The sequence below is a fragment of the Callithrix jacchus genome, chromosome 3 (assembly GCF_049354715.1).
Source record: "Callithrix jacchus isolate 240 chromosome 3, calJac240_pri, whole genome shotgun sequence".
NCBI lineage: Eukaryota > Metazoa > Chordata > Mammalia > Primates > Cebidae > Callithrix > Callithrix jacchus.
In genome coordinates this window covers 128,011,050-128,083,138 of record NC_133504.1, presented here as the reverse complement: position 1 = coordinate 128,083,138, position 72,089 = coordinate 128,011,050, and the positions used below count along the sequence as shown (strand labels likewise).

At 35.3% G+C, this 72,089-nt stretch overlaps 1 protein-coding gene, 2 long non-coding RNA genes and 1 pseudogene across 5 annotated transcripts; all 4 read left to right on the top strand.

Annotated features, from left to right (window-relative positions):
* The first annotated feature begins 7,644 nt into the window (after nucleotides 1-7,644).
* On the top strand, nucleotides 7,645-15,027 carry LOC103792010 (uncharacterized). The gene is made up of 6 exons (XR_618613.5): nucleotides 7,645-7,705; nucleotides 10,958-11,023; nucleotides 12,190-12,210; nucleotides 12,298-12,324; nucleotides 13,412-13,546; nucleotides 14,764-15,027. It is a non-coding gene; the product is annotated as an uncharacterized LOC103792010 (long non-coding RNA).
* A 2,380-nt stretch (nucleotides 15,028-17,407) lies between these two features.
* Nucleotides 17,408-28,517, top strand: LOC100407406 (putative ATP-dependent RNA helicase DDX59; annotated as a pseudogene).
* Nucleotides 28,518-36,896: 8,379 nt separating this feature from the next.
* LOC108590905 (uncharacterized) lies at nucleotides 36,897-41,040 on the top strand. Its single transcript, XR_013533291.1, has 4 exons — nucleotides 36,897-36,917; nucleotides 36,996-37,025; nucleotides 38,065-38,163; nucleotides 40,887-41,040. It is a non-coding gene; the product is annotated as an uncharacterized LOC108590905 (long non-coding RNA).
* A 10,183-nt stretch (nucleotides 41,041-51,223) lies between these two features.
* On the top strand, nucleotides 51,224-66,821 carry LOC103792009 (alpha-S2-casein-like A). Of its 3 annotated transcripts, XM_078367780.1 has the most exons (12): nucleotides 51,224-51,286; nucleotides 52,569-52,598; nucleotides 53,377-53,400; nucleotides 54,922-54,948; nucleotides 55,389-55,415; nucleotides 56,491-56,514; nucleotides 56,598-56,639; nucleotides 59,966-59,989; nucleotides 61,569-61,592; nucleotides 63,259-63,382; nucleotides 64,409-64,454; nucleotides 66,534-66,821. In XM_078367780.1, the coding sequence occupies exons 1-11, from the start codon at nucleotides 51,236-51,238 to the stop codon at nucleotides 64,432-64,434; spliced, it is 423 nt and encodes a 140-aa protein (XP_078223906.1). In that variant the 5' UTR covers nucleotides 51,224-51,235; the 3' UTR covers nucleotides 64,435-64,454; nucleotides 66,534-66,821. The 3 variants fall into 3 exon arrangements, 1 of the variants encoding a protein (XP_078223906.1); XR_013533290.1 differs by lacking the exons at nucleotides 51,224-51,286; nucleotides 52,569-52,598; nucleotides 53,377-53,400; ... (3 more) ...; nucleotides 56,598-56,639; nucleotides 59,966-59,989 and adding exons at nucleotides 61,097-61,228; nucleotides 61,679-61,720 and having other exon boundaries at nucleotides 64,411-64,454; XR_008479906.2 differs by lacking the exons at nucleotides 51,224-51,286; nucleotides 52,569-52,598; nucleotides 53,377-53,400; ... (4 more) ...; nucleotides 59,966-59,989; nucleotides 66,534-66,821 and adding exons at nucleotides 61,097-61,228; nucleotides 61,679-61,720 and having other exon boundaries at nucleotides 64,409-64,421.
* The last annotated feature ends 5,268 nt before the right edge of the window (nucleotides 66,822-72,089 follow it).

Here is a 72,089-nt window from a genome sequence, read left to right as displayed (position 1 = left end):
TTTTTATCTTCTTTTGTGTGTATCCAGGGGAGGTATCACCAACATAATCCATATTTATAGTATCAGCTGTATCCAGCATACCCAGCAAATAACCCTTACACCTATCCATGTCCTTACAATGTACCTCAGTAACTACAGGACATAATTACAAAGGTAAGCTAAGTCTGGTGAAATTTTTTTTTTTAACTATCAAGAAATATCAATGCTGACAGTTAAAATAGGGAAAAAAAACACAAACCATAAAACCAACAGCAGTTCCAGTCTAAACACTGTAGTCTTCTGAAAGCTCTTAAAATGTATTAATTTATTTAAGTGTTTCAGAGACAAAGCCTCTGTCCCACTATGGTTTAGACGCTGGACTCTGTGGAGGGGAACCCCTATCTTGGCTCTGACAACTACTGGTTTCATAATTTTGAACTAATCCTTCCTGTATTAATATAATACTTAAGCTCTTTAGAAAGTTGGTGATGCTTTTGAAAGCTATATGACATAAAATCTCTTTATCAGAAAAATGTGTAGTTATGACTGCAGGCTTTTCTACCACTAAATCTGTTCCTAGATGTTTAAATGTTATGCCCCAAAATGTAATCTATGTAAAAGCTGCATAAGCACAATCTGTAACATGTGAGAAATTTACATGTTATGGCCTAAGTAACTCTAATAAGCAATCATCAGAGGGATCATTAACATAATACTAGCAAGGGTATTAAGAATGTTACCAATTTCCATTTTTGAAAGTGAGTTTTCTCTTTCTATGCACAAAAATTTGTTGTTCTGAATTCTATGAGAGATGAGATATTTCACTATAAAGTAAAGCAAACTTTTGGTGATAAAAGAGGTTTGTTCTACAATTCAAAGTTGAAATGGTTCATAAGATTTCAATTATTTTTCAGTGCATTTGGGAGACTGTATTCCAACAGGTTTCCCTGTTTCTGTTAATGACAGGGGAAGGAGACTGAACTTGATTCCCTAGGCATTAGGTAATAGCTGATGACGTTTATTCAAGAAAAAATATATTTAAAATACTATTTTGGGGAGTTAAATATGAATGCAATATTTAAGCTGCATGTAAGTGAGAGAATAAAAGAATAATGACAGAAAAACAAGAGAAATTTACATTACAATTGCAGATGGTGTTTAATAACTTTTGTTTATTCAGATACTCATTTAACAAGTATTCAATTGTCTCCTCCGTGTCAAATGTATTTTGGGCACTGAATTATATTAACTAAGATTATCTATAAATATCTACTCTGCACCAGGCCAGAACATGCATGTATTTACAGGAAGAAACATTTTACAGATAATCTGCTATTTTCTTTTTCTGTACATATTTGACTGGTAAATCCAGTTTCTACATGTGTATTTTTATTTCTCATGCCACATCACACTACTGCTGATTTTTGAAAACTTGACAAAAAGTCAATGGAAATTAAAGAAAGGCCATAATTCTTGCCTCCTAGTGGATGTTTGATTAGATAGTTCTAATATTAAACTGCTAAAGTGTTTTTACTGCTGTTTTGAGTAATAAAATGCTATTCTTTCCATAAAAGTAATGGATATCGGCACATTCTTACATGTATGCTCTTTATTTCTTTTTTTATAGATATTTACAGACATAAAACATTTCTTTCATCACTTTATTTTTCAAGTTTGAGTAGCACTGACTGAAACTCCTTGCATCAGAGGTCCTGTGAATTCATTTATTTCTAACTTGAACTGTCATATTTTATATCTAATCAACATATGGACTTCAACTTCAAGTGAAGCTAGACTATTGCACATATTTATGCTAATATTTGGTTTGTTCCTGGATTTCTTTGTTACAGCACATATGTTAAGCCTCCAAAGTCCTCACATTCCTTTCTTTTCTTTCTTTCTTTTTTTTTTTTTTTTTTTTCAGGCTGAGTCTAGCACTGGGGTGCAATGGCATGATCTTGGCTCACTGCAACCTCCACCTCCCAGGTTCATGTGATTCTCCTGCCTCAGCCTCCCGAGCAGCTGGGATTACAGGCACACACCACCACACCCAGCTTATTTTTTTTGTATTTTTAGTAGAGACGGGGTTTCGCTATGGTTTTTTTGGGGGGGGGGGAGGAAGGCAGGAAGGAAGGGAATAAGGACGGTAGGGAGGAAGGAAGGGATGAAGGAAGAAAGGAAGGGAGGAAGCGGGGAGGGAGGGAGGGAGGGAGGGAGGGAGGGAAGGAGGGAAGGGAAGAAAGGAAATCAAGCAATGAAAGAGTCATTGCCGACCTGGATCTAGAGGTTTACAAGTTGATTTCTTTTTTTTTGAGAGAAGGAAAGAAAAAAAAAATAAGTAAAGGAGAGGAAGAAAGAGGAAGAGAAAGAGGGAGAGTAAATGGAAATATTGCTTTATTTTGAAAAAAATTGGGTATTAATAATGGCCAATCAATGTTTCATTTAAACTAATGGGTAGGTGTGATGTGGTATTGACAAGAATGTATATTTTGTGTATTTGAAGTGGAGAGCTCTATAAATATTTATTAAGTTTACTTGTTCTGGATCTGAGTTCGAGTCCTTGATATCCTTATTAATTTTCTGTCTCATTGAATCTAAGTCTCCTATCTGGGTGTTAGGATCGTTAGCTCTTGTTGTTGCATTGATCCTTTTACCACTATATCTTTGTTGCTTTAAAATCTATTTTATCCGATACAAGAATTGCAACTCCTGCTTTTTATTTATTTATTATTTATTTTTGCTCTCCATTTGGTTGGTAAATCTTTCTCCATCCCTTTGTTTTGAGTCTTTGTGTATCCTTGCATGTGAAACAGGTCTGGATGTAACATGCCGTTGGGTTTTGGCTGTGTCTTTTGATTGGGAATTCAGTCAATTTAAATTTAGGGTTACTGCCATTTGATGTTGACTGGCTGTTTTATCCATTTGTTGGTGTAAATTCTTCTTTATGTTGGTGCTCTTTACTTTTTGGTGTATCTTTAGAAAGGCTAATACTGGTTGTTTCTTTCTGTGTGTAATGCTTCTTTCAGAAGCTCTTGTAAAGCAGGCCTGGTGGTAATAAAATCTCTGAGTTCTTGCTTGTTCATAAAAGATTTTATTTTTCCTTCAGTTGTGAAGCTTAGTTTGGCTGGATATGAAATTCTGGGCTGAAGGTTCTGTTCTTTGAGGATGTTGAATATTGGCCCCCACTCTCTTCTGGCCTGTAGAGTTTCTGCCGAGAGATCTGCTGTAAGTCTGATAGGCTTGCCTTTGTGGGTAATCTGACCTTTCTCTCTGGCTGCCCTTAGTATCCTCTCCTTCATTTCAACCCTGGTGAATCTAACGATTATGTGCCTTGGGGTTGCTCTTCTTGAGGAATATCTTTGTGGTGTTCTCTGTATTACCTGGGGTTGAATGTTGACCTGCTTTGCTAGTTTAGGAATTCCTGAATAATATCCTGAAGGGTATTTTCCAGCTTGGATTCATTCTCTCCGTCGCATTCAGGTACACCTATCAAACGTAAATTTGGTCTTTTCACATAGTCCCACATTTCTTGGAGACTTTGCTCATTCCTTTTTATCCTTTTTTCTCTAATCTTTTCTTCACGTTTTATTTCATTAAGTTGGACTTTGACCTCCGATATCCCTTCTTCTGCTTGAACAATTCGAGTGTTTAAACCTGTGCATACTTCTCGGAGTTCCTGTATTGTATTCTTCAGTTCCATTAATTCACTCATACTCCTCTCTAAGTTGTCTATTCTCAATAGGATTTCATCAAACCTTTTTTCAAAGTTCCTAGTTTCTTTACGTTGGGCTACAACATGTTCTTTTAACTCACCGAAGTTTGTTATTATCCATTCCTTGAAGAGTGATTCTGTCATCAGGAGGCGCTCATTCTCCATCAAGCCTTGTTCCATTGTTGATGTGGAACTGTGATCATCTTTAGAGGGAGAGGCGTTCTGACTTTGAGTAGTCTCAGCTTTTTTACGCTGGTTTCTTCCTGTCATTGTAAATTTATCCTCCTGTAGTCTTTGAAATTACCAACTTTCAGATTAGGTCTCTTGAGTGGACGTCCAGGTTGTTAGTTCCCAGGGCCAGAGCAGCGGCGTTAAAACTGATGGTGCTTTTCTGCCCAGGATTCTCCTGTCTGGTTTCCTTCTTGTGTCCGTAGTAGGCGACTCTGCCTTCCCGGGGCTCCAAACCTTGGTCAGAAGGGGAACCGGTCCTGTTTACTCTGTGCCAAGCGCTGCCGCGTCGAGGTGCCGGCGGAGCCGCTGCGCCCACCATGAGAGTCGCGCTGGCGACTCATGTGTTTCCACCACTGGGGGATCTTCTGCTCCGTGAGCGACCAGAATTTGTCTGAAAGTGTGGCGTCCTCTAGTTCTCCACGCCTTCTCTGAGAGCTGCAATCCCGGGATGTTAGCAATCGGCCATCTTGGATCGTTCCTCCGCTATGTTAACCAGACTGGTCTCAAACTACTGACCTTGAGCATTATGTGGATTTTCAGTTAAATTAATAAATATCATATTGGTCATAAATGGTTTCATGTTTCCATTATAGGAGAATTGCAGAATAGGGAGAAGGGGGAGCAGCAACTGGAGCAGCAGGAAGAGAAGGAGGAAGAAGAGGAAGGGGAGAAGGAGATGGAGTAAAGGTGGAGCAGCAGGATTGAGGAGAGCCCCAATACACATCACTACAAATACCCATTCCCAGGTTGCGCCCTTAAGCAAAAATTGGATTGCCACTCCTGTGATAAAGCAGTAGTTCTTTGTTGATGTTTCCTTTTTAATAAAAGGTCATGACATTTTCAAAGAGAATACTGTTTGGTATAGAGGATAAGATGTATTTTCTTTAATTATAAAATATGAAGTCATGTTCTGGTTTATCAATCTCCTAAAATGGTCTACTTTTCCTGGAGGGTGAGACCATAACTTACATCAGAAGGTCACTTCTGTGCTTGTTTGACCTGCCATACATAATCCCCATACTTCCTAACTTGGAGAAGCAGAAAATGATGGGTATAATAATGCCTACATGTTGATATTCCAACTTAAAATATAGATGATATAAGTTTAATTGTAATTTTAAAGTGTGTATATTAAAGATGTATCAATATTTCTTACCTTGTAGTTTGCTGTTTGGTAGTGTCTTTGGGCTTTTAATTTGCTTTATGTTCACTAGAACATGAATATCTTAGATCTACTAGAGCTGTGCCCAATATTGTTGGATAAATGAAGTAGGGAAGAAAATCAGAGGGAAGAAAGGAGAAGAGAAAAAAAAGAAAGAAAGAAGAAAAGAAGGAAATCATTTGACTTTTCCCAAGTAATTGAAGCAGAGTTTATTTTAAAAATCAGATATTGTTCAGGAGTTACTGAACCATGGTACAGGCACAGTGGCTCATGACTGAAATCGCAGCACTATTTGAAAGTGCTTTTTTTTGGAAGAAGGATTTTTTAGGTCAAAAGTTCAAGACTTACATGGGCACCATAGCAAGACAAAGTCTCTACCAAATAATAATAATAATAATAAATTAAATTAACCAAGAGTGGTAACACATGTCTGTAGTCCTAGCTAAACATGAGGCTGAGGTTGTAGGACCACTTGAGCCCAGGAGTTCCAGGCATCAGTGAACTACGATCTCACCAGTGTACTCAAGACAGTGCTATGCAGCAAGACCCTGTCTCTGGAAAAATAAAATAGTTACTGAACCCTATGTCACATTTTCCTACTCAGAATGTAAAGAGACTGTATTTGTTTAACACGTGAGAAGAGACTTTGTGTCTATGATGCTAGCACTTTGGGAGGTCGAGGCAGATGCATCACAAGGTCAGGAGTTCAAGACCAGCCTGGCCAACATGGTGAAACCCTGTCTCTACTAAAAAAATACAGAAATTAGCCAGGCGTGGTGACAGACACCTGTAATTCCAGCTATTCAGGAGGCTGAGACAGGAGATCCCTTGAACCTGGGAAGTGGAGGTTGTGGTGAGCCAAGATGGCACCACTGCACTCCAGACTGGTGACAGAGAGAGACTCTGTCTCAAAAAGAAAAAAAAAGAAATCTCATGACAAGAAAATGAGAATTACGTATATCTAATTTGATCTGAATTATTTATTTGCCTTAAGAAATGATTTATAGTTTTTATACATTACTTAGAGAATAACCATAATTTACTGTAAAACTGTTTCAATGTAGCATAAAAAAATTTACCTAATAATTATTTCCTTAAAAAGTCTGATACAGGGCCGGGCCTGTAATCCAAGCACTTTGGAGGCCAAGGCAGGTGGATCACCTGAGGACAGGAGTTCAAGACCAGCCTGACCAACATGGTAAAACCCTGCCATTAAAAAAATAATAATAAAAGAATAAATTTTAAAAATAAATAAATAAATAGAAAACCTGATACAAAATATTAAACCAAAAGTTCTTTTTATGGAATAAAGCCTAAGGATAACTATGAATTTACGAGACAATTATGTGATTATCTCTCTTTTTCCTTAGTTTTTATGTTTTGTAGAGATGGGGTTCTCGCTATGTTATGTAGGCTGTTCTTGAATTCTGTACTCAAGCAATCCTTCTGCCTCAGCCTCCCAAAGTGCTAGGATTACAGGCACAAGCCACCGAGAGCAGCTTTGTTTCAAACTTTACAATACGCAAAGAATCACCTGGAGATAATGTTAAAATCCAAGCTCCTTTAGGGCAATCCCAAGATTCTGACTCAGCAACTTTGGAGAGGGGTACTAAGAATTTGCATTTCCACAGACTCCAGCTGATGCTGATTGAGATGGTTTCATGTGGCACACTCTGAGGAACAATGCACTAGGCTGTATAACTTACTTCAATATTATACTTAAGTTTTTGATACTCAGTTCTTAGTACATTGAATTATCCAACCAGTAGTGAGTAGGGTAATTTTTACACAAATTTTCATAGGAATGTAATGAAAATTTTTTTTTCATTTTTTTTTCACCTTAGTGTAATCATGTCAACACGACTGCTATGGATAATTATATATCCTTAAAAACTCCAGGAAATTAAATCAAATTTCCAAATATATATATTCAGTCATATGTGACACATATGTCACTGAGCACTTAGAGTCATTTCACCACAAATATAATAAATTTTTATCATGTAGTACCCAAAGATAACTAAATTTTGCAACTGATTACATTCATTTTGTAACTTAAAATATTCTACAGTCAATGGAAGATGGTAAAAGTATAAGATAACAATTTGAAGAAAAACTCCTGATGTATATAATGACTATAATTTTATTGTGCCAGTTACCATGATTTGTTAGAGAACATGCAAAATCTTGATAACATGGTAAGTATTCTTTCTGTCCTAGAGTTGTTCCACCTTGGACACATACTTGTGGAAACAGAGCAGATGGTGTATCACAGAAACATCTTTATCACTGCTATTATTTCTGTGCTTGGCTTCCTCCAGCATGCTTTTTCATTGTCTGACTCATTCATGCCTAGACTAACACTGGAATTAACATACAGTGGGTCCAATTGTTTCCTAGTTGCTTGGCTTCACAATCATCTATTGCAAAATTACTTTGTTAAGGTTATTTTTATCATTTGTAGAGACAGATTTTGGGCATTGCTTTTAGTTTTCATTATTTAACAAAAACAAATGTGGCATTTCAGTGTGTTTAAATACATTGGTCCTCTAGGGAAGCAGATCATCTCCTGAGGCTTCACTTCAACTTCACTACTTCTGGAGTCTCATCTTGAGTGAAAGGTAATATGTTAATGTATAATCTAATATGATAGCTTAGTCTAGACTGTTGCTTCCTAAAATATTTTGAAAACTAATTATAAAAATATGTATTTGTGTAATGATAATTTCTCATAAAGAAACCATTGAGAGAAACGATGACCCTTTTAGGATCTGAAGGTGAGTTGAGAATCTCAATTCCTGTAAGTTGAAATCAGCAATCATTGTGCAAAGTAAATAATGTGAAATATGAAGACAAATTCCAGCTTCTCTCCTCATAGAAATTCCTAAAAAACTTTTTATTGCCTTGTCTAGATACTGGCATCTACTCTCCTACTTATTATTTTACCTTTAACTTAAATATGAAGTTCAAATTTTAAGAAAATAGCATATGTTCTCCTTTTTGCAAATGTATATATTGTTTCACAAGTTTAGCTTTTAAAAATTTACTTTATTCCCACAAGTAAACATTTCTCACTAACTTTTCATTTACCTTTCCATCATTTGAAATAGTTATGTTATTCCACATAATAAAAAATACTGTATAACAGTAACGCTTTACTATCTTACTGATTTATACTATTTGTTTTCATTCACTTTTGATATGGCCGAAAAGAAAGATTTTACTATTTCATATTTTCACTATTTTGTCATTGGGAAATATTTTTTTAAAAACCGTTACATATATATTTATATATCTATGTCTATATATCCATCTTTCAGTGTATCAAGGTTAGTAAAAGGAAACCACTCTTTTATAAGCATGTTTTGATTCAGTACTTTCAATACAATTTACAGGCATAAAAAACACTAACCACTAATGTTTTCTTTTTCTTTTATTTTATTTTATTTGAAATGGAGTTTCACTGGTGGAGTGCAGTGGCACAATCTCAGCTCACTGCAACCTCTGGCTCCCAGGTTCAAGGGATTCTCCTGCCTCAGCCTCCGAAATAGCTGCGATTAGAGACTTGCACCACAGTATCTGGCTAATTTTGTATTTTTTTTTTTTAATTTTTTATTGGATTATAGGTTTTGGGGTACATGAGCAGAGCATGCAAGACAGTTGCGTAGGTACACACATGGCAGTGTGCTTTGCTTTTCTTCTCCCCTTCACCCACATTTGGCATTGCTCCCCAGGCTATCCCTCTCCACCTCCCCCTCCCACTGGCCCTCCCCTTTTCCCCCCAATAGACCCCAGTGTTTAGTACTCCCCTTTCTGTGTCCATGTGTTCTCATTTTTCATCACCCACCTATGAGTGAGAATATGCGGTGTTTCATTTTCTGTTCTTGTGTCAGTTTGCTGAGGATGATGTTTTCCAGATTCATCCATGTCCCTACAAACGACACGAACTCATCATTTCTGATTGCTGCATAATATTCCATGGTGTATATGTGCCATATTTTTCCAATCCAGTCTATTATCAATGGGCATTTGGGTTGATTCCAGGTCTTTGCTATTGTAAACAGTGCTGCAATGAACATTCGTGTACATGTGTCCTTATAGTAGAACGATTTATAGTCTTTTGGATATATACCCAGTAATGGGATTGCTGGGTCAAATGGAATTTCTATTTCTAAGGCCTTGAGGAATCGCCACACTGTCTTCCACAATGGTTGAACTAATTTACACTCCCACCAACAGTGTAAAAGTGTTCCTTTTTCTCCACATCCTCTCCAGCATCTGTTGTCTCCAGATTTTTTAATGATCGCCATTCTAACTGGCGTGAGATGGTATCTCAATGTGGTTTTGATTTGCATCTCTCTGATGACCAGTGACGATGAGCATTTTTTCATATAATTGTTGGCCTCATATATGTCTTCTTTCGTAAAGTATCTGTTCATATCCTTTGCCCACTTTTGCTAATTTTGTATTTTTAGGAAAGATGGGGCTTCACTACGTTTGTCGGGTTGCTCTTAAACTCCAGACCTTAGGTGACCTGCCTGACTCAGGCTCCCAAGGTGCTGAGATTACAAGCGTGAGCCACTGAGCTCAGCCAAAAAACACTAACGTTTTCATGCTTTCTGTATCATAAAATTACTGATGGATAGGTTTATCTATCAGGTGATAGAAAAACCCCAAGATACATATTATTTTATGTGTAATGTGGTTACTCTAATACCAGAAATTTCAATTTAAATAACTGAGGCAAATCAATGAATAAGTAACAAAGTAAATGCAATAAATCATGAGTTCTGCTTTATGTTTTAGAGATTTAGGGTTATTTATTAATAATAGTAATTTTTTTGTAATTAGGTGAAAAATATTCTTGAAATGTTTTATCACAAGTTATTAGTAAAAGAGATTAAATAATAAAGGCCATTACCTTTATATGAATTACTCTATTGTTTGCAATAAACAAGTAAAAATGTCATTTATTTGTAAGTCTTGTGGCAAAAATGTGTTTCAATGAAAATGTTTTTAGTTAGATGTTTATAATTTGCAAATAAATAATCTGTTTAACTTTTTCTGTTTAATAGTGAAAGAACTGGGTTAACTAGCTTATACATGTTTATGATAACATATCACAGTCTCATATGAGGTCAATTTTGCTGAATGAGTTTATTTAAACTATTAAGTCATTTTCATTAATTTTACTTCTCAAAGAAGGTATGAATATTTTCCCTGTGACTTCTTAGCAGTTTGATTGTTCTCTACCCAGTATCATTACAGTTCTAATCTGAAGGTTACACCATTTTTGCAACTGTCAAAACAGAAACCTGGTTCATTTTCAGTGACTTTATTATAAAGCCAGTGCCAATTGCTTGTCATTCTAATGTCTAAACATCTCTTTACACTGTACCTTAAATTTCATCCCTAATGTCATTACGTAAGGCTCCCCTATAATGTCACAAAACCTAAGTAATCATGCTGTTTCCAGTTTTGTCCGCCCTACATTTTGAACTGTTTGCACTTTCAATGTGGTATCCTCTCTTTTGCATTTTTTGCAATCTCCCAACACCACTTTAATCATCCCATGTAATCCAACTCAAGCATTACTTTCTTCTTCACCTTTATACCCCTATTCCTTTGGTCTGTTTAAAGTGTTGATTTGTGTGTTTCCGTAATGCCTTAGCCTTTCCATATCAGAGCACTCACTTTTACTTATCAATGTTGCCAATAAATCTCCAAGTTTCATGCTGTCAGGCAGTGGGTTTTAATTGTCTTTCTATCTGGAGTTTGTCTCCCAATGCTTTAGAGCACAGCATAATCAAGAAAATTTTGATGGATGAATACGAGAAAAAAATGTGATACTGAATTTCCACATATGTTTTCAGAGGACCCAGCCAACTATGAAGTTCCTTGTCTTTGCCTTCCTCTTGGCTTTCATGGTTTCCATGATTGTAAGTATTTCAGGACATTGGAAGAATATGTTCTCAGTACCTATCCCAAGAGTCATTCTATTCTTTGTATTCTGGCATATACTGGTGTTTACTTGAATACAGCTTTACATGTTTTAATGTTTCCATATGAACATTTTCTCTGCATTAACCTACATAAATTCTTTAAGGATTTAGAATAAATATTCATGTTCACCTTCATACACTAAAGTGTGTTTAGTTTAATATGGAGTAAAATAAAGTTTTAATGAGCTTCTTAAATATGTGGAACTGAAAGCTGTAAAAATATCTTTAAACATGTACTGCTCTTGAACACACGAATCTAGAAATCTCATTAATTAACTAGATGCACTGGAGTGGAATCCAAGTCTTAGAAAATGTCAAAATAGAAATTTTCAAGTCATTCCTTGCAAAAACTAACTTAAAACTAGCACACACTTATTTAGCAAATCCTTTCTAAAATAAAGCTGCTTATTTTTGACTATAAAACAAAACTTCAGATCTTTTACATGAGTTCCCAGACTGTATTATCATTTACTACTGTGTATCATTAAGTAAAGCCCTTGACTTCTCTAGAGCTCTTTCTTCTACTCTACTTCCTTTTCTTTCTCCTGTTTCTTTCCTTGCTATGACATTACTAGGTAATTAACTACAAAAGAATAAAAATACTTCAACTTAACAGACATTTCAAAAACTAATTTGATTATAAAATCACAGTTTACTGCATTCTTTGTTATAAAAGGATAGGTCTCTAAAAAATAAAAATATAAGGAAAACAGAAAAATATAATGCTTGTCTCTGTCACTAAATAAACATTATATGTGAGTCACTTTTGAGCTACTGAGAACATATTCTTATGAAAAACTACAAAGTTTCATTTTTCATTCACCAGTGATAACCATTTACTCCCTTTCACACACAAAAGAGGTATAAATCAAAATAAATTTATATTTGAATATAGCACACTAATTATAGAAAAGCATACTGTTAACTCATTTTAAAGATGTCATAAAGCAAAAATAACTAATTTAGTGTCTATGGATGATTTGCCTACATTCTGTTTACTTTATTCACAATTGTGGCTGCTGAGTTCATTTTTGTACCAATCTGGAATTACATCTTGATTAACACTGAGATATTAACTATTTTGTCATTTTCTGTTTTCTAAGGGAGCTGATTCATCTGAAGAGGTGAGTCATTTTCATTCACTGGAAAACTGAAGTTTTGTCCTTCCTACATTTGTATTGAATTATTAAGCTTTTCTTCATTTTTCACAGAAATATCGTAGATGGGAAAAATACAATGTAAGTATTCTCTGATAATGGGTATAGTACAAATAAATTTTATTATCTGATTACTTATTCTTCTAGAAGAATCAATACTTATTTCTCAAATATGTGTAGTAGTTACAAAAGTGACATTTGTTTTATTTATGATACACAGGTAACAGTCACAAATGTATTGTGACCTGAAACATTTAAAGTGAAACTCATAATGCCAACCTGATTAAACGAATTTCTCTTTGAGCCTCAAGTATCATCTTCTAAATAATCATATTGACCTAAAAAAATAGCTAAAATTCTAATTCTATTAATTGTACTATATTCCTCATGGGGCAAAAAGGCTGATAACTACACAGGATAATGATAAGGTGCAAATTTCCCATATGTTATGTGTAGATATGGGAAATTTGCACCTTTTGATTTTTTTGAGGGTGATAAACTCATTCAATTAAACAGGCCATTTTAAATAAGACGGCAAATTTCATTTATTTAACATTTTTCTTAATGTATCTATCTCGACGTCACAATATTTTGGCATATAATGTTAATGAGATAGGGCTGCAAAATATCTCCTTACTAATATAGTGAATATGTGGGTTAAAGTAACACCAAATAAAAAGATGTTTAAAAAAGGATGATGGTTATTTGTGTTAACAGAAGGAAGAGGTATTAAAGAATGTAGTAATCGTAAGAGACAGCTCATTAACAGTAACTTGAAGAAACACCACATTAGCTGAATTTAGCAAATGTCTCCTTCCCACAATATTCACTGGTGGGCAAAATAGTTGCTGGGAGGTAGTATTTTGAAGAAAATTAAAAACCTTTTTGGAGCAGTAGCCTATAATCACTGTTCCTGCATGTAAAATAAAACCACAAAACTGTAAACACACAGTAGAAAGGTAAATACTCAATCATTTTCAACTGCCTTTAAAATTCATTTATAACCAAAAAGAAAAAAACTAATTAAAAGTTTGGAAAAAATTATATAAGTAATATATAAGTTTCTAAAATTTTAACAATCTAGTTGTCTAATAACAATTATTGTTAAACGTACTGTCATCATCTCAATTTTCTGCAATTTTCTCCCTCTCCTTGTTTGTGTATACAGTGGTATCGCCCTTATCCACAGCCATATCGACAGCCATTTCCACAACCATACCAACCACAATACCAACCACAACCAAACCCATACCAGCCATATTCCTTTTAATATCATTAGTAACTGCAGGACATGATTATTGAGGTAAGATGGGTTTAGTGACGTTTTTGACCTTCTGTAAGTATCAGTGCTGACAGTTAATAGAAGTAAAACAATAACAAGCCACTAAAACAACAGCAGCTCCAGTATAAGAAAGCATCCCGCTGTAGCTCCTTGAAGTGTATTAACTTATCTAAATGGTTCTGAGATAAAGTCTCTTTCCTGCTATGGTTACAAGGCTGGGTTATAGGGTGGGAAACCCTGGGGTTTCTGTCTTGGCCTTGACAACTGCTAGTTTCATGACCTTGAACTACCTACCCCTAATGCTCCCAAACCTCAGTTTTCTCATCAACAAATTGTGTATTATGTTAACATTTAAATACACTTTATAGAATTGGTGACACTTTAGAAAAACATATCACATAAAATCTCTCGATCAGAAAGGTGTATAGTTATAACTGCAGGGCTTCCCTGCCACTAAATCTGTACTTAGGTGTTATGTAAAGTTTTCACTTACACAATACAATCTTTGGAGAAGCTACATAGGCACCATCTGGGAACTTGTGAGAAATTTGCATTTTACACCCTAAGTAACTCTACCGAGCAATTACTCTGGAAATTATTAACATAATGCTTGTCAATATAAAGCAAATATTATCAATTTATTTTTAGAAGGTCAGTTTTATATATCTCTACACAACATTAAATGTTCTAAATTCTATGACAGACTAAATATTTTACTACAAAATAGAGTAAACTGTTGTAGATAAGAGGACTGTTCTACAATTCAAAGTTGAAATAGTCCAAAGTATTTCAATTATTTTTCAGTGCATTTGGGAGATTATATTCCAATTCAGTTCTCTATTGCCATTAATGATATGGGGAAGAGCCTGAACTTGATCCCCTAGGCATTAGGTAATAGCTGATGATATTTAATCAAGGAAAGATGTATTGAAATATTATTTAGGGGAAATATATATAAATGAAATGTGTGCACTGTATTTAAGTAGAAGAATAAAAGAGTATAATGATAGAAAAATTATTTAAATTAAAATTTAAATTATAGATGATGAATGATAATTTTTATTCATTCAAATACCAATTTAATTAGTATTGAATTGTCTAATCCGTGTCAAATATGATCTTGGGCCCTGTATTTTATAAATTAACATCGTATATAAATATCCACTCTGTACCAGGCCAAAACAAATATATTTACAAGGGTAAGAATTTTACAGATAATCTTTTATTTTTCTGTGCAGGTTTGACTGGCAAATACAACTTCTACATGCATATTCACATCCTTCATACCAAGCCACACTATCACCACTTTTTGAAAAATTGTCAAAGAACAATGCAAATGAAGAAAGACTATAATTTACAGTATACTCTTTGTTTCAGGATACTTGCCTTTTAAGTTATCATTTGATGATATAATTGAAATTTAATTGTTAAGCTGTTTTCAGTTTTGTTCTGAGTAATCAAAATCACTTCTCAAAAAGCAATAAATTTCAAGCATATTCTTACGTGTGTGCTCCTTATTTCTCTTTTTTCTATTAGAGGTATGATGATATCTTTCATCATCTTTCCCAGTTTGACTAGCACAGACTGAAGCACACAATGACAGATGTCTTTACTTATCATTCCATCTGTTGTATTTTATATCATACAAACATATGGTCCTCAAACTCACCTAGATTATTACAGCTATTTATGCCAAGATCTGATTTGTCCATGGTTTCCTTTGACACACCACAGTTGCTAAGCCTCCAAAATACATTTTTTATCTCAGCCCCTTTGGACCAGAAGATAACTACCAATTCACTCTACAGCAGTCTGCAGACACTCTGCACATAAGCCATCTAACTAACACTCTCCATTTGTTTGTCAGCAATAACTTTTATTCAAGAAATATTTATTGAATGAAGCCAGCTGTCAGACCTTCTTCTAGATGTTGCAGACAAAGAGAGACAAAAGTCCTGCCTTTAGAGAGTTTACATTGTAGTTGGTGTCCGACCTACCCTCTGTGGGAAGACTGGGCTCATTGGGAAAGAAACCAGACTGCAGGCTAGAGGAAATTCCTTAAGTTCAGGCTTTATTGAGAGGAAAGAGCCTCCGGGCGGGCCAGCCGGGACGAAAAGGAAAAATGGCCACGCCGCTCAGAGGGGCAGGGTTGTTTTATAGGGGGCTGAAGGGCTGGGGGGTGGGGAAGCCAAAAGCCGAGGTGGTGGGCAACTGTTGGTCAGTTTGAACTGCTGGGCGGGAAGCTGGGCGGCGGGAGGGCTAGGGCCGGTATGTAAAGTGAGAGATAAGGGAGCCTCTGTGGGGGAGGGAAAGAGAGAGAGAGAGAGCTTTTGCGGTAGGGGCAGAGTTTTCCAAACATTCCCGACTCCTTAAAGAAAAGAAAAAGAGGGGGTCGGGGTGTTGGTTGTCTCTCTAGCTACTTCCTGCTGACAAGGGTCGACGGGGGGTTCTGAAGAGGTCTCTTTTCTTAAGGAGCCTGGATGTTCAGGGAGAGGTCCGTTTCTTGCACTCATTCAGGGTAGGGTTGGAGCAGCATCTGGTGGATGGTGACTCGAGTCAGTTCTTGAAAGCGCCGCTGTAGGAACTGTAGAAAGCAAGGAGCAATAAGTAAGATTAGGCAAACAGCTACTAGGGGCCCAAGCAATGGGGACAAGAGGGTATACATAGAGGAAGACCACCATGCCGTGGCTTCAGCCGAGAACTTCTGACTCTGCAGGTTAGTTTTGAGTTTCTGGAGGCTCTCGATTCGGGTTTCTACTAGGCTGGATTCATTGATGTAGTAACAGCACTCTTCTTGTAGGAAGATACAGGTCCCTCCTCGTTCAGCAGTGAGCAGGTCCAGGGCTCTTCAGTTCTGCAAGGCAACTTGAGCAACTGAGGTGATCTGTCATTGGAGTGATGCTAAAGACTCAGTAGAGTCATCAATAGCTGCTTGGAGTTGTGAGGTCAGTCGGGCTATGGCCAGGTGAGAGTGGACTAGTGCCCCTCCTCCTAAACCTGCTGCAAGTGCTGAACCAGCAAGGGAGACTCCAACAGCAATGGGTAGGAAGGCAGCTCGTCGGGTGCGGCAATGGGGAGTTTGCAGCATCTGGAATTCGGCTGGGGAATATATAGTGAGTCAAGGGACTAGGGTTACCGGGAGGCATAAAAGAGATGAGGAAAGGCCAATGTAGAGAGTTTTTGTTAAGGTCTTGTTACACCCGAAAAAGTTCCTTGTGGGGCTGTTATATTAGTGGTTACCCGTATAGTTCTGTTACAGCTAGGGAAGTTTTGGCCTAGGGAATAGCACACAGGTAGCTGTTCAAAATCAGGTGGAGTGTAGAGATCAACTTCCCTGACGGGGGAGAAGGAAAAAGTTGAGGCTGAAAGGTTGAGAGGGATGGGGTAGGGGACTGCAACGAAGGGAGTCTGTCCTAAGAAGGCACACATGAGGCATTAGGTTAGGTCAGTTAATCCTGAGAGGTTAGCTAACTTGATTCCTTCTTGGAGAAAGGTTAACCAGGAAAACGGAGGCGAATGTGGTTGCAATTGGTCATTTAGAGGTTTTTCTTGTAGGCTAATGTCAGAGTGGACTTGATGGACTGTACGTACGTATGCTCGCCAGATGTACAGGTGGGAAGAGGGATATTTGGTATCTACGTGGTCATACACAGCAGCCTTCTGGGGGCTTTTCCACCGGTTGTCCCAGGGGTCAGGTATGAGAAGGGAATACCGTGTAGAACCGATAATGGTGTTTCCTTCTCCATCTACATCTGGGATGATTTTGAGCTGAGATCAGGCAGGTACTGTGGACTCGATAGCTATATGTAGTCGATAGCTCATCCAAGTACATCCCATGCAGGAGCGCCAAGGAGTATTATTGCATGCTCCTGATGGTTGGTCATGGTTGAAGCACATGAGAGGTACATCAGTATGGACGTTGCGGAATTTGGTGAAGTTCAGCTATATGGCACTTTGGCATCCGGCTGCGGGGCAGTTGGAAGTTGCAAGAAGGTGGTTGTGGCTGTATGGGGGGGGTATTACAGATGAAGGTGGTTTTGGTATAGTTTTCAGTTAGGAAGAATCTCCATCTGTAGGGGGTGGGGCTGCTAGGCCCTGGTAAGTTTGACAGATAAAGGGCCAGTAGGAACAGCCTTCCAGCATAAGGAGGGTCCATGAGGGGCCTTTTTTACCCGAGAGAGGTGAACCCAAGATGGGATTTCAGCAATTCTTATAGCTGATGGAGTGGTAAGGAGGACTGTGTATGGTCCTTCCCACTTGGGGGCGAGGGGCTTTGGGGAGAGGGACATGATAAGGACTGAGTCTCCGGGGGAGACTGTGTATTTTTCAGATGGCTGGGTGGGTTGGGGAAGAGAAGCATTGGCGTGTTCTCGGAGAAGGCTGCGAAGGAGAGTAAAGTAGGGGAGGTAGCTGTCTAGAGGAGTGGTCTCTGGCGGGTGGGGAGTTGAAAGAAGGAAGGGGCGACCATACAGCAGCTCAAATGGGCTAAGCTGTGACGGGCCCCGGGGGCTTGCTCTTACCCTGGTGAGGGCGATAGGAAGTAAGGTTACCCAGGATTGGCGGAGCTCAAGCATGAGCTTGGTCAGATGCTCCTTTATTAGGCCATTGGCCCGTTCTACCTTACCAGAGGACTGGGGATGGTAGGCGGCATGTAGCTTCTACTGAATTCCTAGAGAGGTAGAAATGGCATTAGTGACTTTGGAGATAAAGGCTGGGCCGTTGTCTGACCGTATGGTAGCCGGGAGTCCAAAGCGTGCGATGATGTCTTGAATGAGATGAGTGGCTACTGTCCCGGCAGACTCAGAGGCTGTGGGGTAAGCTTCAATCCAGCCTGAAAAAGTGTCAACAATGGTTAGCAGATACCGGTACTGTTTGTGCTTTGGCATATGGGTGAAATCAATTTGCCAGTCTTGGCCAGGTAGGAACCCGCGTAGCTGATGAAGCTGGCACCGGGGATGACAGGAACCCTGGGAATTAGTTTTTGCACAGACAGTACATGAGGACTGGACTTCCTGTATGGTACTGAGGAGATGGTGAGGGTGAAAAAGTGGGTTGAGGAATTGGTATAAGGCTTTAGGCCCAATGTGGAGTGAATTATGGATGTCTTGGATTATCTGGTACCTTTGCTTTTCAGGGAAGATGAGGAGGTTATGCTTGAAGGCCCAGTCATCCTTGAACCGTACCCCGGGGATAGACTGGAGGGCCTGGATTTCCGAGGCAGAGTATTGAGGGCTAGGAGAAAGAGGCTGTGTGGGCTGGCGGTGGGGAAGGTTATGACAGCCTTCAGCTTTGAAAGGATGTCTCGCCCCAGAAGGGGAACTGGGCAGGTGGGGATTACTAAAAAGGAGTGGGTGAATGGAATGGAGTTATATGAGCACATGAGTGGTGGGGTTTGGTAGGGGATACTCGGGGTCCCATCGATTCCCATGACTAAGACCTGGGAAGGGGTGAGATGGCCAGAATAAGAAGGAAGTGCGGAGTAGGTAGCCCCCATGTCTTGTGACCCTAGGCTCGGTGAGGGTAACTGGAGTTGGAAAGCCAGGGCCCCGCTACTCGTCTAGCAGCCCTAGTAGACTGGGGAACGGAGCTCCCTCGGAGGTCGGCTCCTGGCAAGCAGGCTCCTCCCTACTGAGGGTGACTGCCGGCTGCGTAACGCCAGTGTGTCTGTTTTGAGAAACCGGCACCCGGGGGAAGCTGGGGCAGTCTGACTTCCACTGTCCTGGGAGGTGGCAGATAGGGCAAGGCTTAGTTGGTGGCCGTGGTTGTGGACAGGCTCGGGACCAGTGTCCTTCCTTTCCACATTTGAAACATGCCCCTGGAGGGGCATGGGTTTCGGCCTTGGGCTTCTGGTTCCCTGCCGGCCTTAGAGCCGCCACTAGGGCTTGGGTCTGGAGGGCAGCCTTCTGCTTCATGCGAGTTTGGCAGGCAGCCTCAGCCGCATCTTCCCTGGCATTGAATACTTTAAAGGCCATTTTTACCAGGTCTTGGATGGGAGTCTCTGGCCCCTCTTCTGCTTTCTTTAGTTTCTTTCTTATGTTGGGTGCTGATTGGGAGATAAAATGGGACGCTAATAAAGTGGCCCTGTTTTGGGAAGCTGGGTCTAGTCGAGTATACCGGACTAGGGCTTCTTATGCTTGAGTGAGGTATTGGAACTCTTTAATATAGGTGGACAGGTTGGCTGAGAAGGATCCTAAACGTTTCTCAATTTGGGACAGGTCTTGGAGTGAGAAAGGAACATGGACCCTGATTAAACCTTCTGCGCCTGCTACTTCTCGGAGTGGGGCCAGGATAGTTGGTTGGTGGGGGCAGGTGTGGGCCGCCACCGAAGAGGCAAGAGGAAGTGTGGCCTCTGAGGGAGGGGGCTCGGAGGGAGTAGAGGGAGAGCGAGGCATGGCCTCTGAGGTAGGAGGTGCAGAGGGAGTGGGGGAAGGGCATGCCGTTGATGGCGACTGGTTGCTGAGATTGGCAGGAGAGGACAGATGTTCAGGCAGATCCTCCAGTGAGGAGTAGGGAGGGGGAGAGGTAGTGGAGGAAAATTTACGAGGGGTTCGAGCTAAGAGGATTTGGTAGGTGGAGCAGGAAGAACATAGGTCTGGGTGGGTAAGGAGGTCCCAAAAAGCCTGGACATAAGGAATTTCATTGTCCTTGCCCGCGCGGCGACAAAAATCGTCGAGATCTCAGAGGGTGTTGAAATCAAAAGTGCCAGTCGGGGGCCAATGTGACTGGTTACCGAGTTTGTATTGGGGCCAAGCCACCTAAGACAGGAAGATAAGCTTTTTCTTTCTGAGGGTTTGGGAATATCCCAATTTGGTAAAATTTCGCAGCAAGCACCCAAGGGGGGTGCTCAGAGGTATTTTGGACTCCGAATTTCCCATGGCAGGCACAGCTACAGACTCTCCGGCATGGATGGGCAGATGCAACGAAAAGGCGTCCCCGTTTGTTGCAAATTCCCCGGAGTACAATTAAGTATGGAAAGGGAAGCGGTCAGAGGGGCATCCCCCGTCTGGCGGCTGTCCCTCGGAAGGCTCCTGGAGCCGGAATGGAAGACTACCTTGGCTCGGCCGAGACTAGGCAAGGAGTCCGTGCGGAACGCCGGAGAGGGAGCAACTGCACCGTGCCGTAGGAAGAGGAGACGGGAAGCGGGGGAAGGCAAAGCAAGAAAAACTTGGCTTACCTTAATCAGAACGTGGAGGTGGCAGGGCCAGTGTTGGGTAGGTCGGGGAGGGGGGCCATGGCCGGGCCAACGGCCCCAGCTCCCATCCCGGGTTTCGGCACCATTTGTCCGACCTACCCTCTGCGGGAAGACTGGGCTCATTGGGAAAGAAACCAGACTGCAGGCTAGAGGAAATTCCTTAAGTTCAGGCTTTATTGAGAGGAAAGAACCTCCGGGCGGGCCAGCCGGGATGAAAAGGAAAAATGGCCACGCCGCTCAGAGGGGCACGGTTGTTTTATAGGGGGCTGAAGGGCTGGGGGGTGGGGAAGCCAAAAGCCGAGGTGGTGGGCAACTGTTGGTCAGTTTGAACTGCTGGGCGGGAAGCTGGGCGGCGGGAGGGCTAGGGCCAGTATGTAAAGTGAGAGATAAGGGAGCCTCTTTGTGGGGGAGGGAAAGAGAGAGAGAGAGAGAGCTTTCGCGGTAGGGGCAGAGTTTTCCAAACAGTTGGGAGATGCAGATAAAAAGTAAATAAATAACACGTCTTAGGCAATGATGACTGGCCTAAAGAAGTATAAGTAGGTCTAGGGTGTAGAAACAATTTTAAATAGGATAGTCAACAAGAAACTCTTTAATATAGTGACATTTTATGAAAGATATTAACTAAGCATGGGAGTGATATGGAGAAATAAATTTTCCAGCAGAAAGAATAGCAAATGCAAATCCATTGTGATACAAACATGTTAGCTTCATTAGGAACAACTTCACGGAGGCCAGTGTGGACGGAGAAGGCAAGTGGATCAAAATAAATTACGTCACAGTGTAAGGGATGCACAAGTAATTAAAGCTCTGCAGACCAGGTTAGGTCTCTGATTTGAGATGAATGACATTGGAGAAAGATGTAATCTTAAATCTACTTTGGAATGGAATCAAGGATTGATTCATAGATATCCATACTTTGGCCTTAAGGAAACTTGTGGGCCCTTCCTATTTTTATGTCCTTTTATTCTATGTGTTCCATTTAAAATGTATTTCATTTTCCTCTAACCCAGGACTTCAAAGTTTTCATTCACTATATACTTGCAATAACTCAAACAATTCCAGTGAGCTTCTGGGATTGAGTAACCCTATTTGCTAATATCTCAGTACTCCAATTTCTTAAATTTTATATCATGTTTCTCTATAAACTGATATATATAGAAAAAATGTGATTTTGTGTTTTCTAAATGTAGAATACAACATTGCTTATCAAATATTTTCCACATATTTGATCCTATACCTCTCTTATTACCCTACAATAAATTGCCCAGATATTTGTTTTCTAACATATCTGACTCATCTCATTCAGTAGTCAATTTCAAATAACAATAATGCCAAAAATCTATGTATTTGAGGGGAAAAATAAATTCACTAGGCATAAGTGTTTTAAACTTCTTACTCTCACTTTTAATAAATTAATCTATATCTAACCAGATTTCTAATTCTCAAAGTCTTAAAGATGAAGATGACCCTAATGTTTTCCAAATCTTTTTATTTTTCTTTGTTTTGCATTTTCTCCTTTATTCTTAGAGAAATTTTTGAAACTAAGATGTTCTCTCAAATGAATATTATGATGGTAAAAATAATAATAAAACTACCTAATGTCTACCTTTAGATAATATATATTTTTGGTTTATACATAAATAGAAAATAGTACATTAAATATATATTTCATATAATATATAAATTATATTTTACATAAATATATATTTATATGAAACATATATATATATATTTTTCTCCATTTAATATACTTCCAACTATTATTATAAACTACCCTGGGTAACTAAATTGTAGTTTAAAGAAATTACACAATCCCCTATTTTACTATAACTTTCTTTCATTGTGATTAACATTTTCCCCTTGAACTTTCATCCCCTTTGCTTCCATTATGTATGTATGTTGCTTGAAAATACCATCCAAGTATCTGCTGCCTTCAAGAGACTCACCTAACACATTAAGGACTCTCAAAATGTTAAGATAAAGGGGTGGAAAAAGACAATCCATGCAAATGGACACCAAAAATGAGCAGGGACAAAACAAACTTTAAAGCAACAGCAGTTAAAAAAGACAAAGGGATACATTTTATAATGATAAAAGGTGTTGTCACAAGAAAGCATTACAATACTAAATATATATGCACCTAGTACTAGAGCTCCCAAATTAGAAAACAATTGCTATTAGACCTAAGAAATGACATCGAGAGCAATGCAATAGTAGTGGGGGACTTCAATACTCCACTGACAGCACTACTCAGGTTGTCATTGAGACAGAAAGTCAACAACAACAACAAAAAAGTGGATTTAACCTATACTCTAGAATAAATGGACTTACCAGATAGAGAACATTTTACCCAACAACTGCAGAATACACATTCTATTCATCAGTGCATGGAATATTCTCCAAGATAGACCATATGATCTGCCACAAAACAAGTCTCAATAAATTTAAGAAAATTGAAATTATATCAAGTACTCCCTCTGATCAAAGCAAAAAAAAATTGGAAATTAATTCCAAAAGGAACCTCCAAAACCATGCAAATACATTGAAACTAAATAACCTGCTTCTGAATTATCACTGGGTAAACAATGAAATCAAGATGAAATTTTAAAATGTTTTGAACTGAATGATAGTAGTGACACAACCTATCAAAATCTCTGGGATACAACAAAGGTAATGCTAAGAGGAAAGTTCAAAGCTCTAAATGCCTACATTTAAAAATGTGCAAGAGCACAAATAGATAATCTAAGACCATACCTCAAGGAACTAGAGAAAAATATATATATAACCCAACCCCAGCAGAAGAAAAGAAATAACCAAGAGAGGAGAACTAAATGAAACTGAGACAAGGAAAAAAAAGATAAATGAAACAAAAATTTAGTTATTTGAAAAGATAAATAAAATTGATAGACCATTAGTTAGATTAACATAGAAAAGAGAAAATCCAAATAAGTTTAATTAGAAATTAAATGGGGGACATTACAGCTGACATCACGGATTCACAAAAGAGCATTCAAAGCTACTCTGAACACCTTCATGCACATAAGCTAGAAAACCTAGAGGAGATGGATAAATTCCTGGAAATATACAACCCTACTAGCTTAAATCAGGAAGAATTAGAAACCATTAACAGACCAATAACAAGTATCAAGATGGTTATTAAAAATTCCAACAAAAAAAAGTCCAGGATGTGATGGATTTATAGCAGAATATATTAGATATTCAAAGAAGAATGAGTTTCAATTCTATTGACACTATTGTGTAAGACAAAAAAGAGGGAATCCTTCCTAAATCATTCTAGGAAGCCAGTATCATCCTAATACAAAGCCAGGAAAGGATATAACAACAACAACAACAAAAACAAACAAACCAGAAAAAAAAAACAGATCAATATCCCTGAAGGGCATAGATGCAAAAATTCTTAACAAACTACTGGCTAACTGAATCCAACATCATATCAGAAAGACAAATGTAATCCATCAGATAAAAAGAACCAATGATACAAAGAAGTCTTTTAAGAAAATTAAACAGCCCTTTATGGTAAAAACTCTCAATAAACTAGGTATTGATGGAATGTATCTCAAAATGATAAGAGCTATTTATGACAAACCCACAGCCAATATCATACTGAATGGGCAAAAACTGGAAGCATTCCCTTTGAAAACAGGCACAAGAGAAAGATTCCCTTTCTCACCACTCCTATTCAACATAGTATTGGAAGTTCTGGCCAGGGCAATTGGGCAAGAAAAAGAAATAAAGGGTATTCGGTTAGGAAAATAGGAAGTCAAATTGTCTCTATTTACAGACAACATGACTGTATATTTAGAAGACCCCATCCTCAAAGCCCAAAATCTCCTTAAGCTGATAGGCAACTTCAGCAAAGTCTCAGGATACAAAAATCACAAGCACTCCTATATACCAGCAAAAACAGAGAGCCAAATCATGAGTAAACTCCCATTCACAATTGCTACAAAGAGAATAAAAGACCTAGGAATACAAATAACAAGGGACATGAAGGGTCTCTTCAAGGAGAACTACAAACCACTGCTCAAGGAAATAAGAGAGGACACAAACAGATGGAAAAGCCTTCCATGCTCATGGTTAGCAAGAATCAATATTGTGAAAATGGCCATAATGCCATCTATAAAGTAATTTATAGATTCAATGTTATCCCCATCCATCTACCATTTACTCTCTTCACAGAATTGAAAAAAAACCATCTTAAACTTCATATGGAACCAAAAAAGAGCCTACATAGCCAAGATAATCCTAAGAAAATAAAGAAAAAAAAAAAAGCTGGTGGCATCATACTACCTGACTTCAAACTATACTACAAGGCTACAGTGATCAAAATAGCATGACATTGGTATCAAAATAGAGATATAGACCAACGGAACAGAACAGAGGCCTTACAAATAACACCACACATCTACACCCATCTGATCTTTGACAAACTTGACAAAAATGAGCAATGGGGAAAGGATTTCCTATTTAATAAATGGTATTGGAAAAACTGACTAACCATGTTCAGAAAGCTGAAACTGGACCCCTTCCTGACACCTTACACAAAAATTAACTCCAAATGGATTAAGATTTAAACATAATATCTAACACCCTAAAAACACTAGAAAGAAACCTAGTCAATACCTATTCAGGGCATAGGTATGGGCAAGGACTTCATGACTAAAACACTGAAAGCAATGGCAACAAAAGCCAAAAAGCCAAAATAGACAAATGGTATCTAATTAAACTAAATAGCTTTTGCACAGCAAAAGAAACTATCATTAGAGTGAACCAGCAACCAGCAGAATGGGAAAAAAATTTTACAAGCTACTCATCTGACAGCAGGCTAATATCCAGAATCTACAAAGAACTTAAACACATTTACGAGAAAAAAAACAAATAACCCCATCAAAAAGTGGGTGAAGATTATAAACAGACAATTGTCAAAAGAAGACATTTATGAGGCCAAAAAACATATGAAAAAAATCTCATAATCACTGGTCATTAAAGAAATGCAAATCAAAACCACATTGAGATACAATCTCACACCAGTTTGAATAATGATCATTAAAAAGTCAGGAGACAACAGATGCTGGAGAGGATGTGGAGAAATAGGGAAGCTTTTACACTCTTGGTGGGAGTGTAAATTAGTTCAATCATTATGGAAGACAGTGTGGCGATTCCTCAAGGATCTAGAAATAGAAATACCATTTGACCCAGCAATTCCATTACTAAGTATATAACCAAAGGATTATAAATCATTCTATTATAAAGACACACACACACACACACACGTTTATTGCAGCACTATTCACAATAGAAAAGACTTGGAACTAACCCAAATGCCCATCAATGATAGACTGAATAAAGAAAATATGATACATATACACCATGGAATACTATGCAGCCAACAAAAAGGATGAGTTCAAGTCCTTTGCAGGGACATGGATAAAGGTGGGAACCATCATTCTCAGCAAACTATCACAAGAACAGAAAACCAAACACTGCATTCTCTCACTTATAAGTGAGTGTTGAAAATGAGAGCTCATGGACACAGGGAAGGGAACATCACACAATGGGGCCTGTTGGGGGGTGAGGGGTTATAGGAGGAATAGCATGGGGTGGGAGATAAGAGAGGGATAGCATTAGGAGAAATACCTAATATAGATGATGGGGTGAGAGATGCAGCAAACCACCATGGCACATGTATACCTATGTAACAAATCTGCATGTTCTGCACATGTATCCCAGAACTTAAAGTAAAATTTAAAAAAAAAAAAAAGAAAACTTTAAATCGCAGATGCTGGATAATAATTTTATTTATTCTGATACCCATTTAATGAGTATTTAATTGTCTATTCTGTGTCAGATATTATTTTGAGCCCTGCATTATATTAACTTTGATGATCTATACATCGCTATTCTGCACCAGAAAGAATAGGAATATTTTCACAGGCATTGGTTGAACTATCAAAAAGACACAACAAAATAAATTAAAGAGTATGATTTAATGTTTCAAGATCCCTGACTTTCTAATGGATGTCTGATTGGATAGTTGCAATTTCAAACCATTAAGCTGTTTGCAGTGCTGTTTCTGAGTAATGGAAGTTCATTCTTTCTATAAATGCAATATGTTTTAAACATATTCTTATGTGAAAGTCCTTTATTTCTCTTTTCTATATTACAGATATAGCTATTACTTTCATCACTTCTTTTACCCAATTTGAGTAGCACTCACTGAACCACATTATGTCAGAGGTCCTTTAGAGTCAGTTATTCCTAATTTGGTCTGTAGTATTTTATGGTTTATAAGCATATAATATTTAAGCTCAGCTAGATTATTGAGCCTATTTATTCTAACATTAGATTGGCTCCTTGCTTCCTTTGGTAGGCACATTTTCTCATTTTCCAAGATCCTCACATTTCTTATCTCAGTTTCTACAAGACAGTAAGTAACCTCCATGTCAGTACACAGTAGTGGGAACTCAGAACACAAACCACCTAATGGCCTCCATCAGTTTGTCAGCAATGACTATCATTCAACAGACACTTATTGAGTGACACTAGCTGTCAGGCCCCATTGTAGATGCTGGAGACACAGCAAGGTATAAAACAGACGACTATGAGGTGTCAATCCCCATCCAAATACAGATGATTCCTGTGGGACTTCTGGGAAGAGACATTCTGGCCAGTGCAGATACTGGCTCAGGAAAAACAGCTGTTTTTCTTCTTTCTGTTATCATGCAAGCTTTATTTGAGAGCAAAACTCCATTTGCACTCATTCTTACACCAACCAGAGAGTTAGCCATTCAGCTGGTTAGACAAACTAAAGAATTGATGAGTGGCCTTCCACACATGAAAACCGTGCTTCTTGTATGGGACTTACCCTTACCCCCACAGCTTTATCGTCTGCAACATGTTAAGGTTATTATAGCAACCCCTGAGCGACTTCTGGATATAATAAACTAGAGCTCTGTAGAACTCTGTGGTATAAAGATTGGTAGTAGATGAAGCTGATACCATGTTAGAGATGGGCTTTCAACAAGTGCTTGACATTTTGGAAAATGTTCCTATTGATTGTCAGACCATTTTGGTTTCGGCCACAATTCCAACTAGCATAGAACAACTAGTAAGCCATTGTCTGCATAATCCTGTGAGAATTATAACTGGAGAAAAGAATCTACCTTGTGTCAATGTGCACAAGATTATTGTGGGTAGAAGACCCAGCCAAAAAGAAAAAATTATTTGAAATTTTAAATGATAAGAAATTATTTAGCTTCCAGTGTTAGTATTTGTGGACAGCAAAGTAGGAGTAGATCTGTTGAGTGAAGCCATTCAGAAAATCACAGGGCGGAAAAGTGTATCTATACATTCAGAGAAGTCACAAATATAAAGGAAAAATATATTGAAGGGACTACTTGAAGGAGACTGTGAAGGTGCAGTGAGCACAGGAGTCTTGGGATGAGGACTAGACTTGATCAGTGTCTGGCTGGTTGTCAATTTTGGTATGCCTTCAGGAATGGACAAGTACGTCCATCAGGTTGGAAGAGTAGGCAGATTAGGTCAAAAGGAAACAGCAATTACTTTCATCAATAATAATTCAAAAAGACTCTTCTGGGATATTGCAAAACGAGTAAATCCCACAGGATCCATTCTTCCCCCACGGTTATTAAATTCCCCATACCTTCATGACTAGAGGAAAAAGGATCAATAGATAAACAGACACAGAATGATGTGGATACAGGAGCTCATTTTACAGATATTATCATAAAACATGATAAAAATAATTCTCAAAAATGATTTTCTCTGCCATTGGAATAATTTTTATTGTATATAGTCAGCAAAATTTCTGTAAATTACTATTGTATAGTTTGTGTAAATGTAAATGTACATGAATTTTAAAATATTTGCAATTTTTTTAATTTAGCAAAATGTATATAACTATGCTTTAAAAAAAAGACAGGTGAAAGCCTGCCTATGAGGTGTTTACTTGTTGTTTGGCAATAAAAACAAGTAAAAAATTGATAGGCAATATCTCAGGTGATAAGTGTACTGAAGAAGTATAAGGTAGGGCTAGGGCATAAATGTCATTTAAAATGGAATAGCCAACAAAAGCCTCTTTTATACAGTGACATTTTAGAAGAGATATGAACTAATTTGGGGAATGAATAGAGGAAATGAATTTTCCAGCAGAAGAAATAGCAAATTCCAATCTATTGTGGAAGAGACATGTTTGTTGTATTTGGGAAAACTTCAAGGAGATTAATATGGACAGAGAAGGCAAGAAGTGGATCAAAATCAGTTAGGTCACAGAAAAAGGGCATGCAGATGATTAAAGCTCTGTAGGTCAAGCATGGCCTTTGAATTAGGATGAATGTCTGTGAATGAATACATGTTCTCATTTATATTTTGGAAGTGAGACAAAGATTGAAGCATAGATACCTGTACTTTGACCTTACAGAAAACTGTAGAGCCTTAATACTCTTATGTTGACTTTTTCTGTCTGTTCGTTCTTTATTTCACTTTCTTCCAACCCAGGACTTCATCATTCAATACATATTGTAATAACTGAGTCAACTCCAGTGAACCCTGAGTTTTAGAATCTCTACTCAGTAAAATATTAATCCTAGTAATTGATGAATTTTTCTACACTGCAGTTCTACCAAGAAAACTAATCTAAAAGAAAAAATGTTTCTTTTATGTTTTCTAAATGTGCAGCACAACATTGCTTAGCAACAATTTTTCTTTTATTTAGTTTTATAGTCTCATTCTTTCTTTCCAATAAAATTTCCAAAGATATTATTAGTTTTCTAAAGCATCCAACTCATCTGATCCACTAGTAAATCCCAGAAGGAAAAAATAACTCTACATATTTTGAAAAAGAAAAAATAAGCCCATTTTGCATAGCCTCTTTAAACTTCCCTCTCTCACTCCCCTCTAAGTTACTATACATTTAATTAAATTTCTAACTTTCTCCAACATCTCAATCCTTGAGGTGATTCTCAGGTTTTTCAAAAATGTTTTCTTACTGTTATCTGTTTTACATTTCCTCCTCTATTCTTAAAGAGTTGTAAAATTAATACTCTTTTTCCAATGAAGATTTTTGTGGTTAAAAGGATAATAAAATAATGTTTGCATTTGGGGCATTTTTATTTACAACATATTTTTGTATATTCTCATTTAGTTGAATTTTAACTATTATTATAATACCTTAAATATAAGAATATTTAATAAGAGAGATTCAGCAACTGCCAAGTTCACAGCCACATTTGTTTATGGAAATGAAGATTTCCTTCGTAATATTTCAACTTCTTGGCTTCTGCAATATACAAACTGCTTAGAAATACATCTCTTCTCTGCTCATCTTTACTATCACAAATATTTTCATGAATTTTCTATTTTCATCGACATATTACATCAGTGCTAACCAGGGCATCGCTCCTCAGCTTATTTTCTTCTGATTCTATGCATCCCTCCTGTGTGATCTATTCTAATTCATAGTCTTGGTTATAATTAAGAGGCTTGTAAGTCCCCAATCTGCAGCTCCAGTGTGGATCTTCATCTCCCAATTTTAGTCTCATGTAATTAGTCTTATCCTGAATTTCTCTATTTCTTTGAGCCTCTAATCTTGTTTGACTCTCAAATTATATGAAAAACTCCTTAAGAGTATGAGTAAAGCTAGTCACATGGCATCTCCAGAATAAAGGGGATTCTGTCTTATTTAGTAGACAGTCACATGTTGTCCCATATAGATCAATAGGAGTATTTTTCATTTTAGTAATTCAAATAGGAATACAACATAAATTTTATTAGTTAAATAAATAAACACCACATATTTTGGTAACAAACTGTCCCATGCTTTCTTCATGGGAGATTTGGAGAAAAAGGATGAGGAGGAAGAGGAGGAGGAGGAGGAGGAGGAGGAGACGCAGAAAATGGAGGAAGAGGAGCACAGAGAAGAAGACGAGAAGGAGGAGGAGGGGGAGAAGCAGAAGAAGGTGAAGAAAAAGGATAAAAGCCCAGCATAAGTATCACTGTAAATGCCCATTCATGGGCTGCATCCCTAAGCAACCAGTGTATTGCCACAACTGTGATAAGACAGTAGCTCTTTGTTGATATTTCCCTTGTAACTGAAAGGCATGGCCTTTTCAAAGAACCCAATGTTTGCTTATAGAGGACAATATATCTGTTTTACTTAATTATAAAATATGAAGTCATGTTCTGGCCCATCAGTCTTCTGAAATGGCCTACCGTTCCTGGAAGGTTAAGACTATAACTAGCAGGAGAAGGTCACTACTGTGTTTCTAGTCCACCATGCTTGCTCCACCTGTCATACATAATCCCCACACTTCCTAACTTGGAGAAGCAGAAAATCATGGGTGAAATAATGCCTATATTTTGGTGTTCCAACATAAAATGTATATCACTTAGATTTAATTGTAGTTTTTAAATCAGTATATTTACAACTATCTCTATTTCTTAATTGTAGTTTGCTGTTTGGTAGTGCTTTTGGACTATTTACTTTTTGCTTCCTAGAACATGAATATACTAGATCCACTAGAACTGGGCCTAATATTGTTAGGTCAACAAACAAGTGAAGTAAACCTCAGGTAAGAAATGACAGGAGAATGAAAGGAAAAGAAGAAAGGAAGGAAACCATTTGACATTTTGCAATTAATTAAAGCAGGGTATATTTTTTCAAACCAGACATAGTTCAGTAGTTACTGAACCATGAGATGGTACAGTGGCTCATGCTTGTAATCCCAGCACTTTGAAAGCCCTAGGCACCAGGATCACTTGAGGTCAAAAGTTCAAGAACAGTATTGGCAAAATGGTGAGACCCCATCTCTACAAAAAATAAAAATTAAGCAGGTGCAGTGGTGCAAACCTATAGCTCTAGCTACTGAAAGGAGGTTTGCTTGAGCCCTGTAGTTCCAGACTGCAGTAGCTCCGATTGCACCACTGCACTCCAGCCTGGGTAATGAATGCAGTACATGGACCTATTAAAAAAAAAAAAAAGTCACTGAATTCTATGTAACTCTTTTCCATTAAGTATGTAAAGAGAATAGGTTTGTTTTATGCCTAGAAGAGAACTTTTATCTACGATGCTTAGAAATTCCATGCCAAAGAACAAGAATAGTTTAAATCTAATTTACTTGAATAATATATTTGCCTAAATAAATAATTTATACTTTTGTATATCACCTAGAGAATACCATAATTTCTGATAGGACTATTCAAATTAGCATAAATGATTTATCTAATAAACATCTCCTTTAAAAATCACACACAAATTTATTTTATTTTATTTTCTTATTTTACGTTAAGTTCTGGAATACATGTGCAAAACATGCAGATTTGTTGCACAGGTAAACATATGCAATGATGGTTTGCTGCACCTATCAACCCATAATCTAGGTTCTAAACCCCACATGCATTAGCTATTTGCCCTGATGTTCTCCCTCCCTCCTGCCCTCAACCACAGGCCGTGGTGGGTGTTGGTCCCTTTCCTGAATCATACACAAATTAAAAACATAATTTCAATTAGTGTGATCAACCTAAAGATAATGCATTTACAATTCTGTTATGTAGTTTTCCAGTCCTTAAAGTACACAAACAGTCTCCTGGAGATATTCTTAAAATTCAGTTTCCAGGTGTACACCACAAGATTCTAACTCAGTAAGTTTGGAAAGGTAGACTAATAATCTGGATTTCAACAGGCACCAGCTGATGCTGATTGCGATGGTCGTATGTGGCACAATCTGAGGAACAGCGGACTGGGCTGTATAACTTATCTGAACTTTAAAAATGAGTTTTTAATACTCACTTCTTAGCACTTCGAATTATTCAACCAGTAGCAAATAGGTGAATTTTTATACATGTTTGCCTATGAATTAAATTAGAATTCTGTTTTTCTCTTTCTGTATAATACAGTTATTTCAACAAATGGCCTCTATAAAGACATATCAGATCCTGAAAACTCCAGGGAAGTAAACTCAAATTTCTAAACATGATAAATCAGTCTTATGTGAGAGATATATGACCAAGCACCTATAATCTTTTGACATTAAATATGAGAATCCTTTTATCACATGGTATCCAAAAAATGACTGAGTTTTGACAAATTTTTTTTTCACTTTATTACATAAAATATTTTAAGTCAATATAAGAATTTAAGAATACAAGATAAATAATGATTTGTAGTAAAACTTTTGAAGTATAGAATGACTCCAATTTTATTATGCCAATTATCACTATTCACTAGAAAATGTATAAAATTTTGATAACATGGTTAGTATTATTTTTGACATAGCACTGTTCCACCTTGAACATATATTTGTTGAAAAGTAGTTGATGGTATTCTACCAAAACACCTTTATCACTGTAATCATTTCTATACCTGGTTTCCTCCACCATGCTTTTCTGTTGTCTGACTCACTGATGCCTATACTAACATCACACGCCTGGATTAACATGTGATGGGTCCATTTGCTTTCTGTTTTCTTTGTCGTCACAATCATCTATTGTAAAATCACCTGGTTAAGTTTATTTTTAGAATTTGTAGAGACAGATTTTGGGCATTACTTTCCTTTCCATCATACGATCTCATAAGTGATGTTATTTGGAAAAACAAAAGGGAGATTCCAATGTGTTTAAATACATCAGCCTTCTATGAAAGGATATCTCTTGAGGCTTCACCTCAGCTTCACTGACTTCTTGACTCTCCTCTTGAGTAAAAGGTAATATGTTCAAGTACAATCTAATATAATGTCTTAGCAAAAGCTATTGTTTGCTAAAATCAATTGCAACCCACTTATGAAAATGTGTATTATCTATTGATAACTTCTTATAAAAAAATAATGATCTTTTACTGGGATCTGAAGATGAGTTCCAGATATCAATTCCTATGAATTAACACCAGCAATCAACATGCAAAATAAATAATGTGGAATATGGTAATGTATTACATCCTTTCTGATGGTGGGACCTCAATGAACTCTTTTTATTTCCTTGCCTAGATATTTGATACCTACTTTCTTAATTATTACTTTTACATTTAACTTAAAGTAGAAGTTCAAATTTTACAAGAAGATAATGATACATTCTCTCTTTGCAAATGTATTATCATAAAAGTTTATTTTTTTAATTTACTTTCTTCTGAATAGTAAACTATTTTATTACTTTTTTATTGACCTTTCCATCATTGAAAACAGTTCTGTTATAATGCAAAACATATGCTGTATAACAATTAGTCTTTTCAATCTTACTAATTTATTTAACCCATTTTCATTCATAAGTGTTATGGCAGAAAAGAGTTTACTGTTCCAAATTTTTACTATTGTGTTACTTGGTAAAATATGTTTTTCAAAACCATTAATTACGTATGGATTACCTATGTTTATTTATCTATCAGTGTATGTGTTAGTAAAAGAAGACACCTTTCTCACAACAACGCTAACATTTTCATGCCTTTTGTATCATAAAGAGTTGTAGTAGGATTTACCTATTAGATAATAGAAAAACTTCAAGAATTACATAATTTTTATAGTTAGTTCTACAGTAGAAGTTTTCATTGAAATGAGTGAAGCAAAATGAATGAATAAATAATAAAATAAATGCCAAAAATCATGAATTCTGCTTTCTATGATAGAGATGTAGGGCTGTTTAAGAGCAGGACATTTTATTATAATTAGATGAAAAATGTTACTGTAATGTCCTATCGCAAGTGACAGGTAAGAGAGATTAGAAAAAAAAATTTAATTACCTATTAATGAATTATTTCACAGCTGCAATTAACAAGTAAAAATGCATGTAATTGTAAGTCTTGTGGTAATTGTATTTTCCAATGGAAATGCTTTTATTTACATGTTTGTAATTTAAAAATAAGTAATCTGCTTTACTTTTTTGTATCAGCAAAGGAACTGGATTCATTTGCTTATGCATAATTATAAAAACATACCAGAGTCCCAGATGAGGCTTTGTTGAATAATATTATTTGAAATATTAGTCTTCACAAATTCAACTTCTCAAAGTAGCTACAAACATTTTCCCTTTTCAAACACATTCATTTTGTTTTTCTGTAACCAATGTCATTCATGTTCTAATCTCAGGGTTAAACCAGCTATTCTCTAATAGAAACCTGGCTCACATTCGCTGACTTTATTATAAAGCAAGTCTTCATTGCTTGTCATTCTGTCTTCTAAATATCCACTTATAAACCTTAATTAGCATTCTTAATGTCAATATCTAAGTCCCCTGCAATGTCACAACAACCTTAGTGGTCATGTTTTCTCCAATTATGTCCTCCCTATATGCTGAACTGTTTGCACTTTCAATATGCTTTCCTCTCTTTTATTACTTTGCAGTATCCCAACACTTCCATTTTCTCATTCCATATAACCCAACTCAAGCTTGTCTTTCTTCATTACCTTCTTATTCCCATTCTCTTGGTCTATTTAAGACGTCCATTTGTGTGTTTCTTTAGCATATTAATATCTCCAAATCAGAGCACACACCTTTACTTATCAATTCATGAGGTCCTGCCCAGGGCTCACACCTGTAATCTGAACATTTTGAAAGGCCAAGGCAGGAATATTGCTAGAGCCCAGGAGTTTGAGAAAAGCCTGGGCAATATAGTGAGACTAAAAACATTCTCTCCTAAAAGAAAAAAGAAAGAAAGAAAGAAAGAAAATATCTGGGCATGGTGCCACATACTTTCAGATCCAGCTACAAGTGGAACTAGGGAGGCTAAGGTGGGAGGATGGCTTGAGCCCAGGTGATCCAGGCTGCAACAATCTATGCTCATGCCACTGCACTCTGGCCTGGTAAACAGAGCATGTCTTCCAGTGCTTTGAAACATAGTGCGACCAATAGTAGTTTGTTGAATGAATGCAAGAAAGAATGTGATTACTGATTTTTCACGTATCATTTTATAGGACTCAGCCAACTATGAAGTTTCTTGTCTTTGCTTTCATCTTGGCTCTCATAGTCTCCATGGCTGTAAGTATATCTGGAAATTTTAAAGAATACATTCTTGGTACTTATCCCAAGGGTCTGTCTAATTCCTTTTGTTCTGGGATACACTCATGTTGACTTCAATACAGTTTGTAAGCTTAAATATTTCCATATAAAAAATTCTTTGAATTAACCTATGTAAGTTCTTTAAGGACTTATAAAAGATGTATATTACAGACCTACACTCAAGTACAATTACTTTAATGTAAAAGTAAAAGAAAATTAAGTGAGCTTCATAAATATTTGGGACTGAGAACTGTGAAAATGTCTTTATAAAAAGCTCTAGACCATCTGAAGTTAGAAATCTTAGAAAAGAATAAGGTGCACAAAATGGAACCCAAGTATTAGAGGGTGTCAGAATAGGAATTTTCAATTCATTTCTTGCACAACATAACTGTTAAAGTTAGCATGCAATTATTTAATTCTTTCTAAAATAAAGTTGCCTACTTTTTTTTTACCATATAACAGATCTCTATATTTATTAAGTGTCATGAGTTCCCAGCTTATGTTGTCATTTACTATTGTATATTACTAGGTAAAGCACTTGATCTCTCTGGAGCTCTTTCTACTTCTCTGCTTCCACCTCTTCTTCCTCTTTCTATGAAGTTAATAGAGAATTGGTCACAAAAGAATAATAATACTTCAACTTATTCACTAAATTATAAAGAACATTTCAAAAGCAGAATTGGTTATGAGATCACAGTTTATCACATTATTTTATTATAAAAGGATAGAAGTAGAAAACATGAACATATAAGAAGAACATAGAAAAGTATAATACCTGCTTCTATTAGCAAATAAAATATTTGCAGGTTGGTAGCTTTTGAGCTAAATAGAACATATTCATATAAAAAACAATCCAGTGTTTCATTTTTCAGTTTCCACTCTCTTATTTGCTAGTAATAGACATTTCCTGCATTTCATAACAAAGATGTATAAACCAAAATTAATTGATATTTGATTATAGCACATTACTTATAGAGAAGGTTATCCTTCACTCATTTTAAAGGTGTCATAAAGCTAAAATAACTAACTTAGTGTGTCATCAACCCAAGAATGCCTCCATTCTGTTTAATCACAATTGTGGCTAGGTCAATATTTATACTTACTCTTGAAATATAAAATTAAAATATTAATTATTTTCTAATTTTCTTTTTTTCCAAGGGAGCTGATTCACATGAAGAGGTAAGACATTTCCATTTACTGGAAAACTTGATAATCAAACATATATAGAATTTTTAATCTTTTCTTTTCATTTCACAGAAACATTATGGGTATAGAAGAAAACACCATGTAAGTGTTCTTCTTATAATATACACTCTGAATAAGTTTTCTTCTCTGATTATTTATTCTCCTAAAAGAATCGACAGTTGTCCCTCAAAAATTTGGATATCATTAATTGCTAAAGTGTACATTGATTTCATTTATTTATGATGCAAAGGCTAAAAGTCACAAATATCTTATGTCCTAACAGCATTTTAGCAGAAATTCAGTTCCACGCTGAATAAGTCAATTGTCACTTATTCTCTGAGAATTTAAGTATCTTTGTCCTGTAAATAATTACACTTACCTAAAGAATAGTTGAAATCCTAATTATATGAAGTATTACATATGCCTAATGAAGCATAGAAGCAACTTATTTAATATGGTTAATTTCTACCTGAATTTTTGAGGATGATAAACCCATTAAATTAAACTATGCTAAATTAGAAAGAAAATTTTATTTATTTAATATTTTTCTAAATGTTTGTATATAAAATCTCATATTATTTTGGCCTGTAATATCAACATAAATAGGGGTTCAAAAATTCTCCTCAATAGTATAGAAGTACATATGCTAAAAAAGCACCAAGTAAGAATATACATAAAAATGGATGAGGACCATTTTTGATAACAGTAGTGGGTGTGAAATGTAGTAATTGTAAAGGAAAGTAAGCTCGCTAAAAGAGGGAGATGAAGAAGCACCACCTAAGTTGGAAACAGTAACTTAGTTTCCATAATACTCAATAGTGAGCAAAATAGTAGCTTGGAGGAAATATATTAAAGAAGATTTAAAGCATTTATAGAGATTACCTATAATCAGCGTTTCTACATGTGATGTTGTCACAAAAATGTTAACGCACAGTAAATACTTTACCATTTCACCTGCTTTTAAATATTTTTCTGACAAAAAAGAAAAATCTAACTAAAAGTTTGAAAACATTTATGTAGATAATATACAAGGTCCTAACAACTTTAACATCTAAGATTTTAATGATAGTTTTGGGGAAATACTTGCACTGTCGTCGTCTCTATTCTCTGCAATTTGCTCTCTCCTTTTTTGTGTATGCAGGAAAAGCATCGTTCATATCGAGGATTTCCATCAGATGAATACAGTTCCTATCCGTATTACCATTGATATCCTCAGTAACCATGGGGCATGATTATAGAGGTAAGCTGACTCTAGTTACTTTTCTTTGTAGGACTATCAACCTCAACAGTTAAAACAAGAAAAAACAAAAATAATGCCATAAAGCCAACCACCATTCCTGTTTAAGAAATGTAGTAAGGTTTAGCTCCTTGAAGTGTATTGATTTATATAAATGCTTCTGAGGCTGTAGCTGTCCGGCATTATTTCTTAGGTCTCTATTCTATTCCATTGGTCTGTTTGTCTGTTTTGGTGCCAGTACCATGCTGTTTTGGTAACTGCAGCCTTGTAGTACAGTTTGAAGTCAGGTAGAGTGATGCCTCCAGCTTTGTTCTTTTTGCTTAGGATTACCTTGGCTACATGGGTGCATCTTTGGATCCATATAAAAATTTGTTTTGTTTTGTTTTGTTTTGTTTTGTTTTTTTGAGACCGAGTTTTGCTCTTGTTACCCAGGCTGGAGTGCAATGGTGCGATCTTGGCTTACCGCAACCTCCGCCTCCTGGGTTCAAGCAATTCTCCTGCCTCAGCCTCCTGAGTAGCTGGGGTTACAGGCATGCACCACCATGCCCAGCTAATTTTTTTTTTTTTTTTTAGTAGAGACGGGGTTTCACCATGTTCACCAGGATGGTCTCAATCTCTTGACCTCATGATCCACCCACCTCGGCCTCCCAAAGTGCTGGGATTACAGGCTTGAGCCTCCGCACCCAGCCCACATAAAATTTTAAGTAGTTTTTCTATTTTGGTGAATTTTGTCAATGGTAGTTTGATGGGAATAGCATTGAATTCATAAATTACTTTGGGCAGTATGGCTGTTTTCATGATATTGATTCTTCTTATCCATGTGAATGAAATGTTTTTTCATTTGTTTGTATTCTCTCTTATTTTCTCGAGCAGTAGTTTGTAGTTCTCCATCAAGAGGTCCTTTGTTAGCTGTATTCCTAGGTATCTTATTCTCCTTGTAGCGACTGTGATTGGGAGTCCCTTCATGATTTGGCTCTCTGCTTGCCATCTGATATTCAACAACCCTGGCAAAAACAAGTAATGGGGAAAGAATCTTCAATTCAACAAATAATGCTGAGAAAACTGTCTAGCCATATGCAGAAAACTGAAACTGGACCCCTTCCATACCCCTTATACAAAAATTAAGTCACGATGGCTTAAAAACATAAATGTGAAACCCCAAACCATAAAAACCTGAGAAGAAAACTTAGTTGGCACCATTCAGGACATAAGCATGGGCAAAAACTTCATGAAGAAAATACCAAAAGCAATGGCAAACAAAAGCTGAAATTGACAAATGGAATTTGGTTAAACTAAAGAATGGGTATATACCCGAAGGAATATAAATCATTCTTCTGTAAAGACATATGCACACGTATGTTTATTGCAGTATCATTTACAATAGCAAAGGCTTGGAACCAATCCAAATACCCATGAATGATGTAATGGATAAAGAAAATGTGGTGCATATACACAATGGAATAGTATGCAGCTATAAAAAGGAATGAGATCCTGTCATTTGCAGGGTCATGGATGAAGCTGGAAGCTATCATTCTCAGCAAACCACAGGAACAGAAAACCAAACAGCATGTTGTCTCACTCACAATTGGGAGTTGAACAGTGAGAACACATGGACATAGGGAGGGGAACAACACACACCAGAGACAGAGAGTAGGGAATGAGAGAAAGTAACTTAGAGAAGGCAAACGACTATGGTGCACGTATACCTATGTAACAAACCTGCACGTTCTGCACATGTATCCCAGAACTTAAAGTAAAATAAAAAACAAAATAAAATACCCTCTAAGGGAAAGCTTCTCTTCACTACTGTTAAGAGACTGAGTTTGGGGTAAAGAAACTCCTACGTTTGTATCCTGACCCTGACAACTAAGTTTCATGACCTTGAACTATTTCTAATCTACTCCAAACCTCAGTTTTCTAGTCGACAAATAGCTATAATAATACTTAAGCTCTTTATAGAATTGATAAAAATATTGAGCAACATTATTTAGAAACCCTTGATCAGGAAGGTATATGATTGTGGCCACAGGCGTCTCTGCCACTAAATCTGTACCTGATGTTATTTGAAGTTTTCTATCCTCAATTATAATCTTTGCAGAAGTTGCACAACCGCCATCTAGGAACTCATGAGAAATTGACACTTTATGCCTACGTAGCTCTAATGAGCAATTGCTATAGGAGTTACTAATGTAATATCAACAAGGAGATGGGAATTTTCAAGGAAATAGGACATGGGAAATCGTGACAATTTCCCTTTTAGAAAGTCAGTTTTATGTGTCTATATTCACAGCATATATGATTTCAAATATTTTAAATGTATAGGGACATTTTATTCCTTTTGAATTCCTGCTCTTTGTGATATGGGGAAAAAGCCTGAATTGATTAGATAATTGCTGATGACATTTAAGAAAGGATATATTTAAAATATTATTTGGTGAAAAGAGATGAAATGTATAGGCAATATTTAAGTGATAGAATAAAATAAGATGATGATGGAAAACCTCAAAAAATTTAAATTTAAATTGCAGATGCTGAATGATAATTCTTACTTATTCTGACACCCACTTAATGAGTATTTAATTGTCTACTCTGTCTCAAATATTATTTTGGTCCCTGAATTATAATAAATTAAACTATCTATAAATAGACAGTACCAGGAAGAGTATAAATTTATTTACAAGAGTGTCAATTTTGGAGATAAAGTATTATTTTCTCTTTTTTTCCAGGTTTGACTGGCAAATTCACTTTTCACACCTGTGTTCTCACTTGTCTTGAAGAATTATCAGAAGGCAATGCAGAATAAAAGAATGACCATGATTTAGTGCATTCTGTGTTTTATGATACTTACCTTTCAAATTATCATTTGATTATATACTTGAAATTTAAACTGTTAATCTTTTCTCATTGCTGTTTCTTAGTAAATTAAATTTATTCTTCTCTAAAAACAATAAATTTCAAGCACAGTATAATGTGTACCCTATTTCTCTTTTTTATATTACATACGTAAAGAATTCTTTCTTTACTTCACTTTCCCAGTTTGAGTAGCAATTATGAATTTAGCATGTTATATTTATTCATTTTATCTTACAAACACATGGTCCTCAATCACATCTCGATTACTAGACCTATTGATGACAACATTTGATTTGTCTCCAGTGTCCTTTGCCACATCACATTTCTTAGCATTCTCACATTTCTTATCTCAGGCCCTTTAGGCCAGAAGATAACCCCCGTGTCACTCCACAACAGTGCACAGGCACTCAGAACACAAACTATTTAATGCTCTCTATTGGTTTGTCAATATATCCATTGAACAAAAATGTATTGAGTGATCCCAGCTGTCAGACACTGTTCTAGATGCTTAAGTCACAGAAAGAGTCAAAAGCCCTGCTGTCAGAGCTTTTACATGTAGTTGGGAGATGAAGACAAAAAATAAACAAATAACACATGACTCTGGCAATAATAAGTGTGCTAAGGAAGTATAAGGCAAGACTCAGATATAGAGACAGCCTCAAGTAGGAGAGTCAAGGATAACCCCTCTGGTAGAATGACATTTTAGAAAAGATATAAATTAAGTATGGGAGTAAGGATGAAGAAAGACATTTTCAAGCAGAAGAAATAACAAGTACAAATCCATTGTGAACTTTTGGTTACATATAAGTTGCAGAATAGGCCGGGCGCGGTGGCTCAAGCCTGTAATCCCAGCACTTTGGGAGGCCGAGGCGGGTGGATCATGAGGTCAAGAGATCAAGACCATCCTGGTCGAAATGGTGAAACCCCGTCTCTACCAAAGATACAAAAAATTAGCTGGGTATGGTGGCGCATGCCTGTAATCCCAGCTACTCAGGAGGCTGAGGCAGGAGAATTGCCTGAACCCAGGAGGCGGAGGTTGTGGTGAGCGGAGATCACGCCATTGCACTCCAGCCTGGGTAACAAGAGCGAAACTCCGTCTCAAAAAAGAAAAGAAAAGAAAAAAAAAAGTTGTAGAATATTTTTTTCACTCTCGTGTGAAATAATGGTAAGTTCATAGGAGTGGCATTGAATCTATATATTGTTTTGGGCAGTATAGCCATTTTAATAATGTTGATTCTTCTAATCCATGAACACGGAATGTTTTCCATTTGTTTGTGTCTTGTGTGATTTCTTTCAGCAATGTTTCATAGTTCTCCCTGTAGAAATCTTTCACCTCCTTGGTTGTATGTATTTATAGGTTTTTATTTTTTTTTTGTGGCTATTGTAAATGAGATTGTGTTCTTGATTTGGTGCTCACCTTGTACATTATTCATGAATAGAAGTGCTACTGACTTTTGTGTACTAATTTTGTATCCTAAAACTGTGCTGAAGCAGTTTTTCAGTTCCAGGAGTCTTCTGGTGGAGCCTTTAGGGTTTTTCAGGTGTTGAATCTTATTTCCATGAAGAGAGAGAATCTGACTTCTTCTTTTCCTAATTTTTATTACTGTATCTTTTTGACAGCCCTTTCTATCTCTTTCAATATTACATTGAATAGGAGTGGTGTGATTGGACATCCTTTTCTTGCTCCAGTTCTCAAGGGGAATGCTTCCAGCTTTTGCCCATTCAGTATAATGTTGGCTGTGGGTTTTTCACAGCCAGTTCTTCTTATTTGGAGATATGTTCCTTCAATGGCTAGTTTGTTAAGGCTTTTATCATAAATAAATGTTGGTTTTTATCAATAGCTCTTTCTGCATGTTAAGATGATTATATGGTTTTTGCTTTTAACTCTGTTTATGTGTCCAATCACATTTATTGATTTATGTATGGTGAACCAATCTTGCATCTCTGGAATGAAGCCTGTTTGACAATGGTGAATTAACTTTTTGATGTGCTCTTGGTTTGCTAGCATTTTGTTGAAGATTTTGCATCTATGTTCATCAAATATATTGGCCTGTAGTTTTCGCTCGCGCGCACGTGTGTGTGTGTGTGTGTGTGTGTGTGTGTGTTGTCTTTGCCAGGTTTTGGTATTGCAGTGATTCTGGCTTCACAGAATTACTTACAGAGAAATCTCTCCTCCTCATTTTTTTTGGAAAAGATTTAGTATGACTGTTGCCACCTCTTCTTAGTATGTCTGGTAGAATTAAGCTGTGAATCTATGTGGTCTGAGGTTTTGTTGTTTTGTTTTGTTGGTAGCTTTTTAATTACTGACTCAATAATTAAACTAAATGTTTGTCTGTTCCAGGTATCAATTTCTTCCTGGTTCAATCTTGAGCGATTGTCTGTTTCCAGGAACTTATTTATTTCTGCTCAATTTACTACTTGTGCACATACAGGTGTTCATAATTGTCTCTGAGGATCTTTGTAATTCTGTGGGTTCAGTTTTAAAGTCACCTTTGTCATTTCTGTTTGCTCTTATTTGAATCTTGGCTTTTTGATCTTATTAATCTAGCTGGAAGTCTATTGATCTCATTTATTGTTTCAAAAACTAACTTTTGGTTTCATTGATTTTCTGTATGGTTTTTAGTTCCATGTTTCATTTACAGAATTTGTTTCTAGTCCTTTTTTTTTTTTTTTTTTTTTTTTGAGTTGGAGTTTTATTCTTGTCAACCAGGCTGAGTGCAATGGCAGGATTTTGGCTCACCACAACATCCACCTCCAGGTTCAGGCAATTCTCCTGCCTCAGCCTGCTGCATGGCTGGGATTACACATGCCCACCACCATGTCCAGCTAATTTTTGTATTTTATTTTTATTTTTTATTTATTATTTGTATTTCATTTTATTTTTTTTAGTAGAGACGAGGTTTCACCATGCTGTGAGGGCTGGTCTCTAACTCCTGACTTCAGGTGATCTGCCCAACTCAGCCTCCAAAGTGCTGGAATTACAGGTATGAGCCACCGCACCCAGCCATATCCTAAGACTTTATGAAGAATCTATAAGACTTGTGAGGGACAGCAAAGTCCTCCATGATAAGTCTTCTCAAACAGTTGTATGATTCTGCACAAATAATGTTACCTTGAGTGCCCATGTAAAATGGGCCCTCTTAACCCCAGCATTTAGGCTGGATTATAGGGTTGATCAGTGGGTGAATACATCAGCTATCATAAAGCCAGTCTCACATGGCTTGCATGTGAAGCCTATCAGCTGCTGCATCTGGGGTGCTGCACTTAGCATTTTATAGGGAGAATAGGGCAGTCCCCTTCCCAGGAAAAGCAGCCCTTAGAGTGGTGTTTATCCAGTCCACTAGGCTGGTCATTCTTTCTGAAATGGCCTCCTATGAATTTGGATCACATATACTCATCAGCAATTCTTTATTAGTGAGCTATGGGTCCTGCATTAACCCAAACATAATTTTTCTTTCTGTAGGATTTAAATTTAAGGTTACTAACCTTAAAGTAGTTATTTTTATAATCTTTTGTCACTAAGATTTCTCATGAGATGATGAAACCAATTTTTTAAATCCAACAATTCATTTATATTATACTCTCTGACTTTTATAGTTACTTGATTTTGCCATTACCCCAAATTGACTATCTTTTTGGTAACCATGGGTCTTTTGGTAACTTTTTGTTGTCCTGGGTTAATAGTTTTCTTTGGGGGTAGCTTTGAGGCTAGTGATCTGAGCTGAGACATTCCCACATCTGAGTTTGGTCTAGCCTGAAGGCCCAACCCAGCACTCTTTTATTTTCATTTTGGCTATGTATAAATAACAATAATGAAGTGATTTAATATTTTGCATTTTTCTTATTAGTTTGCATTCCCTTCTGCATTGGGTAAACTAATTCCCTGAGAATATGGGTATGATTCATCTCTAAATCCCGCTGGTAACTTCTACCTTTGGTAACAGAATGCAGCCCAGCTGCAGTTCCTGAAGATGAGCAACCACATGGCCACAGAAGTCAAGATTTCTTACTCCCCATCTTTTCATTTTTCTCTATATCCATTTAGTTTTTTTTCTGTATAATTTTTCCTTCATTTAAAAATGACTTAAACAGTCATTAGAAAAGAAATACATTTTTCTTTAGCCAAAAAAATACATCTTTGTGCTTTTATAAACTTCACCAGAAACACCTTTTACTCTCCTACTATTTTAACTCTTAATACTCCAATTCCTAGTGAAAAAAAAACAAGGTTACTTAATTTATTTAAGATTTTAAACTGCTGGAGATAATTTTGAGATTAAATTTTCTTTTTTTTTTTTTAGACAGAGTTTCACTGTTGTTACCCAGACTGGAGTGCAATGGCATGATCTCGGCAATTTACCCAACTAATCTTACCAAGATTACCAAAGTCATGTAAAATAAAAGGCATCTGAGTTAGCTTCTATTCGTCTGACAAGGACTGACTTTTCTTTAAGCAAATAGCTTAGAGCTCTTTCAAATAATTTGGTAGTGAAATATCACTTCCACATGACACATAGAAATATATAAATATAACAGACATACAAAGTCCAGTTCAAAAGATTTTTCATCTGGCTGCTTTGAAAAAATTTTCTCCATTACTTTAGATTATTAACAATCATTGTCAGCAAACTGACGCAAGAACAGGAAACCAAACACCACATGTTCTCACTCCTAAGTGCATGTTGAACAATGAGAACACACGGACATAGGGAGGGGAACATCGCACACCAGCGCCTGGGGGTTGCTGGTGCCAGGGAAGGAATAGCAGGGGGTGGGGGTATTAGGGAGGGATAACATTGGGAGAAATACCTAATGTAGATGATGAAGCAATGGATGCTGCCAACCACCACCATGGCACGTGTATACCTATATAACAAACCTGGACAATCTGCACATGTACCCCAGAACTTAAAGTATAACAAATAAATTTTTTAAAGAAAGAAATGTTATAGGAGCTGACAAAAGGTGAAGAAGTTATTTAGCATCTCAGGCCTTTTCAAAAGAAAGCAAGTGCTAAACTTCTGGGCTATCAATCTGAAGAAATGCAAAAGGAATGTGTCTTAAACAATCAGTCATATTATTTTAGAAGAAAAAATTCACAATATAAGATTCTTTTTCATATAAAATTAAATTTCTATTAACCTTTTTTTGTCAAGTGTACCTTTTTATAGCTATAACTTTCCTTACATTTATTTTCTTGTTTCTTTTACTTCATTCCATATACTTCTAAATGACCTTTGAATTAGACAAAAAATATTTACTGCTTAATAAAAACACTTTTGAATATTTTTTCTGCATGTTTAAAATTGGAAATTACCCAGACATTTAATATCTATTTTTAATATAACCTTAGAATCTAAATGATATGAGAAGTTTAGTATAGTGGATTAACCCGTACTGATAGTGGGTAAGCCTCTACAGTGTTTCACCACTGAGTCATTTCTGCTCTCTTACATGCCTTGGCTTTTCTCTTCAGAGGTCTTGTACCTCCAAGAAGTCTCAAAACATGGAGTGACCAGCTTCCCTATATATTTCCTTAATGAGTCTTTTTAAATTAATGTTGTTGGGGGTTCCCTGTAGGGCTGCTGCACATTACAGGAGGTCAACCCCCCAGACACTTTCAATTGGCTTCTGGTCACCCAGGGGCACCTTTTGCCTGAGAGGAGCAAAATACCCTCTCTTCGAAGTTGAGAAAACTCATCCTCTCTTTAATCTAGGAAAACAACTGTTTGGTTCCTCACACAAGTATGCAGACAGGACAATTGTGCTAATTTGGGAGAAAAAGTAATGGAGAAGACCTTTTAGAATGTACCTCTTTATACATTTTAGGGAGACATGAGACGTTAATGAAATACATGTAAGGAATGTTATATGTGGTTTTGTCCAGAAAGGTGGGACAATTGAAAGCAGGGGCTTCCAGATCATAGATCAAACAATTGTCTGATTTGTCAATTGAGTCAAAGAGTTAGGTTATTGTGTAAAGACTTAAAAATGACTGAGTTAAGATAAGGACTTGTGGAGACCAAGGTTCTATCATGCAGGTGAAGCTTCCATGTAGCAGACTTTGAAGAGAATAGATTGTAAATGTTTCTTATCAGACTTAAAGAGTCTGTTCTATCAGTAATTCCAAAAGGGAGGAGGTTATAAAGAGGCATATTTAACCCCCCACTTCCCATCATGGCCTGAACTAGTTTTTCAGGTTACCTTTGGAATGCCCTTGCTGAGAGATGGGGTTCATTCAGGTGGTCAGGGACCTTACAATTTTAGTTTTGGTTTACACCTGCAGGTATTAACACATTCAAGATTGTTTTACAGTTCACTGAAGTCCTGTGTTGTGTTTTTAGTTTTTTTTTTATTATTTTTGATAGTTTTATTTCTATATTTTCCATTTTCTTAGTTTTTTTCTTTATTATTTGGTATGCGGTTATTTATGTACTTTTTATCTCAAATACTGTATTTTTAAATATACTCATGCTTCCCTCTATCTTAACATAGAGAATATAGTTACAACACATATTTATATACTTGTTTACTAATTCTATCATTTGCATTATTTCTGGGACTATTTACGTTGACTGATTTTTTTTCTTTATTGCAAGTCAGGGTTTCTTTGTTATATGCCTGATAATTGTTTATTGGCTGACAGAACTTGAGATTACCTTATTTGAGTCCTGATATTTTTTATTTTTTTAAATATCACTGAGCTATGTTCTAGGTCATAGTGAAGTTGCTTTTAAACAATTTTCACTTTAGATATTTGCTTTAAAACTTCACTAGGAAATGCAGAGCAAAGAATTCATTCATTTACAGGTAAGCTTAACACATGACTCAAGCAATACCTTTCTAAATATTCTAACAATATCATCTATATTACAAAGTATTTCCACTCTGGCTGTTGGTAACATGGTCTATTCCCAGTCCTGTTTGTGCCCCAGGCATTATACAATCTGCTTCTTTCTGATATTCTTTCCCTAACCTCATGGAGTTTTCTTACATTTATTCCTGCGAATCAAAACTCAGCAGATAATTAAAGGCAACTCTCTTTAGATCTCCAGAATTCCTTCCCTGTGAAGTTCTTTCCTGTCTTTGAAACTTTCTCTTTAGTATTGGGTGTTAATTTTATATGCTTGCATTAAATAATCTCAACTATCTCTTCAACTCAAGGGAACCTCTTATTCTCTTTAAATGCTTCCTTTCTCTGCTACAGTTTGTAAATGTTTTCCTCAGAATAAGGTGGGATAATTATAGGGCTCATCTCACTCCTTTCCCTTCTGCCAGGAATCACCATCCTGCATTTCTTATTATATAATAATACAAAAATTTTGTATCATATATTTTGTTATTTGTCTAATTGCTGAAAACAGCTAGTAAATTTAGTAAAGTTAAAGTAAATTTAGTCCCTGATTTGCAATTCTGGCCAAAAGCTGAACTCCAGAGTAAGAGTTTTTTGAGGTTTTCACAAGGCCCTAAAAGTCCTGCATTATCTGGCCCCTTTTGTTTCTCTGATCTGAGATTCACCAGATTTACTCAACTCCAGCCACACTGTTCTACTTGCTATTTTTAAACATGCCATGAATGATTCTATTTTAAAGCCTGGACTAGGGTGCTCCTCTCCCAGCGTTCTTCCTGGTTTATCTGCTTATTTCTTCACATTCTTACTTTTTTGCTCAGGAAGGCTTTCCTGGTTATGCTATCTAATATTGAAAACCCCATGCCTACCAAAACGTATTTCTTGTTTCAATTCCGTTTTTGCCTTTGTATATATCACTATCAAACCAACTACAGATTACCTAATTATCATGGTTATTAGTCTCCCTTTCAGTTAAACTACAAACTTCATAAAGCCTGGAACTTTTCTTTCATTCACGGCTCTATTTTATGTGTTCAAGAGTTTGTGCCATATAATAGGTTCTCAGTAATTCTTTATTAGCACCTAGCTACATAAAAAATTTTATATATTCTTTTAATTAAATATAAAAAATAGATGCCAACTATATAAGAAATTGTGTTTGTATGAGAATTACCAGATATTTTCACAGCTGTGTCTAAATTTTAACTTGATATTTTAAAACATATAGAAATTTATCATGCATTTCTTGTGAAAATCTGAGAGGAAAATTCTTTGTTGGAGAAAATGAGGAGTCACAAAGCATAGTAATTCATGGTGTTCTCAGGAAAGGGTCTGAATGAGGCATAAGGAATAACAAGAAATGGGCCATATATATCTGTGATGGAACATTTGATAACAGGAAAGAAGGAAATAAAAAATACTTATCTTAAATCAGAACTATTTCATGAATAAGCCTACATATAAAATACAGCCAATTATTATATATTATAACATCTTCATCTCCTGTTATCATGTTCTAAATCAAACTGTGTTAAAGTACTCCTTGGAATTTGTGGAACAAAACTCAAGAAAAAAATTTCTAATCATTTTGACTTCTCAGAGTTCAAGTACATTTTTAGATATTTGAACCACAGAATTACCATATTATGGAGGAACAAGGTTTAAATAGTATTAAAATAACCCACTGCATATTATCCACTCTTTAGTCCACTGGGAAACAAGGTAATGTTTTCATACATATTGTTTTTCTTATATTATGCACTTGTAAAAAATATTTTAAAGCTTATTAATACTCTTCTATGTGATAAAAATGCAATTGTTTTTAAAAGTGTCAATACCAACATACCATAAATTGCTTAAGAAATATTTTTATCTATTACAAATGTATGTTATTTCATTTTTTAATTATACAGCTAATATGTAGACACATTTTTAAATAATACAGTTAATATGTTTATTATGACACAGTCTTATAAGTACTAAGGTTTTGTTCTGAAGTCAGAACCAAGATAATCAGTTTGTATATGGCCCCTGGACCATTTTCTTCATCTGGAAATTGGAGGCAAAATACTGACATTACATAGTTATTCTGAAGATTACAGATAGAAGTAAAATGTCTAGCACAATATTTGCCATATTTTTTACTTAGTAGTTACAAGCCATTTTTAATTTTCTTTCACAAAATATTAATAATATATCTAAGAACTAAGAGTTTTCCATGTTTTAATTCTTTTATCTATGTAAAATACTATTTATAAACAAAATTGATTAGACAACAGCTATATAAAATGTTTTCAGATATCTTTTTAATAAAAAAGATAAAATATGCCATACAATTATAAACAAAGCTTTGCCTATATGAAATATGCCTTTTACATATTTGTTATTTGCATCTTAGAAGAGGAAATTATTGTTTCATCAGTGATATGGTATTATTATTAATGATCAACCTTATGCTATTATTATTCACTTTAAGAATGGATATTTTATACTATGGAATAAATTATTCAAAAATTATGCAATATAAATATTAAAATAGCATTTAATGCCTATATAAACACATCCTCTGTATTCACAAGGTGTGGATCATAGGCACATTTTTTTTATCATTGGGTAGGTTTTAAATTATTCTTTAAAAATAAATTTTAAATATGTATACTATAAAGAGTTACATAAATCAAAAATACTTTAGAATATCTTTAATTTTTACTTATTCATTTAAACATAAGGAAGGGAAATTGACTTACAGGTATTGGAAAACCTTGTGGATTTGTTTATAGCAATAGAATGAGACATCTCTCTAGCTGGAAGTGATCTTAGAGATCATGCCATCAACTCACATTTATTAAATGTATTCAGTAAGGTACAGCAATGTTCAGTGGCTTACTGAAGAGTTAGTGGCCAGTCCAGGGTTAAACTGGGACCTGCGGTATTTCTTATTCCCAATCCAGTGTTATTTCCACCTGCTGTTTCCTATTAGGGAGCCAGGCTGCATGTTTTGACTCCCTGAAATCTGATTTTACAAAGAGTTCCTATTGTATTTTGTTTTTCTGATAATCATTCTTCATGAAATGCCTATCATTGGAGATTAACCCCAATAACCAGTGATATTTGAATGAATCTTCCACATTTTAATAAGCATGCCTTTAAATTAGTCTTGTTGGAAAAAAAAAGTCTCCTTCAAAATAAACTATTATATTCATACTCATATTTGTGAGCTTCTCAAAAGCAAATGCTTTCAGTCTTCATTGTCTTTTTACTATCATCTGGTATAAAAACAATAGTAGGTAAATAAATGAAAGCATGCATATTTTTGGAATTATAAAATATATGATTAATTTTCTATACATGCTTTTGCAGGACCAAGCAACCATGAAGTTCTTCATCTTTACCTGCCTTTTGGCTGTTGCTCTGGCAAAGCTGGTAAGCATTATGGGACATATAATGATATCCATTCTTAAGAAAAAATGAACATTTTACTATATACAGAAGATTCAGGCCTTGGCAATAATAAATAGAGACTAGATATGTCAACTTTTAATCTATGATCAATGATATTCTTGACCCTACCTTAAAGAGAGTGTGCAGGCAAATCTGTCTACAAAATGACTTCACTCTAGTATTGGATAGGCTATAGGTATAGGGGAACAAGGCAGGAATTTTCCTTCATAATATGTTGGAATGTATGTCAAAATTTTCTGAAGGGGTTATTTCCTCTCTGCAGCATGTTTCTAGAAGTGTAAGAAAGCCCCACCAGTATAATTGGGGATTCCAAACCTAGCTATCAATGATGTAATAGAATTTTATCATTCTTGATAAAAATAATTAAGAAGCCATGATGATAAAATATACACAAGGATATGATACAAAAAATGGACTTAGTAGCTCTAGATTTTCAGCAGAAACTTTGTGAATTATTTGCCATATAACCCAGTGATTATATAATAATGACATTCATGTCACAAAACTGTAAGTATGTAATAGACAATACATATGAAAGTGATTTGCATACATGGATATAGATACATATATATATACATTTTGTACTGTACATAATTTTAATCTTTCAACGTTATTAGCACTCTCATTCTAAGGAAAAAACTCACATACCCACCTCCTTCCTACTCCAACATGTCACTCCTCCCGAAAAGTCACCTTTTACTTTTATAGTGCTCTGTGTACTCTTTTATGACACACATCCCCTTATGTAAGAGATACATACAGACAGGCATTTGTACCTTCTAGTATTTATAGCCAATTGAGTAAATCTACAGTGAGAATTTCATTTTTAATATGAACAAGTTGGTTTAAAAAAGAAAAATAAACTGCTGTAGCAATCAATAATACACAGGATCAGTAATTTCTTCTCTCTTATACTCTACTGGTGGTTACTAGGTGTAACCACTCTCTTCCCTCCACTTGTTAAAATTAAATGTTGGCCCCAATTGGTTCATTTAATAGAAAAGGATAGTCAGCTAAAAATCAAGGGACATTTGTTTCAGAGTTTTTCTGGGAAATTCAGAGTAATGTTTTTATTGTTTATTGACAATATTAGAAACAATGATAATTTTTTAAAGGAGACCCCCATTTCATTAAATTTTCACAAGAATCAGTTTTATAATATTTTATTGCTGTTAAACAGTAGAGACAAATTCACATTGGCATTTTAAATTAAATTTGTGTTTGTTTCTTGTGACTTATATAGGAGATAAAGCAATCCTCCTCTTCCAGTGAGGTAAGGCACTTCATTATAAAAACAATTCCTGGCATGTAAAAACACAAATGTCCTGGGTTAGTTACATTTGTGATCAGTAACAGCAGAGTTATAGAATCATGGAAATTTGAAGTACAATTATTGCTTGAACATGTGGGGAGAATAAACCAAAATACATGCATCCAAATGTAATAAGATTAGATTTGGGCACTTTTCCACTTGATTCTCTTGTAGTTATCCAATAATGGTGATATTAGTGTGGAAGTAATGGTGAGCACCTGTATCTTGTGAATATACTGACAGGAGTCCATTGGGTATTACTATGGAGAAAGGGGTTCAGGTACACTTACATCTATATTAAGTGCTCATTTCTAAACTTCTTCATGCTCATGGCTACATACAAGATGTCCAAAGATCTTAAATTTTTGCCAAATAATTGCCCTGTAATGCTACTATATATTTCATTTAGAAATCAAAAAGAGAAAAAGCAAAGGAAAGAAAACTGTGCAGAGGACAAATAAAATTGTTCCTTTGCTGTTTGCTGTTGGCACTTGCAAAATATGTATTTGGCTTATCCTGTAAGTATATTAAGAATTCAGATTACATTATTTAACTAGAATATAATAATAAGTTAATTATCTAGGTAGAGTAAAATTTTTGGTCAAATTTGCTCTGAATTAAGGAAAAGACTAAGTATTTTATCTTGAGCTACTTTATGAGTATGGATTGATACTTATTTGGGTAATATGAATAAAAAATTTCATAAACAAGTAATCAGATATATTGTTATTTTTCTAAGGAATCTGCCAGCATCTACCAAACAGTAAGTCATAACTACTTACATTCAATATTTTAAAATAATTTGTCATTTTTATATAGCTATAAAATGAATATTATTTTTTTTCTGAAGTTTAAGCAGAACAATTATATGGTCCTCCAAAGCAGTCAGGTAAAATTCATTTGTTAATGTTGTGTTTGATTAATGAGGTGTATTTTTATCAATTATAAACTATTTTTCCATGTGACTCTTATTTTTGCATCTCCAAATATAAAGTGAGTGATGTTTTTATTGTGTTAACTGCTGTGAAATTATGTGAAAGGGTCACATGAAATCATGTTTGTTGATCATTTGTAAACCAAGTTTTCAAAGTGTCATCTCTTTAAACAGAGTTATCTATGATTGATAATCTACTCTTCACCTCACTAACTTTTGACTTTTTGGACCACCATTTTATGTATTTTTAAGGAATAAGTCATGCTAAAAATCTATATAGGAATTATGGAAAATTATGTCTCTCTTGAATGAGGATTTGAATTAATTCTAGTTTTGGTTTAGGGAGGGCATTTGCCCCAAATTCTAGCATGTATAAGACCTTGATTTTAAATCTGATCTTCAGTAAAGTTGAAACTAGCCTAAATAAAAAGTATACTTGTGGTAAGAAAAATTTGAAAAACAGGACAACAGCATGCACTTGTCCTAATTCAATGAATAATTCAATTGAAGAACATTAATTTGTGCAAGAATCAAGGAATCCACTAAATACTTCCACAGTTAGTTACAGCAAAGAGTAGAGACCTAGAAATTTATTTTAGGCCCTGCACCTAATAACACCTAAAATGTTATTTTAATTCCTGCACCTAATATTTAATATTTCTCTCAAAATTTTCCCTTTTAAAATTAAATACATTTGTTTTTAATGAAAACTTTTATAATCTCTATGCAAAACACTGGTTTGAGTCCTAATTATGTATTTCTAATATACATTAAAATGTGTTTACATTTATTTAAAGTTAAAAATAACTATTCAAGTATGGACTAAGTTAATTTTGTGTACTCATTTATTTAACAAATATTGTTATTTTTTGTTTGCTTGTTTGTACAAAGTGGTTTATTTAAAGAGAGAGAGAAACAGCTGACTCTCACACTGAGTGATAGAATCCAGAAAGATGGAATCCAGGAGAGGAAAGCAGCTTCCACACTGAGTGGAAGGGAATAGAGACAGATGGAGTTTAGGAGGAGAAGACAGGCTTCCATGAGAGAGTGTGGAAGGGGCATTTAACAAATATTATTGAGAAAAAAATTATACCGCAGACAATACTCTAGGCTCTGAAATACCACCATAAGTACAACAAGCAAAATCACTCCCTCATGGTGCTTACATTTGAATTTACCACTGTCAGCATGTTTATTATGAAATGAACAATTTTGATGTGATTAATTCAAAGCCATAAAATGAAAATGAATGTTTCTGTCTGTGATCGGTGGGTTTTCTCTTTACATTCAGTAGAATATACTTTATAAACAATACTACAGAAATAATATGTCTAATTCTTTTTAAACTAGGAAACTGCAAATAAAATAGAAAAAATGGTGAGATATTTTTTATTTATCTGAACTATATTTGATTGACAATATATATACCCAATATTAAACATTAATAATAGTCTGTAAAACACTTGGAATGTTTCTCTTTTAATACTCCAGAAATTAATTTTATATTACTTTAAAATTATAATTTCTTCCTGCATCCATTCTTTTTATTCCCTTAAATTTACCCTTATTCTCATAATGGCGTTACTTCCATTTAAATAACAGATAATTTGAATCCCTCCCATTTGTTTTCCAAAGGTGATCAATAAGAAGAATCTGTGAAACCTGATTATATTATTTTTATTTCAGTTCTTCTTTAGATGTTTAATACATTGATTAAGTAGATAATGGAGAACACATGTCTAAAGTAATAACTGCTATTCAAGGATTCAATTTATTCCTATCACCAAATTATTTTATTTTTATTTTCATTTATCAAGCAATCTTCTAGCAGTTCATCTGGTGAGGTAAGATACTGTTTCATTTAAAGTCAAAGAAATAGCAACTTTCTATTAGTATTATATAACAGTTTAATAATTTACATCTAAACACTCAACGGGAGAAATGAAACAATCACATACATGACTCAAAATCATTTTGGGTGGCTGAAATTGACTATCTTGAGAAGAATAATTGAACTGTTTATTCTCCCATATTCTCTCCACAAATGTATATGTGACTCAATAGGAAATTGCATTCCTGTGCAAATCAAGAGCTTGCCAATTGTCTTCACCATCATTTCTCTTTAGAAACCTTCTCAACATTGTTTAGCACAGCAGCTCTCAAATGGTAGTCCCAGATAAGGAGCATCACAGCACCTGAAAAACAATTAGAAATACAAAGTTATAGGCCTCACGGCTGACTTACCAAAGCAAAAACTCTGGTTTGGAGCTAAGCAATCTGTATTTTAGCAGGGACTCTACGTTATATTGATACACATAATAACTCTGATAACCACTTTTAAGAAGGTTGAATGAAGACTTTGGTTAGGGATTGTGTAGGTCACCAACCTATGAAACATTCTGTGGTGAAGAGCCAGATTGTAAGAGTACCCTAGAAGAGCAGGCAGTATCCTCATGGATTATGGCCCAGTGTCCCATGGCCTTCAACAAAACATAAGTTCTTTATAATCAGTGCCTTTGGAAGCTTGACTGAATCTTTTCTTAATTTTGTTTTGATCTCACTCTGAGAGCCTTGAGCTGCATCTGTCATTTTAACAAAGTGTATGTAAAGTTTAGTTTACCATAGCTCACCAGATCTATTTTGCATATTTTTGGTCCCTCTGTAGTCACATGAAATGGTCTGAAACATGTTAAATTAATAAATCATTAAAAATAAAACATATTTGGTCTTATTATGTTGACAGAAAAAGTCCTGGTGATAAATAATGTAATGTATTTAATTCTTAATAAGTGAGAGTATCTTAGTGCTAGTGGGCTGGACCCTGAATGATTACTTGCCCCTAAATTTTTCCTAAAATTTTGTAGAGACAATTGTTACTAAGCCATTCAAGTAAAGCTATTTATCATTTTGCATCTTTAGGAATCTGCTCAAGTATCCACTGAAGTAAGTCATTATTTAAATAAAATCAGTATCATTAGTAATATTTTATTTTGTGTTTCTCTAATAAATGCTTTGGGTTTTAACAGAAAAATGAACTGAATAAGGAAGAGATCTACCTAAAGCAGATGGTAAGTTTTCATACAATCTATTATTTCAAGTAAAAATATATTTTACAATTATTTCTTCTTCCAAGAGATCATATCGTTTCTTCTCAATGAAATATTTAGCACCACATTTATGATAAAATTACTTTTTTCTATTGTAGTTACTGTGATATGTAAACACTATGTTAACAAATATATCTGAGTTATCTTTTAAGAAAAATGAGCAATACGACTAAATTTGAAAGAATTACAAACATAGTAATAAATTATGAGGCTGGGAACAGTGGCTCAAACCTGTAATCTTTGTACTTTGGGAAGCTGAAGAAGGAGGATTGCTTGAGACCAGAAGTTCAAGACAACCTAAGCAACATAGCAAGACCTCAACTCAACAACAACAAAAAAGAATTAATCTAATTGAGATATCATCATAGTTTAACAAATATAAAATTCATCACTCAGCTCTATGAAGTAGCAACCAGAGTTGACAAGCTCTTAATTACTCATATTTTAAGCCATAGGAAGTCACGTTACTCATCCTCTGTGGGCTAGAGAAATGTGCAGTGCAAGGAAAGAGGATAGGTTTCAGAGTCAAGTGATTTCCCTTTGAACTTCAGTTTTTCAAGTTATTATTTAACCTCTCCACCCTACATTTTCCTCTTCTGAAAATGAATTTAGTAATGCTAATCCTACAGGTTTTTATAAGGATGATGCTAGATAATACACATAAATTAAATAATCAATTGCTTGAAAAATTTTAAGATGTACCAAAAGTACCAATTATTATTAAATATAAACCCAGAAAATTCATTTTAAATCTTTTATAACAGAAATAGCTTCTTATTGAGCATGTTAAAACAAGATTTCTAAGATAAAACTATCTTATTTTTAGAAAATTCCAAATGCCCTAGTAATTTTTTTATACTTTGTCTAAATAAATTAATTGCATTCTTCCCTTGTAACACTACTGTTGTAATCATGTGTCCATTTAACCCTTATTCCCAAGCAATTCAAAAAACACATGTTTTATGTACCTATTTATTTATCTATATCAACTGGAAATTCTCCAAGAGTGAAGATGTCATTTTAAGTGATTCCACTTTTAATTTCTAAAGAAATTTTTGGTTAAGAATTCACAGCAAAATCAAGGAAGAAACATACTAAAACATTTTTCAGATGCACATGTGTGACAGGTACTATGCAAACGACTCTTCATATTTCAATCCACGTAAAACTTCAATGTAGGTGATGCTTATGAGAGGTAAAGCAACCAGCCCAGGGGAAAGGGATGTAAACTGAGTTGTCCCTGACTCTAACTACAAAGCTTCTGCAACCAGATGTGGAAAAATGAATGAAAAACTAAGACAAATTTCTTAAGAATCCTCCACTTCCCTTCACACACATTCTTTTGCTCTTTGCACTCAGTAAAAAGCTTGACTTCAACAGGAATACTAAAATAACCACATGATTTATTTAATTCTGAAGTTTACTTTTTTAATGTAAGCACTGTGATATTGAATTTTATATTGAAAATGCTTCTCCTTGGTCAATTTTATATAATTTAGATATTATCTTAAAAAGTTTTAAATTTAGTTTCGCTCAGATACGCTCTAATCCATGAATAAAATTCAATACTAAGGTAAATACATTTTCTTTCTTTTTAGAACAAAATCAACCAGCATTACCTAGACTTTCTCAAATATCTTCAGGCTTCTCACCAACTGCAGGTAGTTATGAACCCAGAGAATCAAATTAAGACAATAACCTATTGTAATAGTCCCATTCCAGTGAGTTCTGCATTTTTGTTTGCTTTTTTCTTACTTTCTTGTGAAAGAAAACATAATTAAATTTACTGGAAGGAAAATGTTCCAATCAGTTTGAATGTTGAAATTGAAATACATTTAAATAATATTTTCTAGAATAGAAATAAACCACAAGTCATTAGCTAAAATACTACTAAAAAGCACTAGTAACAAGATTTATAAGTATCAATCCGCCTTACCCCCCAGATTTACATGCCCTCAAAAGATCTCCATTTATCTATGGTGCTCAAAGTCTTTGTTACTTCGCTTATCTCTGTATCTTAGGTATTTGCCATGGCAGGTTTTGTTGTCTCCTTGACTTTAAAGTCAATTAGAGAGTAAAGGTAAAGTGCGGAATTGCATATGCTATATATACATCCAACTTAGGAAAAGAGAAGAAAGATACTTCATGATCAATTTTTCACATGGAAACAATAGTTTCTTCTCCCTTAGACTCCACTAGGCTTAACCACCTCTTTCTTATCTTTTTGTTTTTTAATTGGCCTCAATCATTTCTCTTACTAAAATATTTTTACTTAGCTAAAAGTAAATTACAGTTTTTAGTGGATGGTTAACACACAAATGTTTTGCCACATTTTGATTTTAAAGTCAATTATTTATATAAAGACAATGCTTTAATGTTCAAAGCTTCTCTTTGGTAGAGGACAAAACTAAATACACATTTTCTTATCCGAGGAATAGCACATTTCCACATATAGTATTCTACACTTTAAAAATGTGTCATCTTTAATAACTATAATTCAATAGTTGTGCCAACCCTTAAATATGATAAATGAATTAAATTAGTAATTTCTATTAGGTACAGAAACATTTGTGTATTGCTATTGTAGGAAACTACAAGAATTTAATAAAGGAAGACTCATTTTACTCAACTTTTTCCAGAAAGGAACAAGTATTCCACTTGATGAATTAGGTCATAAAATTGAATGTTATTCTTTACATTTGCTATTATGCAGAAAAAAGAGCATCATTTATCTAGTGAGATAAGGCAGTTTTTCATGTAGACAACATCTTGGCATCCAGTGCCAGATATTAAATTCTGTACAAGGCTGCCTTTATTCCAATTTTTTATTTTTTATGCATAAGATAAGCATTACAGAATTAGAAAAAATAAAAAGTTCAGCAAGGTTAAGAATACTTTGTGGATGCCAACTACAACTGCAACATCAAAGTTAGCAAGATTAGATTTGTACAGGACCAGGCTCCAGAAAACTGTTTAATACCATTTCTTTCACCAGCAGTCACTGAATAACAATATTACTTCAGGAGTCATGGCATCCATTCTCTATTTTGTAAACTGGACAAGAGGAATTTATTATATGCTTTCTGAGTAAAGACTCAACTTCATAGATTGTTAATTTTCAAATATGTTTCTACTAATGGTGCATAACATATGCCAAGAGATACCCTGAACATCACCTAATGATTTGCCTAGTTTTGTCCTCTTGTGGAAAACTGTGAAACTGCATGGTGGAAAGTAATATCTTAATTGATATGTAATTAAGGTGTCTTATCTTTTCTTTTCCTAAGGAATCTACCAGCATCTCCCAAGAAGTAAGTCGTAACTACTAAAATTAAATAAAAATTTAAAGTTATCTTTTATTTCATAAGTTTTAAAAAGTTATTTTTTATTTCATAGTAATTATGAAATAACTGTGCCAAAGTGCTGAGATTATAGGTATAAGCCACCAAGCCCAGCCTGAAACTTCATTTTTTAAAACCGCACAGTATGAAATCTAGAGCCTGTCAATTGCTATCACTAAAGTTTTACTCTCTCAGTATTAGTTAGGAGATAACTAATATTAATTAGGAGATGGCAAGTATAATCCACTAGGGTGAATTATATGACTTATTTGGTGACTGCCACAAGAAACACCTATTGTACTAGAAAAATCCAGGTAAGTGAGTATAATTGGAAAAGGTCCTGGAGAAGGGAGAAGTATGAACTGTGAGCTGGAGTCTGGTGACCTGGGGCACAATCCAAGGTCTTCCTCATCAATGCCTTAGGAAGCATGTTTTATTATTTCTTTCAATCTCAGTGTAAGAGCCCATACCACTTCTAGAAAGGGCATGTGAACTTTGGTTTATAAGGGAGACCTGTGGGGATCGCTCCCGTGTGAGGCCCCTAGGAAATGGGTCTCGCCAGTAGTGAGCTTGAGCCCGGACACAGATCCCCGGTTGGGGGAGTCGAGCTGAGGGAAAGCAGGAACCGAGTGAGGAACTATATGTTATTCAAAATAATTAACAGACATTACTTTATGGATATGAGGACTTGGGAGGCATTGTGTCTACTTTCGGCTTCTTATAGTTTATTGTCTCATTGTGTTCATTTTGGACCCTTGTTACCCTCATTGTAAAATATTAAGTATTTACACTTGGTAACTTACTTACCATAACTTGCTGGGTGTAACTGTAACTTACTTACCATAACTTACTGGGCGTGACTGTAACTTACTTACCGTGACCTATTGGGCGTAACCTACTTACTGGAAGTAACCTACTTACTGGGCGTAACCTACTTACTGGGCTTAACTTACTTACTGGGCGTAACTTAGTGGGCGTAACTTGCTTACTGTAACTTAAGTTCGTTGATCTGGCGTAAACAACTTTAACTTCAGAAAAGTATATAATGAGACATATTGCGAAAATAAAATTGCTGCATGGGCATAGCGCATGTAGCCCTCCGGACCTCGCTCTTTTCTATCTCCTCTTTTTTTCCGGTGCACGCTCTCTTCCAGGTTTGGGACCCTCTCGCTGGACGAGATTCCCAGGCTCGCGTTCAGTTCACAACAGGTTTACATCACACCTCACCTGGCCCATATATATGTTCATTGTTTTACCTGACTACTCTCTGTTGTCATTTTATACTGTCTGAACAATACACCTGGATGAAGACTTTGTAATAACGCGTATCTTTGTGTCATTGTTAACACAGATTGTGTGCTCTAATAATGAATGTTTTAATGTAATGATTATTAATTGATTTCTCTAATCAGTGGTTAAGATCGCTTCTCATTAACAATGGCTTGGCTCTGAAAATTTTCAATTAGCTTTAGCTCTTTACTATAACTAGTTAGATACAATTACTGGTGTATCATACAAGTAAAGCTGTTTTTCAATATCTTTCCTTTAGGAATCTGCTGAAGTATTACCTGAGGTACGTAATTATCTTTGAAACAAAATACAATATTACCCAGTAGTAATTTCTTTTGTTTTCATACCGTCGTTTTTTGTCGTTAACAGAAAATAAAGACAAATGAAGAAAAGAAATACCTGAAACAGCTGGTAATTATTTCATAAACTTACAGTACAAATAATATACATATACATACACACACATATATACTTGTATATACATTTGTATATATAATCTCAACTCTTTCTTCCCCTCAACTTTCATATCATCGAATTCTAAATAAATATTTAAAATCTAATTCAAAATCTATAGTAGCTCTGTTGTTATAGTGGTATGCACCCTTTTTTTCAAATAAATATGAATGTCTCTTTTAAGAAAAACAATTTTAATCAATTGATTTTTGAGCAGTTGCCGATCTTAAAAAATAATGATTGCATTGCAAATGATTTAATCGAGGTACTCGTATAGCACATCTACATTCCAACGTGTCTTTGACAGTATGCTATGACCTGATTTCCCAAAATTAAAAAACGGTTAGTGACTATTTTCAAACCATAGTTCTTGTAGCCAATCAGAGTGGTCTAGAGGGGTATGTATCTTAGTGAAAGGACATGGGCTTTGGAGTCAGGCAGTTTATATTCCAGCTGCAGCTCCATCCTTTTTTATGGCTGTGACATTTTTTAAAGTACTTTATTCCTCTCAGCTACAGTAGCTTCAACAGAAAAGTGAACATGTAAATATACTCCTGACTTTAATTTTTTTGGTTAGGATCCTTTCAGGTAATATATGTAAACTGTATAATACAATAAATGTACTATAGTAGCAATATAAAGTATTATGGTCATCATCCTCCTATACACTGCAATTTCTTGTAAAATTTCTGTAACAGAAGTACTATTTGCTTCAATATTCTCAAACTAATTCTCCCAAGTAAAAACCTTTCTGGTTTCATAAGTTATAGTTGCTATGAAGATCTTTATATTTTGTCAAAATGATCCCAGAAGAACTCTACCATTGTATCAATTGTATATCATAGTCACAGAGCCCGTCAACACTTGCTGTGTGTTTGTAAAAACTGGAAATTATCCTAGGTAAAGTTGTCATTTTAATTCCATCTTTATTCCCTACAATAATCTATAAGGTTTATGAAAAATGCTTAAAGAAAGAACTTGGACATAGCGAACATTCATTATACATAAAATAGGTGACCAGCTATAGAGAATGCTCTCTCTTTGTTAACTTAATTCTGCAATGTAAGTGATGATCAGAGAGCTTAAGCAACAAGATCAGAATCATAGATTCCAATGAACAAAATCTCAAAAAATTATGCTGAGCCTTACTGACTCTAAAGATTATATACAGAAAAAAATAATAATAAACCACAGCACTTACCTCTGTAATTCAAATAATTTTCCTCTTGGCTTCTTACATATAAATTAATTTTTTTCTCTTGGACATCTTTGTGTGAGCTTCAGAATTAGAGACTCTCTTTAAGTTCACTCCATAACATAAATATTTACAGTAATTTTTACATAAATAAACTCTCCTTCTGCTGGGTCTACCAGGAATAATTTTTAAATTATGTAAATATGTAAAGTTTTAATTCATATGCTTCAATCTAACTCTCTTTTGAACTCTGGAAGAGATTAAATGTGGTGTAATTATTAATAATTTTATTTATTTCTAGATGAAAGCCAACCAGTTTCTCCAGAAGTTCGCTGTCCCCCAGTATGCCCAGGCTGTTCCTCTTGCAGTCTATCAACCTGTGGAATCACATTCAGGAAAACACCTACCCATATATTCTAATTTGGGTATGTTTGCCTTTTAAGAATATATATATATAATTATGTTTTGTTAAAAAGGAGATAAAAAGAAATAAAGAAGAATAACTCAAGGTATCACGAAAATGTTAAATCAAATTTAAATCAAAATGTCAAGGCCAGTAATGAAATAAAAATCACCTGGTTCAAATATAACTGCAATCATAATCCTAGGGACGAAGAATTGCATTTATATTCTATTTTAATTTTCTAAACATTTGTGTATATAGTTTCTTGATTTTTACAGTAATTCATTGAAATATAAAGATAGACATAATATTAATTTTATTTTATAACAGAATCTGAAATTAAAAGAAGTGGATTCAATTTTCCCAGCTATATTTAATAGTTTACCTTCATCTAAGTCTTTTGGCTTAGAACACCTTTTCTTTAACAGAAGAAGTAAATGGCAGAGCAGAAAATTGGATCTAAAAAGGTGAAAATTGGCCTGGCTCAGTGGCTCACGCCTGTAATCCCAGCACTTTGGGAGGCCGAAGTGGGGGAGATCACCTGAGGTCAGGAGTTCAAGACCAGCCTTGTCAACATGATGAAACCCCGTCTCTACTAAAAATACAAAAAATTAACTGGGCATGGTGGTGGGCGCCTGTAATCCTAGCTACTCAGGAGACTGAGTCAGGAGAATCACTTGAACCTGGGAGGTGGAGGTCACAGTGAGCAGAGATCACACTATTGCACTCCAGCTTGTGCAACAAGAGAAAAACTGTGTCTCAAAAAAAAAGGTGAAAATTTAGTATAAATATTAATACATTTGGCATCAGAAGTCCTAAGACTAGGTCCAAGATCTGATAATTCTCTGGATTGTTTTATTTTTCAGATGTGATTGAATTTTTTAGATAGGCATGTAACATTTGGAGGGCTTTTATCATTATCATTATAGAAAATAAGACTTTCTTAATTTAGATTTAAATGTTAGATGTCTGAAATTGTTTCTAAATATTTCAAGTGAGTTATAAATAGCTTTTGTATATCAAAATGCATTATTCTTTTTCTTTTAAGAGGAACTTGTAAGATTCTTGAATTAACTGCTGCAATGTGAGCTTGGGTAAGTACCTTTAAGCATATTCATTAAACAAAAATTTAAATAGGATCTTCAGTTAAAAATACAAAATCAAAGAGATAATTTAAATAATTTAGTTAAATTTTCTTTAAATCAGAGATTGGCTTATAAAATACTTTAACTTTTGATATAAACTTTCTGATTCACAAAGAAGAGTTGTCTGTGTAACTTGCAGGCATATTTTTCCTGCAAATTTTAAAAAATAAATTATGGAAAATTTTCCCCAGAAGTAATGACTCTTAGAAGAAATCTTCACAAAGTCATGGCTATGCTACTTCGAAGTTTGCCTTTTGACTTTCATCAGTTCTGGTTGGAAAACATATACATATTTTTAGCAGATTTTTTTAAATTTTACGATTTGAGCTACTTTATACACATTTTTCCTGCAGCAATTTCTCTGGCAAAACCCATATAGATAGAGATAGAGATAAATAGATAAAGCCTATTTTCCTACTTGTGATCACTGTCATTGCCTTTGAGATTCTAATCAAGATTGCATTTGTATCTATAATAGATTTAGATTCTGATAGAGCATTAAGTCAATGGTGAGTTATAGTCATGGTTCACTTTATTTAGTCTCCTTTTTTCCTTATGTTCCCATTATAATTATTAGAGATTTCTCCACTCTGAAATTTGATCTCCCTCAGTTTGTCTCCTTTTGTTCTCTCTACATCTCCTAAACTTAGGTTGTTGGTCAAAACCTATATGCATAGGTATGCAAAATAATAAGTACACATCATCATGACAAAGGGTGCAACAGCAAATTTGATAATAGTAGTAGCTGATGCTTAGAGTGTGCCAGCACAGTTCTAAGCTTTTTTCCAATATTAACTAGTTTCATGATTACATAAACCTGTGAAGTTGTTACCATTATTAACTCATGTAATTAATGTATAAATGAGACAAGCACTGCACAAAAAGGTTACATAAATTGCCCACGACCACAGTGTATGTGATAAGTGAAAAAGCCAGGATTCCAACCTAGTGTCTGAACCAGGTCACTTCCTCTGAAAGACTCCACTGTTGAGGCAACACTGTATCCATGTTCAGGAGTTCAAGAATAATGTAAAAGGGCATTGGTCTTACAGCTTGAGGTTATTTTTGCTTGGCTCTCCTGATGATGGAAACAGATGAAGCGACTCTTCCAAAAAACCTTATATGAGAAAAATAATAAGATAATAGTTATGGATGAGAGCTCAGGTTGCAATTGTATTTTCTGAATGGTAATATTCACTTTGATGTCATTTATTCATTCTGTATTTTGAAATTGCTTATCATGAGTCCCATATTGTAGGAAACTTGGTAAGTAAAATGTGATACTTAACATTTCTTAACCTCAGTTTTAGAAGGAGAAATAGGTTTACAAAGAAGTTTACTGAGTGCAAAATTAGAATTGTGAGCATGATATCATGGTAGAATAAAAAAATTAATTGGATCAGATTAAGGCCTGAACCTTTGGGTAAACCAGAAATAAACAAAGCAAGGCAATAGCAGAACAATATTATAAGGCAGAAGTAAATTAAATTGACAGAATATTTACAAAATAAAGCTATTAATAAAAATATTTCCAATATAATGGATTATGAAGACCTTACTTTCTAAAGGTTTTTAAATTTTTTTCCAAGACAACGTTTTCCCGGTGTAATTATTTGACAAATCTCAAATCCAAATACATCAAGGAATACTCATTATAGGAAGTAATACTGTATTTTATGTCTAGTAAACTACTTGGAAATTAAGTAAATGTTTCTTCAAAATTGGATGAGAGATGTAAATATTTCTTATTTACTGGGAGCATTAGATAGAATCTTTGCATAACACAGTGAAGAATTTGGCTATTAACTATCAATCATTTAGACATTTATAAAACAAATATTAACAGCCTACTATTTTAACACTAGAAAATATCAATTAGAAATAACTATAATTATATTCTATTGCACTATCATGCATGTTCAAATGTGTATATGTATTTTGTGCATATGTATTTTGCATATTATATGTAGTATATGTATTCTGGAATATAAATTTTATAGATAATCCAATATTTTTCTTTATTCATAGGTATGACTAGAAAAAAATTATTCCTTTATAATTTCTTCGTCTATCACATCACCTCCTACTACCAATATATTTTGGCATGCTTCATGAAAAGTCAAGAGTATTGAGCCAAAAGAAGATTGTGGAATATTTCCCATATTGGTTATAATCTTTTTAGTTTGTGTTAGATATGCCAGATCTGGATTGTGGCATCAAATTTACTGTACTGATGATTAAATAAGGTCTTTTCTCCATTATCTTTGAGCTATAGAACTGTATATCACTTGCCAAAACATTAAAATTTCAAACAAACTTTTAGCTGGTGTTTTGACTTTTTTTCTTTTCATTCTTCATACTTAGAGAGACCAGGCCACTATTACTAGAATAAACCAGATTGAATGTCACTGAAATAACTTGGTACACATTTGAGGCCCTTAATTTCAAGGTTGTCTGTCATGTTACATACTTACAGGTCTCAACCACAACTGTATTCTGAACCCTTATTGGCCCTCATTCTAATATCTCTCTAGTTTGTCCCTGCTTCCATCTGTCTATCCTATACAACTTGCTCCAGAGTTCTCAAGTCTCCAGTTTGTGCCTGGCTGGTTGGTAATCTGCAATATCATTCCATAAAAAGTGATTCAGTCACTAACAAAGTATAGCTTTGAAAGCCTTCCATCGGGGTTTAGACTTGTTTCAACAAACATTTTATACTTAGGATACATCAGCCATTTTTCTGTATGCTGTACAGCTAAAAACAAAAACAAGACCTTGGTTTAAGGGCACTTATATTTTATAACATTTTAATCATTGGAGAAAGACAAAAAAAAAAAACAAGAAAAGAAGCAAGACAGGGTATGCCACGTGGTGACAACTGCCCTAAAGTAAAAGCAGAGGATGGGGAGCATATTTTACACAGCAGTGGTCAAGGAAGGCAATTTGAGCAAGTCATGGTTTGATGTGAAGTGAAATTAGTGTGGGAAGGAGCTACAGAAATACAGTCCCAATGGGAAAAAAAGTAAAAGAAAATTCACTAAAGTGGGTGAAGGTGGGAGGAGTGAAGATTATCATGGCTTTGCAATTTGCCTTAAGCAGTTGGTTGGAGCTGGTAGCTGGGAGTCATTTGCAGGTGAGTGTCATATAGCATATGTTTTGGAAAGATGAAAAAGGTAAAAGATAGGGGAATATTTACTGAACTTCAAAGAATACTCTAATCCTTTAAGGTTTCCCTCATTGTATTCACTTATTTCTTCTATTATTATTATTACACTTTGAGTTCTGGGATACATGTGCAGAATGTGCAGGTTTGTTACACAGGTATACACATGCCAGATTTGTTTGCTGCACCCATCAACCTGTCATCTACATTAAGTATTTCTCCTAATGCTATCCCTCCTGTAGCCCCCCACCCACTGCTATCCCTCCCCTAGCCCTCCACTCCCCAACAGGCCCCAGTGTGTGATGTTCCCCTCCCTGTGTCCATGTGTTTTCATTGTCCAACTCCCACTTATGAATGAGAACATACAGTGTTTGGTTTTCTGTTCCTGTGTTAGTTTGCTGAGAATGATGGTTTCCAGCTTCATCCATGTCCCTGCAAAGGACATGAACTCATCCTTTTTGATGGCTCCATAGTATTCTATGGTGTATATGTGCAACATTTTCTTTATCCAGTCTATTATTGATGGGCATTTGGGTTGGTTCCAAGTCTTTGTTATTGTGAATAGTGCTGCAATAAACATACCTGTATATACCCAGTAATGAGATTGCTGGATCAAATGATATTTCTGGTTCTAGATCCTTGAGGAATCGCCACACTGTCTTCCACAATGGTTTGACTAATTTACACTCCCCCCAACAGTGTAAAAGCATTCCTACTTCTCCACATCCTCTCCAGCATCTGCTGTTCCCTGACTTTTTAATAAAACTGGCTAGCCATATGCAGAAAACTGAAACTGGGCCCCTTCCTTACACCTTATACAAAAATTAACTCAAGATGGATTAAAGACTTAAACATAAGACCTAAAACCATAAAAACCCTAGAAGAAAACCTAGGCAATACCATTCAGGTAACAGGCATGGGCAAAGACTTCATGACTAAAACGCCAAAAGCAATGGCAACAAAAGTCAAAATTGACAAATGGAATCTAGTTAAACTTAAGAGCTTCTGCACAGCAAAAGAAATATCATCGGAGTGAACAGACAACCTACAGAATGAGGGAAAATTGTTGCAATCTGTCCATCCAACAAAGGGTTAATATCCAGAATCTACAAGAAACTTAAACAAACAACCCCATCAAAAAGTTGGTGAAGTATATTAACAGAGACTTCTCAAAAGAAGACATTTATGTGGCCAACAAACATGAAAAAAAAAGCTCATCATCACTGGTCATAAGAGAAATACAAATCAAAACTACAATAAGTGTCATTGCAGGCCAGTATGCCCACTTGGCTTCACTTCCTTGCCTATTCATCAAGACTTTGTCATTTATTATTTTAATAGTCTCTTCATAGTTCACATTGCCTCTCGACCTTTAACTATCCTACCTGGAAAAGCCCTAATCCTGGAAATGCCTAAAATCTACTTTTGCTACTATTTTGTCCAGACCCTGAAGTTCTCAACAAAAAAAAACAAAACAAAACAACTTCCAACCACACAGTTGTTCCCTTTGTAAGTTTATGTTCCTAAACTTTACTAAATACTCAAAACTGCTTACATAATATTTCCTTGTTGGAATAATAGTTAGCTATCATCATTTTTTCTTCTTCTCCAAAAACTTACCAGCTTCATTTTCTCCTCAAAGCCCAAATTCCCCCCAGTCCCTCCACCTCAGCTTCTTTACCAAAAGAGAATTTTCCCTTCCAGGACATAGAAAATACAAAAACCGTCTCATATTAACAACCTAAGCCTCCCAGTTTGATCCTTGTACAATACAATTTAAATATGAACACTGACTATCAACCATTAACTTCAAAGATATGCTGATCTTCTAGGCAATTGCTAACTTATTTTTCTTTTCCTTTTGACTCCTTAGCAAAGATATTTCTTTTTAATAAGAATGTTGTGAAAGTAGTAATGATTTTGACAACTAAAATCTACTGATTAACTGTAATGTGTCATGTGATTGATATATATTATCTCAGCGAATTCTCACAGGTATTAATAACTATGAAATGGAGGCAATTCTACTTTACCTTCCCCTCAAAAGCACTACTGCTTTTGGATTTTTGTCTGTTTGTTTTTTTGATATGCAGTCTTGCTCTATCTCTGAGGCTGGAGTGCAGCAGTGAAATCTCAGCTCACTGCAACTCCCCCCGCCCCAGGTTCAAGCCATTCTCTTTCCTCAGCCTCCAGAGTAGCTGGGATTGCAGGTGCACACCACTACACCCAGCTAATTTTGGGGGGGGTCGTATTTTTAGTAGAGACAGGGTTTTGCCATGTTGGCCAGGCTGGTCTTGAACTCCTCACCTCAGGCAATCCCCCTGCCTCAACCTCCCAAAGTGCTATTTTACAGGCATGAGCCACCACACCACACCTGGCCTGCTCTTGTTAATGAAATCTTCCTGTTAGTAATTCTCTTCCTCGAACTATTTCTTTATAATTTTATTATATTTTAAGTTCCAGGATACATATGCAGACTACTTCTTTTACAGAATATTGACTCCTTTTTCTCAGCTTCCTTCTTTTCTGACAATATACATTTTTTCCTGTCATCTTGTCAATTTGAGAATTATAATGACTACCTATACTCTGATGATGCTCCAAGCTTTAGATATAATTCAATTGTTCTGCTCTCAATTTGGACTAATATACCCAAGTATCTTCTGGGCATGCCTAATTTTGTATTTCCCAAATTAGAATATAATCACTTCAAGTATTTTTTTCACTTGAATCTCTTTTACACAGAATGCATCCACGTGAGCTCACATTTCATTCTAACTTTGCAGTTCTATATTTTTATTATAATAAAATAAAACGATTCTATTTTTAAGTCAGATTCTTTTGCAGATAATGAAATAGACTTCTAGGATTTGGACTCTCTTCTAGGACCCTCTAAACCCTAACTCTTCTCATTAGAGTAACTTGGAAGTATGGTATTTGTTTCCACTAACACCAAAAGGTACTATTAACGTCTCAGCAGGTATTGCATGCTTATGTTGCCATCCTTATACTGCTCTTTGGTGATTATTTGTCCTCTAAGTAAAATGCTTTTTTTTATTTTTCAAGAAATATATTTCTGTCATGAAGAAAAATGCACATCTTACATCATTACTGCATAATGGTATGACATATTGTTTCCCAGCAGTGTTCTAAAACTAGGTGTTACAGGATATGAGATTGCAAAAAACTACAAAAATGTCACCTTTGTGTTTATTTCCTGTCCTTGTTTCTGGTTATCAAGCATAATTCTCACACTTTCTAGAGTGTTTACTTTCAAACAATAAATTAATAATGCCTCTATATTAATGTTACAAATTAAAATAATAATCTAGTTTATTTTTATTGAAACATAATTGATGTACGTATTTGGGGAGGTACATGTGGTAATTTGATACACTCATATAAGCAAATCAGGGTTAACTGGAATATTCATTGCTTTAGATGTTGGTCTTTTTTTATCCTAGAAACATTCAAATTGGTTTCTTCTAACTATTTTCGAATATACAATCTATTATTGTAAACTATAGTCATCTGATTTATCTATCAAACACAGTCTTATTTCTTCTATCAAATTATGTATGTACCCGTTAAACAACATACGTTCATCTTTCTCTCCAGACTCCCCTTCCTGGTCTCTGGGAACCACCAATCTATTCTCTATCTTTATGAGATCAACTTTTCTAGCTCCCACATACAAGTGAGAACATGTGATATTTGTCTTTCTGTGTTTGGCAAATTTCACTTAGCCAATAACCTACAGTTTCATCCATCTTGCTACAAATGACAGGATTTCATTCTTTTCTATGGCTGAATAATGGCATCATTATATTTTTAAATGAGTTTATACTTCTTAATTTATAGAAGAGTAGTTAGCTTAAATTACCAAATGCTTTAGAGTATTTACATTTTTATATTACTTTCTATCACAAGAGCCACATTGCCCATATAATTTCAGTGCCTTGTATAGTGCTTAACAACTATGGTTTGAAATAATGAGTGAATAAAGAAATGAACTAAACAAAAATGGAAGGAAAGAAAAAAGGGAGACTGGGCATGGTGGCTCACGCCTGTAATCCCCGCACTTTGGGAGGCCTAGGTGGGCAGATCATTTGAGGTCGGGAGTTCAAGACCAGCCTAGCCAATATGGTGAAACCCTGTCTCTACTAAAAAATACCAAAAAAAAAAAAAAAGATCCAGATATGGTGGCAGACACCTGTAATCCCAGCTGCTTGGGAGGTTGAGGCACAATAATCACTTGAACCAAGGAGGTGGAGGTTGCAGTGAGCTGAGATCACGTCACTGCTCTCCAGCCTGGGTGACAGAGTGAGACCCCATAAGAAAGAAAAAGAAAAAGGAAAGAAAGAAAGAAAGAAAGAAAGAAGAAAGAAAGAAAGAAAGAAAGAAAGAAAGAAAGAAAGAAA

What these genes read in the sequence shown, in the direction of transcription:
- LOC103792009 (XM_078367780.1), top strand. Translation starts at nt 51,236, where the DNA reads ATGAAGTTCTTCATCTTTACCTGCCTTTTGGCTGTTGCTCTGGCAAAG. An exon ending in CTGCTCAAGTATCCACTGAA is followed by an intron (nt 56,515 to 56,597) that starts GTAAGTCATTAT and finishes GGGTTTTAACAG; the next exon opens with AAAAATGAACTGAATAAGGA. An exon ending in CTACCAGCATCTCCCAAGAA is followed by an intron (nt 59,990 to 61,568) that starts GTAAGTCGTAAC and finishes TCTTTCCTTTAG; the next exon opens with GAATCTGCTGAAGTATTACC.